The sequence below is a fragment of the Elephas maximus genome, chromosome 3, assembly GCF_024166365.1.
Source record: "Elephas maximus indicus isolate mEleMax1 chromosome 3, mEleMax1 primary haplotype, whole genome shotgun sequence".
Lineage (NCBI taxonomy): Eukaryota > Metazoa > Chordata > Mammalia > Proboscidea > Elephantidae > Elephas > Elephas maximus.
This window is the reverse complement of record NC_064821.1, coordinates 196,559,940-196,632,028: the sequence shown is the minus strand read 5'-3', so window position 1 is coordinate 196,632,028 and position 72,089 is coordinate 196,559,940. Positions and strand designations below refer to the sequence as shown.

Genomic DNA, 72,089 nt, shown 5'->3' with positions numbered 1-72,089 from the left:
GCTAGAAGTGAAAAGAATCTTAGTTTTTATTCAGTTCAATTATCTAAACTTACAAAATATGTATTTGAATGGAATAAATAATTCAAGATTATGGAGACCAGGACTGAAATTTGGTCCACTAATATTTATGGGTGTCCACTATGCTGTGGGCACTGCTCTGTGAACTGATAATAGAGAGGTGAAGGCAAGTCCACTTCTGAAATTTCTGTCATTGCTCAGTGTACTACACCATCTGAATTCCACTACCTTAGCTCTTGGAAGTTTCCACCCACCTTCTCTGAATTTTTCCCATCCTCCATTATAATTACCCTTCCCTGAGACATGTTGTGCTTTCTTCCTACCCTGCCCCCACATTTACCACCCATACCTCCTTTCTGAACTCTGCTGTAGGCAAGTATCAGACACATTAAGTCACCGATTTTCAAAATGAAGTTTATGGATACCCAAGGGTAGTCAAAGCCTTTCCAAGGTACAAAAAAAAAAAAAAGGTACAAATAATTCCAAAGGAATCATTCTCTGATCTTCAACTTCCTTTTGAGCTTTTCTTAAAACTTATCTCCTTGACAAAATACTTCTTTGCCTTTCCATTTCTCTTTTCAAAATCCTTTCTCCCACCTTACAAGGGAAGGCATACTGAATCTTACTGTGTGAACATTCCCTAGAGTCTAAGTTAGTGCCAGTGCCAATGTCAACACTGAGAAAGTGGATGATTCTTCTAACTGGGTCACAAATCCTTTTGCAAGTTAGTGGTTTCCAATCCAGTGTTTTCAACACAACTGAAAAAGGAGCTAATCAGGCTGACAGCCAATAGATCAATAAAAAAATATTTTGATGATAGATCACTATGCAATTTCTGGCACATAACTAATAAAAAGTTTAAGTAATTTAGTGTGATAGCTATAACAAAACACCTTCTATTCCCATGCACCTCTGCCCTTGTGTTTCCCGGAGATTTATACGTGCTAGTTTTTTCTGTGCTTATATCTCCAAATGAAAAGTATAATAGATTGTTGGAGACTTTCTCATTATGGTAATAAGTAATCTTCATGGATACATGCAATAACCGGAGAAAACATACATTGCAGGTGTTTATAAAATGCTTTTCCAATAATTTCTTTTTTTAATTTTATAGAGTCTATTTGGCGTCAGGAACCCCTGGTTGCATAATGGTTAAGTGCTACGGGTGCTAACCAAAAGGTCGGCAGTTCAAGTCCACCAGACGTTTCTTGGTAACTCTATGGAGTTTCTCTGTCCTATAGGAAACCCTAGTGGCATAGTGGTTAGGTGCTACAGCTGCTAACCCAAGGGTTGGCAATTCAAATCTGCCAAGTGCTCCTTAGAAACTCTATGGGGCAGTTCTACTCTGCCCTGTAGGGTCACTATGAGTCAGAATCGACTAGATGGCAACAGGTTTGGAATTTTTCTTTTTTGGTGACATAAAGGGTTTATGTGCCAGCAGCAGCCTCAGTGAGACATGCTCTACCGGACAGAGGGAAACTGGGAGTTGTTCTTGTTGTTGAGAATACACACAGCAAAACATACACCAATTCAAAATTTCTGTATGTACAATTCGGTGACATTGCTTACGTTCTTCTAGTTGTGCAACCATTCTCATTCCAATAAATCTTTTAAATTTTATGGGTAATTTTTTTTTTTTTTTACCGTTTATAGCTTTGATTTTATTTTAAAAACCAGTAAGTGCAATTTGAGCTTTTATGACAATTCTTTTTCCTTTTAAACTTTTTTTTTTTAATTAACTTTTACTAAGCTTCAAGTGAACGTTTACAAATCCAATCAGTCTGTCACATATAAGTTTACATACATCTCACTCCCTACTCCCACTTGCTACCCCTTCTTGAGTCAGCCCTTTCAGTCTCTCCTTTCGTGAGAATTTGGCCGGCTTCCCTCTCTCTCTATCCTCCCATCCCCCCTCCAGACAAGAGTTGCCAACACAATCTCAAGTGTCCACCTGATATAATTAGCTCACTCTTCATCAGCGTCTCTCTCCCACCCACTGACCAGTCCCTTTCATGTCTGATGAGTTGTCTTCAGGGATGGTTCCCGTCCTGTGCCAACAGAAGGTCTGGGGACCATGACCGCCAGGATTCCTCTAGTCTCAGTCAGACCATTAAGTTTGGTCTTTTTATGAGAATTTGGGATCTGTATCCCACTGATCTCCTGCTCCCTCAGTGGTCCTCTGCTGTGCTCCCTGTCAGGGCAGTCATCGATTGTGGCTGGGCACCAACTAGTTCTTCTGGTCTCAGGATGATGTAGGTCTCTGGTTCATGTGGCTCTTTCTGTCTCTTGGGCACTTAGGTGTTGTGTGACCTTGGTGTTCTTCATTTTCCTTTGCTCCAGGTGGGTTGAGACCAATTGCTGCATCTTAGATGGCCGCTTGTTAGCATTTAAGACCCCAGACGCCACATTTCAAAGTGGGATGCAGAATGATTTCATAATAGAATTATTTTGCCAATTGACTTAGAAGTCCCCGCAAACCATGTTCCCCAGACCCCTGCGCTTGCTCCGCTGACCTTTGCAGCATTCATTTTATCCCAGAAACTTCTTTGCTTTTGGTCCAGTCCAATTGAGCTGACCTTCCATGTATTGAGTGTTGTCTTTCCCTTCACCTAAAGCAGATCTTATCTACTGATTATTCAATAAAAAACCCTCTCCCACCCTCTCTCCCTCCCCCCTCGTAACCACAAAAGTATGTGTTCTTCTCAGGTTTACTATTTCTCAAGATCTTATAATAGTGGTCTTATACAATATTTGTCCTTTTGCCTCTGACTCATTTCACTCAGCATAATGCCTTCCAGGTTCCTCCATGTTATGAAATGTTTCACAGATTCGTCACTGTTCTTTATCGATGCGTAGTATTCCACTGTGTGAATATACCACAATTTATTTACCCATTCATCCGTTGATGGACACCTTGGTTGCTTCCAACTTTTTGCTATTGTAAACAGAGCTGCAATAAACATGGGTGTGCATACATCTGTTTGTGTGAAGGCTCTTGTATCTCTACGGTATATTCCGAGGAGTGGGATTTCTGGGTTGTATGGTAGTTCTATTTCTAACTGTTTAAGATAACACCAGATAGATTTCCAAAGTGGTTGTACCATTTTACATTCCCACCAGCAGTGTATAAGAGTTTCAATCTCTCCGCAGCCTCTCCAACATTTATTATTTTGTGTTTTTTGGATTAATGCCAGCCTTGTTGGTGTGAGATGGAATCTCATCGTAGTTTTAATTTGCATTTCTCTAATGGCTAATGATCGAGAGCATTTTCTCATGTATCTGTTGGCTGCCTGAATATCTTCTTTAGTGAAATGTGTGTTCATATCCTTTGCCCACTTTTTGATTGGGTTGTTTGTCTTTTTGTGGATGAGTTTTGACAGAATTATGTAGATTTTAGAGATCAGGCGCTGGTTGGAGATGTCATAGCTGAAAATTCTTTCCCAGTCTGTAGGTGGTCTTTTTACTCTTTTGGTGAAGTCTTTAGATGAGCATAGGTGTTTGATTTTTAGGAGCTCCCAGTTATCTGGTTTTTCTTCATCATTTTTAGTAGTGTTTTGTATTCTGTTTATGCCTTGTATTAGGGCTCCTAGAGTTATCCCTATTTTTTCTTCCATGGTCTTTATCGTTTTAGTCTTTATGTTTAGGTCTTTGATCCACTTGGAGTTAGTTTTTGTGCATGGTGTAAGGTATGGGTCCTGTTTCATTTTTTTGCAAATGGATATCCAGTTATGCCAGCACCATTTGTTAAAAAGGCTATCTTTTCCCCAATTAACTGACTCTGGTCCTTTGTCAAATATCAGCTGCTCATACGTGGATGGATCTATATCTGGGTTCTCAATTCTGTTCCATTGGTCTATATGCCTGTTGTTGTACCAGTACCAGGCTGTTTTGACTACTGTAGCTGTATAATAGGTTCTGAAATCAGGTAGAGTGAGACCTCCCACTTTCTTCTTCTTTTTCAGTAATGCTTTGCTTATCCGAGGCTTCTTTCCCTTCCATATGAAGTTGGTGATTTGTTTCTCCAACACATTAAAAAATGTCATTGGAATTTGGATCGGAAGTGCATTGTATGTATAGATGGCTTTTGGTAGAAAAGACATTTTTGCTATGTTAAGTCTTCCTATCCATGAGCAAGCTATGTTTTTCCACTTAAGTATGTCCTTTTGAATTTCTTGTAGTAGAGCTTTGTAGTTTTCTTTGTATAGGTCTTTTACATCCTTGGTAAGATTTATTCCTAAGTATCTTATCTTCTTGGGGTTACTGTGAATGGTATTGATTTGGTTATTTCCTCTTCGGTGTTCTTTTTGTTGATGTAGAGGAATCCAAGTGATTTTTGTATGTTTATTTTATAACCTGAGACTCTGCCAAACTCTTCTATTAGTTTCAGTAGTTTTCTGGAGGATCCCTTAGGGTTTTCTGTGTATATAATCATGTCATCTGCAAATAGTGATAACTTTACTTCCTCCTTGCCAATCCGGATACCTTTTATTTCTTTGTCTAGCCTAATTGCCCTGGCTAGGACTTCCAGCACGATGTTGAATAAGAGCAGTGATAAAGGGCATCCTTGTCTGGTTCCCGTTCTCAAGGGAAATGCTTTCAGGTTCTCTCCATTTAGAGTGGTATTGGCTGTTGGCTTTGCATAGATGCCCTTTATTATGTTGAGGAATTTTCCTTCAATTCCTATTTTGGTAAGAGTTTTATCATAAATGGGTGTTGGACTTTGTCAAATGCCTTTTCTGCATCAATTGATAAGATCATGTGGTTTTTGTCTTTTGTTTTATTTATGTGATGGATTACATTAATGGTTTTTCTGATATTAAACCAACCTTGCATACCTGGTGTAAATCCCACTTGATCAGGGTGAATTATTTTTTTGATGTGTTGTTGGATTCTATTGGCTAGAATTTTGTTGAGGATTTTTGCATCTATGTGCATGAGGGATATAGGTCTATAATTTTCTTTTTTTGTAATGTCTTTACCTGGTTTTGGTATCAGGGAGATGGTGGCTTCATAGAATGAGTTGGGTAGTATTCCGTCTTTTTCTATGCTTTGAAATACCTTCAGTAGTAGTGGTGTTAAGTCTTCTCTGAAGGTTTGGTAGAACTCTGCAGTGAAGCCGTCTGGGCCAGGACCTTTTTTTGTTGGGAGTTTTTTGATTACCATTTCAATCGCTTTTTCTGTTATGGGTCTATTTAGTTGTTCTACTTCTGAATGTGTTAGTTTAGGTAGGTAGTGTTTTTCCAGGAATTCATCCATTTCTTCTAGGTTTTCAAATTTGTTAGAGTACAATTTTTCATAATAATCTGAAATGATTCTTTTCATTTCATTTGGTTCTTTTGTGATGTGGTCCTTCTCGTTTCTTATTCGGGTTATTTGTTTCCTTTCCTGTATTTCTTTAGTCAGTCTAGCCAATGGTTTATCAATTTTGTTAATTGTTTCAAAGAACCAGCTTTTGGCTTTGTTAATTCTTTCAATTGTTTTTCTGTTCTCTAATTCATTTAGTTCAGCTCTAATTTTTATTATTTGTTTTCTTCTGATGCCTGATGGATTCTTTTGTTGCTCACTTTCTATTTGTTCAAGTTGTAGGGACAGTTCTCTGATTTTGGCTCTTTCTTCTTTTTGTATGTGTGCATTTATCGATATAAATTGGCCTCTGAGCACTGCTTTTGCTGTGTCCCAGAGGTTTTCATAGGAAGTATTTTCATTCTCGTTGCATTCTATGAATTTCCTTATTTCCCTCCTTGATGTCTTCTATAACCCAGTCTTTTTTCAGGAGGGTATTGTTCATTTTCCAAGTATTTGATTTCTTTTCCCTAGTTTTTCTGTTATTGATTTCTAGTTTTATTGCCTTGTGGTCTGAGAAGATGCTTTGTAATATTTCGATGTTTTGGACTCTGCAAAGGTTCGTTTTATGACCTAATATGGGATCTATTCTAGAGAATGTTCCATGTGCGCTAGAAAAAAAAGTATACCTTGCAGCAGTTGGGTGGAGAGTTCTGTATAAGTCAATGAGGTCAAGTTGGTTGATTGTTGTAAGTAGATCTTCCGTGTCTCTATTGAGCTTCTTACTGGATGTCCTGTCCTTCTCCGAAACTGGTGTGTTGAAGTCTCCTACTATAATTGTGGAGGTATCTATCTCAGTTTTCAATTCTGTTAAAATTTGATTTATGTGTCTTCCAGCCCTGTCATTGGGTGCATAAATATTTAATATGGTTCTGTCTTCCTGATCAATTGTCCCTTTTATCATTATATAGTGTCCTTCTTTATCCTTTGTGGTGGATTTTAGTCTAAAGTCTAATTTGTCGGAAATTAATATTGCTACTCTTCTTTTTTGCTTATTGTTTGCTTGATATATTTTTTTCCATCCTTTGAGTTTTAGTTTGTTTGTGTCTCTAAGTCTAAGGTGTGTCTCTTGTAGGCAGCATATAGATGGATCGTGTTTCTTTATCCAGCCTGTGACTCTCTGTCTCTTTATTGGTGCATTTAGTCCATTTACATTCAGCGTAATTATAGATAAATAAGTGTTTAGTGTTGTCATTTTGATGCCTTTTGATGTGTGTTGTTGACAATTTCATTTTTCCACATACTTTTTTGTGCTGAGACGTTTTTCTTAGTAAATTGTGAGATCCTCATTTTCATAGTGCTTGACTTTATGTTAGTTGAGTCGTTACGTTTTTCTTGGCTTTTATCTTGAGTTATAGAGTTGTTATACCTTTTTGTGGTTACCTTATTATTTACCCCTATTTTTCTAAGTAAAAACCTAACTTGTATTGTTCTATATCGCCTTGTATCACTCTCCATATGGCAGTTCAATGCCTCCTGTATTTAGTCCCTCTTTTTGATTATTGTGATCTTTAACCTATTGACTTTCATGATTCCCTGTTATGTGTATTTTTTTTTAATCAATCTTAATTTGTTTGTTTTTGTGATTTCCCTATTTGAGTTGATATCAGGACGTTCTGCTTTGTGTCCTTGTGTTGTGCTGATATCTGATATTATTGGTTTTCTGACCAAACAATATCCTTTAGTATTTCTTGTAGCTTTGGTTTGGTTTTTGCAAATTCTCTAAACTTGTGTTTGTCTGTAAATATCTTAATTTCTCCTTCATATTTCAGAGAGAGTTTTGCTGGATATATGATCCTTGGCTGGCAGTTTTTCTCCTTCAGTGCTCTATATATGTCGTTCCATTCCGTTCTTGCCTGCATAGTTTCCGCTGAGTAGTCTGAACTTATTCTTATTGATTCTCCCTTGAAGGAAACCTTTCTTTTCTCCCTGGCTGCTTTTAAAATTTTCTGTTGATCTTTGGTTTTGGTGAGTTTGATGATAATATGTCTTGGTGTTTTTCTTTTTGGATCAATCTTAAATGGGGTTCGATGAGCATCTTGGATAGATATCCTTTCGTCTTTCACGATGTCAGGGAAGTTTTCTGTCAGGAGTTCTTCAACTCTTTTCTCTGTGTTTTCTGTCCCCCCTCCCTGTTCTGGGACTCCAATCACCCGCAGGTTATCCTTCTTGATAGAGTCCCACATAATTCTTAGGGTTTCTTCATTTTTTTTAATTCTTTTATCTGATTTTTTTTCATCTATGTTGGTGTTGATTCCCTGGTCCTCCAGAAGTCCCAGTCTGCATTCTAATTGCTCGAGTCTGCTCCTCTGACTTCCTGTTGCATTATCTAATTCTGTAATTTTATTGTTAATCTTTTGGATTTCTACATGCTGTCTCTCTATGGATTCTTGCAACTTATTAATTTTTCCACTATGTTCTTGAATAATCTTTTTGAGTTCTTCAACAGTTTTATCAGTGTGTTCCTTGGCTTTTTCTGCAGTTTGCCTTATTTCATTTGTGATGTCTTGAAGCATTCTGTAAATTAGTTTTTTTTTTTTTATAACTTTTATTAAGCTTCAAGTGAACGTTTACAAATCCAATCAGTCTGTCTCATATAAGTTTACATACATCTCACTCCCTATTCCCACTTGCTCTCCCCCTCTTGAGTCAGCCCTTTCAGTCTCTCCTTTCTTGACAATTTTCCCGGCTTCCCTCTCTCTCTATCCTCCCATCCCCCCTCCAGACAAGAGTTGCCAACACAATCTCAAGTGTCCACCTGATATAATTAGCTCACTCTTCATCAGCGTCTCTCTCACACCCGCTGACCAGTCCCTTTCATGTCTGATGAGTTGTCTTCGGGGATGGTTCCCGTCCTGTGCCAACAGAAGGTCTGGGGAGCATGGCCGCCGGGATTCCTCTAGTCTCAGTCAGACCATTAAGTTTGGTCTTTTTATGAGAATTTGGGATCTGTATCCCACTGATCTCCTGCTCCCTCAGTGGTCCTCTGCTGTGCTCCCTGTCAGGGCAGTCATCGATTGTGGCCGGGCACCAACTAGTTCTTCTGGTCTCAGGATGATGTAGGTCTCTGGTTCATGTGGCCCTTTCTGTCTCTTGGGCTCTTAGTTGTCGTGTGGGCTTGGTGTTCTTCATTTTCCTTTGCTCCAGGTGGGTTGAGACCAATTGATGCATCTTAGATGGCCCCTTGTTAGCATTTAAGACCCCAGACGCCACATTTCAAAGTGGGATGCAGAATGATTTCATAATAGAATTATTTTGCCAATTGACTTAGAAGTCCCCGCAAACCATGTTCCCCAGACCCCTGCGCTTGCTCCGCTGACCTTTGCAGCATTCATTTTATCCCGGAAACTTCTTTGCTTTTGGTCCAGTCCAATTGAGCTGACCTTCCACGTATTGAGTGTTGTCTTTCCCTTCACCTAAAGCAGTTCTTATCTACTGATTAATCAATGAAAACCCTCTCCCACCCTCCCTCCCTCCCCCCCTCGTAACCACAAAAGTATGTGTTCTTCTCAGGTTTATGTAAATTAGTTTTTTATATTCTGTATCTTTTTTTTTTTTTAGTTTTTATCTGATAATTCCAGGATTGTATCTTCATTTCGGAAAGATTTTGATTCTTTTGTTTGGGGGGTTGGAGAAGCTGTCATGGTCTGCTTCTTTAAGTGGTTTGCTATGGATTGCTGTCTCCGAGCCATCACTGGGAAACTAGTTTTTCCAGAAAATCCACTGCGTCCACTCCAAATCCCGGTGGGACATTTCCCTGGCTGGGACTCTGCTCTCCCTACTCCAAGACCAGTCACTGCCTCCTGGGGACTTCTCCCACCGGCTGTGTCACCACGCCGCCCGCGTGAACCGGCTGGGCCCCCTCCCGGTGTTAGTTCAGGGGGGTGGCGCAGCTCTGTGTGCTTGTGCCGTACCTGACTGGTACACTGGCTCCAGGCTCTGAAAACAATCGCTGCTTCCCCATATTCGTTCGTTCTCCGTCTCTAAATCTGTGTTTGTTGTTCAGGGTTCGTAGATTGTTATGTATGTGATCGATTCGCTTGTTTTTCTGTGTCTTTGTTGCAAGAGGGATCCAAGGTAGCGTCTGCCTAGTCCGCCATCTTGGCCCCACCTCCCGGTAATTTTTAAAAAATTCATCATGTATTTACATTGCTTTGGTTAAGTGTATACAAATAATAATCATACAGTGATATCTAGAAGAAAATTGTTTTAAAGCATGATAGCCCCCAGTACAGGAAACAAGTACTGAAAGCTGAGAGGCTTACAGTTATAAAATGTATTATAATACCATGAAATAATGTCTAGTGAGAAAAACGATGTAAAATTTCCATCTTTTAAAGATACCTGCACTCTTGTAATTGTTAAGGTGAATACTAATGGGTATCATGGCTCTGATATTTAGATTTCAGTGGATATATAAAGGAGTGATGTAATAGATTCACTTAAAGTGTCAATATTCACAATGCAGTGGAAATTAGATTTTCTGCAACTATTTAATGTCTAATAAAAATAGATGTGAACTTAAAAATATTCTTTCTTAAGTTTTTTGAAGGAAAAAAGTATGAGTACAAGTGCTTTAAGTCACACGGAAGATGCAAATGCTTAATGAGATCTAATGTAGGACCTAATCTCAAGTCAGATTTTTCATTTTATCAGACACCCTCTGGACACATCAGGCAACTGATGGTATGAAAAGGCACAGGAGGATGGTTGGGAAGCAGGTGATTACCTATTCCACCTCTCTGCCTCACCAGTGGTATTAGTTTCCTAGTTTTGCTGTAACAAATTACCACAAATTTGATTGCTTTAAACAACAGAAATTTATTGTAGTTCTTGAGGACAGAAGTCTGAATTCAGTATCGCTGGGCTAAAATCAGGTGACAGCAGGTCCACGCTTCCTCTGGAGGCTCTAGGCAAGAATCTGTTCCTTGCCTTTCCCAAATTCCTTGGCTTGTGGCCTTCCCACTCCAATCTTAAAGGCCAGTAGTGTAGCATCTTCAAATCATTCTCGACTCCATCTTCACAGCTACTTCTCCTCTGTGTGTCTTTGTCTAAACTCCTACTGTTTCCCTCTTCTAAGGATACCTGTGATTGCAGTTAGGGCCCGGTTGGATAACTGAGGATAATCTCCCCATCTCCAGATACTTAACTAAATCATATCTGCAAAGCCTTTATGGTATATAATAAAATTTACAGGTACCATGTTCCATACTTACAGGTATCAGGACATGGATATCTTTTGGGAGACCACTTTTCACCTTACCACACCAGCCTGGGGAATGAGTCAGGCTAAATCTGGCACAAAGAATGTACTCAAAAATGTTGTAAATGAATGAAAGAATGGTTCCACTCTGGGATAGAAGACCTTCTTTATCTCCTGCATACTGAATTGTTTCTCAACTTTTGATTGGACACTTCCCAAACCAACCTCCTTCCTGCCTTGTCACCTGTACCATATCTCAAGCAGCCCGTTTGAGCAAGTGTTCCCTTTTAGTCTAATTTCCCTTGAGAGATATGCCCTCAGGCTTCAATTTGTTGTCACTCATTATTGTATTCATTTATTTAACAAATATCGAACAAAGCTGCTATGGGGTTTATGAGTTTGGAGATGTTCTCAAGGGGAAAGCGAAGAGCATGTCATGAATAAAAAATCAAGAATCAAATACTGAGGCTGGTTCTAAAATCACTCAACAAGCATTTATCAAATACCCATTGTGGTTGAAGTTTTCTAAGTATTGAGTAAAAATTCAAGTCTGAGCACTTTTCCCATAAAATAGGAGATGAGTCAGCAAAGTGACGGAACAAATTAATAATAAATAACTGATACTAAACCATTGAGAATCTTCAGAAGGCTGTGAATTAGTGAGAGATGGTAGGTGTTTAGTCCACCTATCTTTTAACCTCTTATTCTTCCTTTTTTTCAGGCAGTCAAGTGGACAGAGATCATGAGAAATTTGAGTGGAGGCCAGATAGAGGAATTTGTCCTGGTGGGCTTCCCTACCTCCCTGCCCTTCCAGTTGTTCCTCTTTAGCCTGTTTTTTGCAATTTATCTCTTGACGTTGTTTGAGAATGCACTCATCATCACCACAATCTGGCTCACTCCCAGCCTTCACCGCCCCATGTACTTTTTTCTTGGCCATCTCTCATTCCTGGAGTTATGGTACATCAATGTCACTGTTCCCCGACTCCTGGGAGCTTTTCTTACCCAGGACCATAGAGTCTCTTATGTAGGCTGCATGACCCAACTCTACTTCTTTATTGCCTTGGCCTGCACTGAATGTGTCTTGTTGGCAGTCATGGCCTATGACCGCTACCTGGCCATCTGTGAACCCCTCCGTTACCCCAGTCTCATGCCTCCAAGCCTGGCCACTGGCCTTGCTGCTGCTTCTTGGGGTAGTGGTTTCTTCAGCTCCGTGATGAAGCTTCTTTTCATTTCCCGACTCTCCTACTGTGGACCCAACATCATCAATCACTTTTTCTGTGATATTTCCCCACTCCTCAACCTCACCTGCTCTGACAAGGAGCAAGCAGAGATAGTAGACTTCCTCCTGGCCCTAGTGATGATTCTACTCCCTCTATTGGCTGTGGTTTCATCATACGCTACCATCATTGCAGCCATCTTGAGGATTCCTACCACCCAGGGGCGCAAGAAAGCTTTCTCTACCTGTGTCTCTCATCTGACAGTGGTTGTCATCTACTACTCTTCCACTCTTTTCACCTATGCACGGCCCCAGGCCATGTACACCTTCAACCACAACAAGATCATCTCTGTGCTCTATACTATCATCGTACCCTTCCTAAACCCAGCCATCTACTGCCTGAGGAACAAGGAGGTAAAGGATGCCTGCAAGAAGACAGTGCTGGGCAGATACCATTATCCTAGAGATGCCCCAGACTGATGTACTACAGAACCTGGCAGAGAGAGAAGAATGGGGTCTTAATAAAGCCACCTCAAGGAATCATAGAATAGGCTTTAAAGGAACATAAATATCAATCAGTCCAGAGTTTCTCTAAATATTATCTGGGGACCTCCTAACACAAATGAAAGTTTATGAATCATTGGTCTTGTAAAGGGGTTCCCAAACTGTGTTTTGGCTAACTACTTAAGAATCACCTGAAGGATAGAGAGGGTTGTTAAAATTCAGATTCCCAGAGTAAAAAAACTTGGATATTCATGCATAATTTTCAAAGCTTCCCAGGTGCTCCTGTTGTGCAACCACTTGATATTTTCTACTCTAGACCAGCCCATTATTTTATAAATAAGAAAATCTAATTTTCTTCTAGTTAATACGACAAAAGGGTCTTAATGATTAATATGTCAAGACTAAATGATATAGTATTTAGCAGAGCAATTTCAAAGATCCAGATTTTCAAATGCCAATTCCATGAGAAGTTGTGAGAGTACAGATTTTGCCCCCAAGAATGAAAATTTGTGCCCTAATCAACACCTTTTAGTTTCCCAAGCTTCACAGTCACTGCAGTTCAAAGCAGGGAGCTCAGTGCTGCTATTCAGCCATATGTACACCAGTGAATATGACTAAACACCCATGCTTCATCTCCCTTGTTTCACTCAGAGGGATATGGAGCTGACTGATCAAATAGGTATCGATTTAGTAATAGGTAAAATGTGTTAGAAAACTTTTATACAAGTTGCCCTTAGAACCTTTTCCAGTACTATGCTCACCTTCAGTTCCAAATGGTTTATGCATGGGCCATACCTGTTGCTGAATATTTAAAAACTTCCACCTAGGGAAATTACCTTAATAATAGAAAAATACCTTAATAAGAGGAAAGATGTAGGAATCACAGATAGAGTGCCTCAGGTTCAAAGCCTAAACTATAGACATCCTCCCAAGTTCTCTTCAATTTTGGAAACTTGGTTGATTGCTTAGAGAGATTTCTACAGCCTGACTTCAGACTCATTTATCCAAAACCTGTACATTTTGTACATTAGAACCAAATTCTTTTATTTATTTATTTTTTTGTGTGTGTGTGGGGGGGATACATGAAAAAGAAATTTTAAATATGCAATTAAACAAATTTCAATAAACATAGGTTGTCAGTCAATACATGTTTGCCTATTCCAAGCCAGGTTTTGGAAAAGCAAAGATGGCTGTCCATTAATCCAGGAAAACTACATGATCAATAATCATATTAGGTCTTCCAGTATCTAAACCAAAACCAAAACCAAAACCAAACCAAACAGAAACTCTGACCCTTAAGAAAGCACAAATTGCTTTATTTTCATGAAATTTTTAATCTGTGATCATTATATTCTCCTTTCACAGTGTTATGAAAGACATAGAGTTTATGTTTAACTTCAAACCAAGAGACTTCAGTTGGATCCTAGTTTTGCCACTAACAAGTTGTGTGATCACAGGCAAGAAACTTCTCTGTTCTTAGTTTCTCTCTCCTAAAATCTTGTCTCTTTCTCTGTGGATAAATTTGTCCTTGGGTTAATTTTCTAGTCCCGTCCCCTGGAAATCTGATCAATGTTACTCCATAACATTGCTATGGTACAAATGACCCCTGATGAGTAAAAGTCCTCTGGACTGGGAAGATAATGATTATACTAAAAATATCTAGTGGGAAGTCATAGCTTTGAGGCTACTTTTGTACTTAGGCATGTCTTTTGCAGGATACTCTGGAAATTTTGGAGACCCATGAAATTGTTACAAGAGATATTGGCTTTTATGAGGGTGGAGATTCTGTGTCAAGGTGGACTCTGTACTCCTTTGTGTGAATCTCAAGTCCTCATGCCCAAGCTGTGACTTTGAATGCCAAAGACTAGTCCCTCTATTGCTTTCAGGACTCCTTCCACACAAGAGAAATCTCAGATGCATCCCTGCTGGCATGTTGTATTTTCTATCCTTTATTTTTCTAAGTAAAATTCAATGCCAAGTTTGGTTTATGGTAGTCCATGAGTTTGATTGGTGGACCCTAAGAAGACCTTTGGCATATTAGTTTACAGTAAATACTTGACTGAACATTATTACCCTTTTAATATTATTGTTCTGATTATACGCTTCCTAACTAAAGTGTCAGTTCTATTAGACTATTTCAAACTCACTCTTACTAAAACTGAGATTGGAGGATTGGCCAATAGGGGGGCACGAGAGGGTACTCTAAGACATACGTGGAAAGCAAAACTTCAAGCATCCTTTTAACTATGAGAAGAAGGTAATAAATTGACTAAATTTTAGCATTTCCAATTATCTAATTTAAAATTATACCAAGGTGTCATTAAATCAGTAAGGTTTACACTAATCCTATTTTAAATGATCAGAACATACCATGACTGTTTGTTAGAAGATCAAACATAGAATATTGCTCTCCTCTTAGCCATTTTGGCCTGAGTGTTCCTGCCTGACACTTCTCTTCTAGATAATTGCCTACATATTAAAAAGAGGAAGAGTTAGAGAATGCCAACTGGAACAAATGCTGTTAGTTTGGCTTTTGTCATGTCATATTCTTTACCAAGGATGGATGATACCCTTTTCGATTTGTTCTTTCGCTAGCATGAGGGATTCCCACAATGGATTAATTGATGTAGATATCAGGTTTTTGTTTTTTGTTTTTTGCTATTTTTTTCTATATATCCTATTTTTCTCCTCCAGCACAGCTTTTTAAAAATCAAATGTACTTTGCAAATAGTTCTGATTAAAAAAAAAAAAAAATCCAGGGCCACCAAGTTGATTCGGACTCATAGCAATCCTATAGGACAGAATAGATCCACCCTACAGGGTTTTCAAGACTGTAAATCTTTACAGAAACGGACTGCCATGTCTTTCTTCCACAGAGAGGCTGGTGGGTTCAAACCACCAGCCTTTTGGTTATCAGCCAAGCAATTAACCACTGCGCAACCAAAAAAATGTTGGCCAGACAGGCATTTTTTAGTTTTCTGGGTAGTAGTGACCTCATTTTCCTTTGCTACAATATCTTTTTTTTTTTTTTGCTAAAAACATATCCAACCTAGGCAATAAATTTGCAGATCTTTGCCAGATATTTAGTTTTTCAGCTTCTCTTGTAGCTAGAGATGGACACATCTCATTTTTTATACAATAAAACATAAGTGAAATTCTGCTCAGGAGACTTTCTTTTTAAGAGAATGATGTGACTGGTGCTGGCATTGCCCTTTCTGGTTCTTGAATTTGGATACGAAGCCTGAAGCTCCAGCAGCCACCTCTGAGAAAGTCAACCTACTGAGACTAGAGATGCAGAAAGATATGAGAATCCTGAGTCTTTGATAGTATGGTTGAGAAATTGAATCAACACCAGAAACTACCTACATCCATGTTTTTCATTCTGATAAAAATGAACTTCCATTTGTTGAAGGCACTGTTAATTTTCTATTATTCATAGCCTAATATACCTGATGCAATTATATTGGTCTAATTTAATTTAATTCTTTAGAATTTTTCAAATGATTTTTAATTTTTCAAATGAAACATACTTTTCTTAGTTTACAAAGTCCAAAGCCCAGTTGCTGTCAAGTTGATTTTGACTCATGGCAACCCCATGTGTATCAGAGTAGAACTTTGCTCCATAGGGTTTTCAATGGCTGATTTTTTGGAAGTAGATTGCCAGGCCTTTCTTCTGAGGTGCCTCTGGCTGGATATGAACCTCCAAACTTTCTGTTAGCAGCCGAGTGCTGCACCACCCAGAGAAAAATCATAATCCCCCCAAATCTCATGCTTTATCATTCTATCAGGCATGATATTCACTGTCTGTAGCCAGATAAATGCTGGATAGTTCTTCCCAGACACAATGTCTGCAATTCTAGTAGCTACTACCAACTCAGTTTTGTTTTTACTTTATTTTTTTGTTTATTAATTTATTTATTTTAGGTTATGAATGCATACCCCATGCAACTAGCTTTTTACCAGATGGCGATAACAGAGAGGGAGCAAGCAAGTTGCATGCAGTCAACTTAATTAACATTCTTTAAATGAAATTAATCTCCTAAAAAAAAAAAAAGTGCCACTGTTCATCACAATTGACTAAGAAAGCTCTTGTATTAAAAAAGAAGTTGAAAATTATGTGATTTTTATTCACAAGACACTGCATAGAAGATACAAGATATGAGTATTCACTTCACAATTTTTGTAACAATAAATACAAAGCATACGTTTTACAGAAATAATTATAAAATCTAACACCAAGTAAAACATATGAGTTTCTCCAGTAAATGTTCGCTTATTCATTTAAAAAATATTCTATTTCTCCTTACCAAGGCTAAGTAAATGTTTATTCTGAATATTTCTCCAGAGACAGACATTTACAGTATATAACCACTATACTTTTTCTTACTCAACTCACAGATGTAGTCTATCCCTTTTTTTTTCTTCTGTGACAGAAAGCAGTAAAAAGCAAACGTGGAATTCCTTTTTCACTTTAAGCACTCACAGCTTTGACTACATTACTTTGTACCAAGGAACGATTATAAACAGCTCTACAAAGAAAAGACTGTTTTGTTTTTTTCAGTTCTAGGTTCACAATAGTAGCTAAAAAGATAATAACAAAAAAAATTTTCACATATATAAATCTTAGTTGTGTCCATATAATCTCCCCAGAATGTTATGTAACCAATCAGGTGTTTGCCTTATTCCCTGTCTTCTTCTATATATTGAAGTTATGCACTTACTATGCCATAGAAATAAAATGAGATTTAGCTTAATTCTTTCATCCCCACATCCAACAGATATTTCTAAGTGTCTTATATGTGCCAAACACTGCACTAGAAAATAATGAGTTAGAAAGAGTCCCTTCCTTTGAGAACTCTTAGTCCAGTGACTTTTTCAGTGATCTTTTTGAAAGATCTTCAACCACATTTTACAAAGTAATATTTTTTTTTAAAAGAAGTAGGATATAGTGGATTCTCCACCTCAATCCACTTCTAGTTTAAAATGAAGACTGGAAAGGTGAGGTAATCCCTTGATAGAGAGGCCAGTTAACTCATAATCAGAAACAGTTTCATTATTTCATCAAATATTTGGGAAATGTTCAAACTGTCAAAAATTTTTATGTTCAAATACAAACATTATGTTCAAATACAAACATTAGTAATTAAATTTTTTTGCGTACCTTTTAATTGCAAGGCATGATACAAATACTTATAAATAATAGTACACACTCATATAGTGCTTATTATGTGGAAAACACAGTCCGAGGCACTGTACATATACTAACCAAAAGGTGAGAGATTCGAGTCCACCCATAGGCACCTCAGAAAAAGGACTATCAATCTACTTCTGAAAAAGCAGCCACTGAAAACTCTATGGTGCAGAGTTCTACCCTGACACACCTTGGGTTGCCATGCATCCAAGTCAAGTCTAGAGCAACCTTTTTTAAAAAAAAAAAATAAAAAAGAGGAAAAATGTTATACTTGGAGAAGTTTGATTATTTGTTTATATCACAGAGCTCATAAGGAGCAATGAAAACCCATGTTTTTCTTCTACGGAAGCCATGACCTCTTTCAGTTGTATTTCACAGCACTTTCTCATTTTCTGCATCATGTCTTTCTTTTCTACATCAGGAGAATAATACTAATTTAATACTTGAGTGGTATTAAATCTTTGTTTCCTAATGACTAGAGTTTTGATGACAGAAGAGATTCTGGTTCTAGAAGTGTACCAGCAAACATCTAAGGGCTAAGTAAAACTATTACAATAAAACTATTGACCAGAATAATCCCTAGTACTTAAAAGGCACTCAATAAATATTTGCTGAATAAATTAATAGTCAAGATCCTAGGATTGGTGACATAAAATAGCACCAACCCTGAGGAACTACTTGGAAATTAATGGAGTATTTTCCAACTTTCCTTTTGAAATTTTTATTGAATTGGAAAATAATGAGGACTAAAGAGTGGTTACTCCAAAAAATATAACCCAGGTCCCTTGTAATTTGATTATTTTCCTACTCTTCCCTAAGAAAATTATATTATTTTATAATATATATAATATATTAAATATTATAATATAATATTTTATAATTTATTTGGGGAGGTTATCCTTCACCTTTCCCAATTCCTGAAAAGTGCAGATTCCTATACCAGTCAACATCCTTCACAGCATGGTGTCTTAGTTATCTAGTGCTTCCGTAATAGACATACCCCAAGTTGACGGCTTTAACAAAGAAAAATTTATTCTCTCACAGTCTAGTTGGCTAGAAGTCCAAATTCAGGGCATTAGCTTCAGGGGAAGACTTTCTCTCTCTGTCCGCTCTGGAGAAAGATCCTTGTCATCGTTCGTCCCCTGGTCTAGGGGGTTCTCAGCACAGGGACCCCAGATCCAAAGGACATGCTCCACTCCTGGGCTTCTTTCCTGTTGGCATAAGGTCCCTTTCCTCTCTGCTGGATTCTTTCTTTTATATCTCAAAAGCAGTTGACTCAACATACAACCTAGTCCTGTAGATTGAGTCCTGCCTCATTACCATGACTGCCTTTAATCCTGCCTCATTAACATTACAGAGGTAGGATTTACAACACATAGGAAGATCACATCAGATTACAAAATGGTGGACAGCCACACAATACTGGGTATCATGGCCTACGCAAGTTGACACATTTTGAGGAGACACCTTTCAATCCATAACACATGTTATATCAATTGCTAATAGGTCCTGCCCACCCCTCTGCCCTAGTCCTGGGTCTTTGGTTCTGAGGCTAACCATCCCTCGGTGTGTGGGTATTCCAGCCCATGAGGCAGTATACCAAAACAGATAATTATCTAATTTCCACATCAGTATGTTTTCCGTAAATTTTACTACCTTCCGCCTTCTCTGTATATCTTTGTATGCTTCTAAATGTGTTCTACTTATAGATAATATTACTAAATTAACAGGTGCTTACTCTCTTGAAAATATAGTGCCATCTAAGTGCAACCCAAAAGCCAAACCCACTACCATCCAGTAGATTCCAACATGATCATAGCAACCACACAGGGTTCTCAAAGCTGTAAATCTTTATGGAAGGAGACTACCACATCTTTCTCCTGTGCACTGAGCTGCTGGTGATTTCAAACCAGCAACATTTTGTTAGCAGTTGAACGTTTTAAACACTATACTACCAGGGCTCCATTCATCTAAGCACAGTATATAATTTTTAATGTTTACTGAATTACAGGTGTATAAGTAGTAACATTTGTGTATACTCTTGTGCACAATATCTGAATGTGCTTGGAATTTGTGTGTGTATGTGTGTGTTTGCATTGCTCACATACTTGGATCTCCAAATATGGGTGAATAAACACTAGCCTTATTTTCTGAATGACATGAATTATAGCACTGTCTCTCACCAGAGGACCTTATAATTTGTGATACAGTCTCACAGAATGAGAAGAGGTGACATACACAGTTTTCACTCACTGTTTCCTTCCCCAGAGTCTTATGGGGGAGCAGGGACAGTGTGCTTCAAGTCTAAGGTCTCTCTTGTGCCTGCAGACTTCGCTTCCCTTGCCAGTTCTTTCCCTTAGTATCCCCTCAGGATTCCCTTGAGCCCTGGAAAGGCCAAATGCTTTTCTGATGACTATCTCTTGGGAGGTTCCCTGTGAGTCAGAGGGAGTTGGTTGCTGCCCCTCCAGTACTTGGAGGCAGGCAGAAGCACAAATAGCTCAGTTCCGTGGCTTTTTCCAGCTCAGCAGAGAAGCAAATCAAACTTTTCCAGAAACTCTCTGGATTTAATGGCATCGTCCTCCTCCTCCCAGTCTTAAATGATTTCTTCTCTTTCCTCATTGCAAGCTAGCATTACCTGACAAGGGTGGGACAAGAGTCGTCAGTTACATCTGTGAGAAAATGGTGAGTTGAAAAAAGATATTTCCAAAATAGCTTCTAATTATACATTATTTAAATGGAAAAAAGGGACTAATTCAAAATCATTTTTATTTAGATTGCAGAGTTATAGTTTTATTGATTTTTAAAAATAGTTTGTCATCCTTGAACCTGTGATGAGTAAGGGAGCAACAGGGTGTAGATGGAGAGTGGACGTGTACGTATGTAGACTTATTTCAACTCAACAAAGATTTCTTTAACACCATGTGTATACAGCCATGTGAAAAATGTTGCAGATTTAGAGGTGTTATATAATATGAATTCTCATCACACCTTGAGGATTTACTGTAAGCACCCACTCTAGATGCAATTTTAGAATGCCTCTGAAAATAGCTCAGTGCTCTGTTTTCCTCAAGATTCATCAGTTGGATGTGTCAGCCCAACCTTCTGCCTTGCAAAGTGCAGAATCCAGGTCTACTCTGATTCAAGAGATAGAAACAGAGATAGTGGCAAAGAGAATGAGGGAATAATGTATGAGAGGACATAAATATAGATTTTTCTTCCTTGAGGTCTTCAAAGCCAACTCACAGTAGAAGCTGAGTAGAAGCTGTGGAGGGGTTCACTACACAACACCTAGTTATTCTGTCTGTTACAAACTTCCTAACAGCTATGCATAAAGCCCTGCTGCATAGTTGTTCTTAAGAGGTCCTGGAAAAAAAGGAAATTGACTAGCCAGAATTATACCCCTTTAAAACTGACTCTAAGGAGTAAACATGTTTCTCCCTTTTAGAAAGTCCCTTACTGTGGGGACAAAACAAGTACCTATAAATGGAAACCCTGGTGGCGTAGTGATTAAGTGCTTATAATTACTCTTAACCAAGAGGTCGGCAGTTTGAATCTGCCAGGCGCTCCTTGGAAACTCTACGGGGCAGCTCTCCTCTGTGCTATAGGGTCGCTATGAGTTGGAATCAACTCGACGGCAGTGGGTTTGGGTTTTTGGTATACCTATGACTTTCATCTTCTTGTAGGATTTGGTAGAGAAACTAAGTTACACACATATGATTGTTCTGTCACATCTCTCACTACCTGTGTCCTAACTTGGGAACTTCTGGGACCCTCAGTTTGGCTAAACCAGTCTCCACAGAGCTGGCATATTCATGTTTAGAATGCCTCTTTTCCCAAGGCAGTTTTCAAGCACACCAGTTTTCTCCCTTGGCCCTTTTTGTCCACAACAACAGAACAGATCCCTTTTCCACCCCATCATGATCACTGGGCTCATTGCTCATTACCTATGGGGAAGGCCATCCCTGCCCTCTCCAGGAAATCGGAACCACAGCCTCCTGCTCCTCTGTAGTGAAAAGCTCAAGAGGATGAAGGTATTCCTATTCACTGTTTTCAGAATGAAATTAAGCCTTACATACCATGAGCATATTTAATAATGTTTTCACAGCCTTTGGATATTGCTTCCCACTAACACTCACAGTTAAACTGGAATCATCCAAGTAGAATGACCACAAATTTCAGGGGACTCTCAGCCTGATTAGGTAGGGAACAGATAAATGAAATTGGATGATTGAGCCTAAAGAAGAAAGAGGTGAAACAGGTGGGGAGTAGAGTGGGGAGATATAGTAGATATTGAGTGGATCTGACAGCTATTTTCAAACAGTGAAAGGCTATCTTTTGAGAAAGTGATGAGACGTATTCTGTGTAGCTCCGGAAAACAGGACCAGGACTTATGAATGTGGTAGAGTTAGGTTCCACAAAAAAAAAAAAAAAAAAAAATCCTGCAGCTCCCAATCAGAGGATTCAAAAAACTATGGGCTGACTTTGTAGATACTGACTTCTCTGTTTCTGGAGAGGATCAAGTAAAGGTTAGGTGAATACTTGGATCCATGCATTGGAGAATCACAAATTTGGTAGGAAGTTGAACCGTATGACGTATCAGGTTTCTTCCAGCTGTAAGATCTTATATTTCTAGAGCTCAATTTTCCCCCTTTTACTTCTTTGTCAAAGTGTGTGTGTGTGTGTGTGTAATTAATACAACGGATTATTATCAATTATAAAAATGTCTTTTTCAAAAAAAATCACAATGTAAGATATACCCCAACCTTTGTGAACCTGTCCAAATCAAACTAGTATTTATGATTTGTCCTTTTTGAGCTTTCATTAAGTGGGCAGCAGAAGAAATTAAACTGAGTGGTGTGTATAAAATAATCAAGGATTAAAGCTTGCCAGGGACTAAAAGATTTTCATTTATAAATTGCTACTCTGACACTGCTAGATAATATATTTGAGATTCAGGATACTGGAATCTGAAACGTGCTCTTGGCTTTCATTCTGGATCTTTGATTCTTCACCCCCTGAAGTTTTATTCTCAAGAGAGGGTTCTTCAAAAACAGTTTTCAATGGTATGATTTAACGCTCAAAAAAAAAAAAAACTTATTCAAAAGACTTACCCAACTCATAGATTATCCTCTTCCTATTTACGTAGAAAAAGCAGTGAGGAATAAAAAAGAAATGTGGGTAATAATTCTGTATTAATATAGCTGTGTGACCTTGAGCTACATATTTAATATATCTAGATCAAGTTAAAAAAAAAGAATTTTTTTTTTTTTTAGATCAAGTTAGCACCATGATATTTGTCCTAGTGAACTCTTTGACTGTGAGAACTAACGGAAATAATATGCACGTGTGCTTTTAGACATTATAAAGGGATATGCAAACATGAAGTATCATCTTTGTCTACGAAGATGTTGTAAAACATTCAGTACAGCCTCCTCAGGGAGCCACTTGCTGCAGAGCTCCCATTGGAGGGAAGGCTGTTAGCTATCTGAGTCTCTCTCTTCCTCATACACAGTCTGCCAGGTGGGCTATCTAAACAGTCTTGGGAGCTACTAGGAGATGTGACTCAGACAACGTAGCCCAAGAGATTGGAAATTAGACCCCTTACTATGTCTACATTGTATGTGACTTCTGGCAAAGCATTTTACCTCCTTGCACATCAATTTTCCCTTTTATCAAAATTAAACAATCATATTTTACTTACATTTCATAGGAGAGTTTTGAGTATCAACTGTGGTCATAAGGTACTTCCAATTGTTTTCCTTTTTTACTGGACTACTAGAAAGCTCAAAGCTAAGTTTTATACTCAATTGATCACACTGATCAGGCAGATGTCCTTGATATAAATTGTATACTCCTTGTCTCTTTATTTCTTTATACCTTTCTTTTGTGCTAATTTGTCTAGTGGTTCTGCATCTGAACTTGTATATGTCTATTAGAAGTAGACGAAAAATGAGTGAATGTATAGCTCCTGTGAAAATACCCCTCCACTTCATTTACTAAGTCTTAGTCTTAAAATTAAGTGAGGTCTTTTTGTTTTTACCTTCAAATCTGAGATACCTACCCCAAGAATACTAATATCTATTTCCAAGTTACCGAAAATAAGTTACACTATTTCTGAGAGTCAATCTTAGAACCTTGCAGTTAGGCACTGATTCTTCTATGGAGCACTGACAAGGGCTTTAAGATTGGAAGACATTAGGGTATAATGCCATGTCTGTATTTTTACAGAATATAGAAAGGCACCCAGGGTCTGAACCCAACAACACTTCTCATGAGACCAGTCCCTATATCTACGGACCAAGGAAGTAATACTATCCCTCAGTAGCTACAAACATGTTAATTTCCAATCCATTTGAAAGTATGTAGATGGGGATGAGAGGAAACCAAAATGGAGAGAAGGCCTCAATTGTTCCCAAGTAGATTCCAAGTTGGTTTAGACTCCTAGACTAAGAGATTAAAAGAAAGCAAGGTGACAGAAAAGATCAGATGGATTCATAACCTTATCTCCTCTGGATCTGCCATTTTAGATTTGTTTATAAGCTCCATCGTCCCACTGCCTAGAGAAGCCTAGGTTTCAGGAAGCATGGCTGAGCTCTGTGGGGGGTGTGTATAGTGTGTGTGTATATGTGTGTGTTTGAAGGCCTGTATTTCAGTATAAACCAGAATTATTTGCTGTATATAGACAATTGGGTTTTTAGACTATTATAAATTATTTGCCTTTTTGGATTATCTGTGTCTCTGTTTTCCTCTCTAACAGTAGATAATTGAGAGTTGGCTGTTCTGCCTTTCTTTAGGATCCTAAAACTGAGATCTAAGTAGGAAATGAGATGTAGATGTGGTGGCCAGTAATTTTCCAGCTGTTTCATCCTTTGACCATTTCATTAGAAAGATGCGGCCCTCCCCGAACTGTCTCACATGTTTATGCCACAAAGCAAGACTGCTGAGAAATAGAGAGCAAGAGTGACTTTGGCTTCAGAGAACAGCAGAAAAGAGAAATCAAACAGTAGGACACAGAGAAAGGCTTGAAATGGTAGAATGTTTAGTATCCAGAGGCTTTGGAATGATTCTCTGCATAACCTAGAAAATGGCCATTTTGCTGAATTACTGGACAGGAATGCAGAAGGTCACTAATGGCAGAGGGTACCTTGGTTCTGTTTTTCTTTCCATTATTTTCTAACAGATTTTGGGCTCTTCAGCCTAATACTCTTGGGTAGGTCCTATAGTCTTCTCCTACTTTCTCATTAACAAAGTCTATTATTTGCATCATTTAGGTTTTTTTTTTTTTTTTTTTTAAGGGGGGAAGTTGGTAATAAAGGAATTCAGGTAAGGTACAGTGGAAGGATAACAGTAAATATTCAAAGGAACTTGATTGAAATTCTAAAGACAGACATACAATGTGACATAACTATATTATCTACGTTAGAAATAAAGTAACTAAGATTCTGAAAGTTTCTGTTATATAATCACTTAGCTAGAAAAAGGGACAAAGCTGGGATTTGAGTCCACTTTTTTCAAACTCCTAATCAAACACTGTATACAATGGACTGGATCAAAGGAAACATTTCCTTTAAAATTATTTATTCAATTTTATTCTCTGAGAAGCTGGCGGTGAATATTCATATTGATCCTTTTTTATTTACTTATTTTTTTGCTGTTAATCTTGTGTGTTTGCTCAGCTATTACTTTACTCAAGCTTTTCAACATTGTTTAATAGGTAAAAGGAAGGAGGATTCTTTCCATTTTACAAATAAGTGGGGTCATGTAACTTCTTTAGAGCCATACAAATTATAGCTGGGGAATAAGCAGTTAAGTCTCCTATCTCCTTTCCGTATTCGGCAGATGGCAATGTTCTGGTTATAGAAAAACTGTAGTACTGAGGCCATCTTTCTATGTCCAACAGTGATACACTGGGAAAAGCACACAACTTGGAGTCAGGAGATTCCAATTTTACTTCTATATGACCTTGGACAAGTTATCCCTCTTGGCCTAATTTGCAAAAAATAAACTATAAGCTCCCTAAGGTCCATTTTTCTCCAAAGCGTTCTGCTTCTGATCATAATTCAAAAGGAAATAAAGATATAAAGGAAGGACAGCCCCTATTATGATGAGTTTGCTGGTGGTGGGTTCTGTCATTGTCAGTAATTATAAGGCAGTCCTTGGGACCTGGAAGGAACTAATTTTGTTTGTGCCCACAGCCAGTCATGATCACCAAGATTCTGGAGGCAGATAATCATACAGCTACAACACATTTCATTCTTCTGGCATTTCCTTCCAGCTGCTCCTCTTTTCTGTTTTCTTGGCAACATACCTGCTGACAGTGCTCGAGAACTTTCTTATCATACTAGTCATCCACAGTGATGGACAGCTGCACAAGCCCATGTACTTCTTTCTGAGCCACCTTTCTTTCCTGGAGATGTGGTACGTCACAGTCATCATCCCCAAGATGCTGGTAGATTTCCTCAGCTATGACAAGAGCATTTCTTTCAATGGCTGCATGACTCAGCTTTACTTCTTTGTGACCTTTGTCTGTACTGAGTACATCCTCCTTGCTGTCATGGCCTTTGACCGCTATGTGGCCATTTGTAACCCACTACGCTACCGAGTCATCATGACAAATGAGCTTTGTGGTACACTGGCTGGGGGATGTTGGTTCTGTGGACTCATGACTGCCATGATTAAGATGGTTTTCATAACCCGACTGCACTACTGTGGCACACCTCACATCAATCACTACTTTTGTGATATCTCTCCACTCCTCAATGTTTCCTGTGAGGACACTTCACAGGCTGAGTTGGTGGACTTCTTCTTGGCTCTCATGGTCATTGCTGCTCCCCTTTGTGTCGTGGTGTCATCTTATGCCACCATCCTCACCACCATCCTCAGAATTCCTTCTGCTCAGGGCCGCCAAAAGGCATTCTCCACCTGTGCCACTCACCTGACAGTTGTAACACTCTTCTATTCCACTACCCTTTTCACCTACACCCGCCCCAAGCTCATGTATGCCTACAATTCCAACAAAGTAGTATCTGTGCTCTACACTGTCATTGTCCCCCTCCTCAACCCCATCATTTATTGTCTAAGAAACCGTGATGTAAAGGCAGCTCTCAAGAAGACCATACTGCACAAAGGAAGTGGGCCCAAGGAAGATAAGGCTTTGAGTAGTTAACAAACTTACAGTCTCCTTTCAGGCTTGACTTGGGAGGTGATTACTACAGACTTCCTCCTACAGTCCCACCTTTGGTTATCCATCAACCTCCAATACTTTAACACTGCTGTCCTCTGTGTGTGTGTGTGTGTGTGTGTGTGTGTTTGTGAGTGTGCATGTGCATGCACAAGTTTAGAAAATTATATTCCCAAGAATTACCCTCAACTGGGTCAGAAGACAAGTTTTAAACATTTCACAAAAATATTTCAAATTAATAATAAAGGAAACAAGGAAGAAAAAAGAAAGATGCGTACTTTCTTCGTACAACTTACCAAAATAAATTTCAGACAGGAAAAAATAGGTTAATATAAAAAATAAAACAATCTCTCTTCTCACAGGTTATGGAAGTACTTCTTAAGAATTTGTCTTTCCTAGAATATAAAAACTAAGAAAATATTTATCACCTTTATAATAAAATATTTTTATCCCTATATTATAAAAAAAAAAGCCTTTGAAATAAACTTTTAAAAAACTAACTCTAAATGTAAAAATGGGTTAAGAATATATATATAAAAAAAAAATGCCCGAACCCATTGCTGTCAAGTTGATTCCAACTCACAGTGACCCTATAGGACAGAGTAGAACTGCCCCATAGGGTTTACAAGGAACACCTGGTGGACTTGAACTGCCAACTTTTGGTTAGCAGCCAAGCTCTTAAACACTGTACTACCAGGGCTCCAAGACTATAAAGGTAATAAAAAATTATGCATAGCCAATAAACTTCAGTAATATTTAAATTTAATATTATAAAGTTAAAATTCAAACAGCATTGAGATACCCAAATTTTTTGAATTGGTTATTTGTATGAAAGAGATTATCTGTTGTGGGTAAGAGTATAAAGGCATGAAAACACTTATTATACTGCTTGTGCTTATTTAGCTTATTCCAAACATTTTGGAAACAAATTTTAAAATATTCAGTCCCTTTGGCTCTTTACTTTCAAACCTAGGAATTTGTATTAGGGTGCTAATTCATGAAGATGCATGCATGTAAATATTCAATTCAGCATTTTAAATAAAATATTAAAAGCAATGCAAATATCCTAAACTGAGGAATGTTAAAGTAAAATGGGTTCAACTATGAAATAAAATATCATTTTTTAAAAAAGTAGTTTTCAAAGAAAAACTAATGATGTGCAAACTTAGAACCATAAAGAAAAAAAGTAAAACACAAAATTATATGACATAATCTCAATTTTGAAAAGAAAGATTTGCATACAGATTTAAAAAAATAGTTACCAATAGGTCATAGATATGTGTGCGCATGAAAAAAGCCTTAAAGGTTTTAAATGACTCTTTAAAACCATTTTCTCTAAGGTTATGGATTACTAATTTTCTGTATTTTCTAAACATTCTATAATGAAAATCTATAAACTTTTTAATTGCAACCTGTTGCCTTTGGGTTGATTCTGACTCATTGGGACCCTATAGAACAGTATAGAAATGCCCCATAGGGTTTCCTAGGCTGTAGTCTTTACAGGAGCAGATCTCCAGCTCTTTTTTCTGAGGGAGTGGCTGCTGGATTAGAACAGCGACGTTTCGACTATTTGCTTAGCAGCTGAGCCCTTATCCACTGAATCATCAGGGCTGCTTTTATAACTGCTGCCCTACATAAAATATTACCCAGGAGAAGAAAACATTCCCTAGCCTTGCTGTTTTCCTCCAATACACTCATTATTTAAAAAATATTAATGATAAAGACCCCCATGTGTCTGTCAGTTTGTTGTACTGTGGGGGCTTGTGTGTTGCTGTGATGCTGGAAGCTATGCCACCGGTATTCAGATACCAGCAGGGTCACCCATGGAGAACAGGTTTCAGCTGAGCTTCCGGACTAAGACAGGCTAGAAAGAAGGACCCGGCAGTCCACTTCTGAAAAGCATTAGCCAGTGAAAACCTTATGAATAACAGTGGAACATTGTCTGATATAGTGCTGGAAGATGAGCCCCCCAGGTTGGAAGGCATTCAAAATATGACTGAAGAAGACCTGCCTCCTCAAAGTAGAGTTGACCTTAATGACGTGAATGGAATAAAGCTTTCGGGACCTTCATTTGCTGATATGGCATGACTCCAAATGAGAAGAAACAGCTGCAAACATCCATGAATAATTTGAACCTGGAATGTACGAAGTATGCATCTAGGAAAACTGGAAAACAACAAAAATGAAATAGAATGCATAAACTTCGATATCTTAGGCATTGGTGAGCTGAAATGGACTGGTATTGGCCGTTTTGAATCAGACAATCATATAGTCTACTATGCCGGGAATGACAACTCGAAGAGGAATGGTGGTGCATTCATCATCAAAAAGAATGTTTCAAGACCTATTCTGAAGTACAACGCTGTCAGTGATAAGGTAATATCCATACGCCTACAAGGAAGACCAGTTAATACTACTATTATTCAAATTTATGCACCAACCACCATGGCCAAAGACGAAGAAATAGAAGATTTTTATCAGCTGCTGCAGTCTGAAATCGATCGAACATGCAATCAAGATGCATCGATAAATACTGGCGATTGGAATGCAAAAGTTGGAAACAAAGAAGAAGGATCAGTAGTTGGAAAATATGGCCGTGGTAATAGAAACAATGCCGGAGATCGAATGATAGAATTTTTTAAGACCAACAACTTCTTCATTGCAGATACCTTCTTTTACCAACATAAAAGGCGACTATACACATGGACCTCACCAGGTGAAAGATACACAAATCAAATTGACTACATCTGTGGAAAGAGACAATGGAAAAGCTCAATACCATCAGTCAGAACAAGGCCAGGGGCTGATCGTGGAACAGACCATCAATTGCTCATATGCAAGTTCAAGCTGAAACTCAAAAAAATCAGAGCGAGTCCATGAGAGCCAAAATATGACCTTGAATATATCCCACCATCTCAAGAATAGATTTGACGCATTGAACACTAGTGACCGAAGACCAGATAAGTTGTGTGTGGAATGACATCAAGGACATCATCCATGAAGAAAGCAAGAGGTCACTGAAAAAACAAGAAAGACAGAAAAGACCAAGGTGGATGTCAGAGGAGACTCTGAAACTTGCTCTTGAGCGTCGAGCAGCTAAAGCAAAAGGAAGAATTCGTGAAGTAAAAGAACTGAACAGAAGATTTCAAAGGACCTCTTGAGAAGACAAAATAAAGTATTATAATGATATGTGCAAAGAGCTGCAGAAGGAAAACCAAAAGGGAGAACACACTCAGCATTTCTCAAGCTGAAAGAACTGAAGAAAAAATTCAACCTCGAGTTGCAATAGTGAAGGATTCCACGAGGAAAATATTAAACAACGCAGGAACCATCAAAAGAAGATGGAAGGAATACACAGAGTCATTATACCAAAAAGAATTAGTCGATAGTTAACCATTTTAAGAGGTGGCATATGATCAGGAACCGATGGTACTGAAGGAAGAAGTCCAAGCTGCTCTGATGGCACTGGAGAAAAACAAGGCTCCAGGAATTGATGGAATATCAATGAGCTGTTTCAACAAACAGATGCATCACTGGAGGTGTTCATCGTCTATGCCAAGAAATATGGAAGACAGCTTCCTCACCAACTGACTGGAAGAGATCCATATTTATGCCTATTCCCAAGAAAGGTGATCCAACCGATTGTGGAAATTATAGAACAATATCATTAATATCACATGCAAGCAAAATTCTGCTGAAGATCATTCAAAAATGGCCACAGCAGTTTATCGACAGGGAGCTGCCAGAAATTCAGGCTGGTTTCAGAAGAGGATGTGGAACCAGGAATATCACTGCTGATGTCAGATGGATCCTGGCTAAAAGCAGAGAATACCAGAAGGATGTTTACCTGTGTTTTATTGGTTATGCAAAGGCATTTGACTGTGTGGATCCTAACAAACTACGGATAACACTGCGAAGAATGGGAATTCCAGAACACTTAATTGTGCTCATGAGGAACCTTTACATAGATCAAGAGACAGTTGTTAGGACAGAAAAAAGGGATACTGATTGGCTTAAAGTCAGGGAAGGTGCGGGGCAGGGTTGTATTCTTTCATCAAACCTATTTAATCTGTATGCTGAACAAATAATCCGAGAAGCTGGACTATATGAAGAAGAACAGGGTATCAGGATTGGAGGAAGACTCATTAACAACCTGTGTTATGCAGATGACACAACCTTGCTTGCTGAAAGGGAAGAGGACTTGAAGCACTTACTAATGAATATCAAAGACCACAGCCTTCAGTATGGATTACACCTCAACATAAAGAAAACAAAAATCCTCACAACCGGACCAATGAGCAACATCATGATAAACGGAGAAAAGATTGAAGTTGTCAAGGATTTCATTTCCCTTGGATCCACAAGCAACAGCCATGGAAGCAGCAGGCAAGAAATCAAAAGACGCATTGCACTGGGCAAATCTGCTGCAAAGGGCCTCTTCAAATTGTTCAAGAGCAAAGATGTCACCCTGAAGACTAAGGTGCGCCTGATCCAAACCATGGTATTTTCAATCACATCATATGCATGTGAAAGCTGCATGATGAATAAGGAAGACCGAAGAAGAGTTGACGCCTTTGAATTGTGGTGTTGGCAAAGAATATTGAATATACCATGGACTGCCAAAAGAATGAACAAATCTGTCTCGGAAGAAGTGCAGCCAGAATGCTCCATAGAGGCAAAAGTGGCGAGACTGCATCTTACATACTTTGGACATGTTGTCAGGAGGGATCAGTCCCTGGAGGAGGACATCATGCTTGGCAGAGTACAGGGTCAGTGGAAAAGAGGAAGACCCTCAACGAGGTGGGCTGACACAGTGGCTGCAACAATGAGCTCAAGCATAACAACGATTTAGAGGATGGCGCAGGACCGGGCAGTGTTTTGTTCTGTTGTGCATAGGGTCGCTATGAGTCGGAACAGACTCAACAGCACCTAACAACAACAATAACATGGATAAAGGTTCAGTGTATTGTAATCAAGGAGCCCTGGTGGCACAAAAGGTTAACAGCTCTGCTGCTTCTGAAAAGTTTGGTGATTCGAACCCATGCAGTGGCTTCATGGGAGAGACACCTGGCAATCTGCTTACAGCCAATAAAATCCTATGGGACAGTTCTATTCTGTCACATGGAGTAGCTGAGTTAGAATCGACTTCACAGCACGCACCACCGAAAACATATTGTGACACTGATTGTAAGTGCTTCTGTGTTGGTGGTTTTATGGAGCTGAATAAGTATCACAACTCTTTTCTCTGATCAAGTTCTTGCACAAGATGAGAAATAAGAAAAATGAGCTAGCAAGTGGAGGTCAAAATACCATTTTTATTGCTGCTTAAGACTAGGTCACCAGAAGTGTCTTAGCAGTTTGGCAACAACGGGCTTCCTATTACTGAACCTTGAAATTAGATAGACTTCTTCACTCAATCAACTAACATAGCCTGATATTTTTTTAGTATTTCCACTAGTGTTTTGACTCTTGTTGGCTCCCAAAATGGAGAAAAGGAGAATGAGGGGGATGTGTATATACTCTTTTCTCCAGATAAGCTAAGAAGCCAGAAGCATCTAGGAAAAAATCCCTCATCAAGGAAACCAGAGGTGTTCGAAAGAGTTTCCACACACGTTTCACAATAACTTATATATTTGTGTATATATGTATATATATATATATATACATAAAACAAACCAAATACATTGCCATCAAGTCAAATCCACTCATAGTAACCATACAAGACAAAGTAGAAATGCCCCTTAGGGTTTCTAAGACTGTAATCTTTACAGAAGCAAATACAACATCTTTCTCCTGTGGTGCTGCTGATGGGTTTGAACCACCAACCTTTTGTTTAGCAGACAAGCACTTAACCACTGCACCATCAGGACTCTTACATATAATTTTACCAACTATTTTATAAAGTAAGATTTGTTAACATATTCACTTAATACTTGAGAATAACCCCCAGATAGTAATTATTAATAATAAATAAGTCAGCTTTTAAGTGGTAAAACCAGGACTCAAATCAGATGGTCACATGTCTGGCATATCGTTGTGACTGACAGCATTAGTGAACTTGGTATACTGCAAAGCATTCATTAAATAAGCATTTATTGCATATTTCTAGGCATTAAGATCAACAAAAAATACTGTTTGCCAACATCATTCTAAATGGAGAGAGCCTGAAAGCATTTCCCTTGAGAATGGAAACCGGACAAGGATGCCCATTACCACTGCTCTTATTCAACATTGTGCTAGGGGTCCTAGCCAGAGCAATTAGGCTAGACAAAGAAATAAAGGGCATCCGGATTGGCAAGGAGGAAGTAAAATTATCTCTATTTGCAGATACATGATCTTATACACAGAAAACCCTAAGGAATCCTCCAGAAAACTACTGAAACTAATAGAGTTTGGCAGAGTCTCAGGTTATAAGATAAACATACAAAAATCACCTGGATTCCTCTACATCAACAAAAAGAACATCGAAGAGGAAATCACCAAATCAATACCATTCACAGTAGCCCCCAAGAAGATAAAATACTTAGGAATAAATCTTACCAAAGATGTAAAAGACCTATACAAAGAAAACTACAAAGTACTAGTGCAAGAAACTAAAAGGGACCTACATAAGTGGAAAAACATACCTTGCTCCTGGATAGGAAGACTTAACATAGTAAAAATGTCTATTCTACCAAAAGCCATCTATACATACAATGCACTTCCGATCCAAATTCCAATGACATTTTTTAATGTGATGGAGAAACAAATCACCAACTTCATATGGAAGGGAAAGAAGCCCCAGATAAGTAAAGCGTTAGTGAAAAAGAAGAAGAAAGTGGGAAGCCTCACTCTACCTGATTTCAGAACCTATTATACAGCCACAGTAGTCAAAACAGCCTGGTACTGGTACAACAACAGCCACATAGACCAATGGAACAGAATTGAGAACCCAGATATAAATCCATCCACATATGAGCAGCTGATATTTGACAAAGGCTCAGAGTCAGTTAATTGGGGAAAAGATAGTCTTTTTAAGAAATGGTGCTGGCATAACTGGATATCCATTTGCAAACAAATGAAACAGGACCCATACCTCACACCATGCACAAAAACTAACTCCAAATGGATCAAAGACCTAAACACAAAGACTAAAACGATAAAGATCATGGAAGAAAAAATAGGAACAACGTTAGGAGCCCTAATACAAAGCAAAAACAGAATACAAAACATTACCAAAAATGATGAAGAGAAACCAGATAACCGGGAGCTCCTAAAAATCAAACATTTATGCTCATCTAAAGACTTCACCAAAAGAGTAAAAAGACCACCTACAGACTGGGAAAGAATTTGCAGCTATGACATCTCCAACCAGCGCCTGATCTCTAAAATCTATATGATTCTGTTAAAACTCAACCACAAAAAGACAAAGAACCCAATCAAGAAGTGGGAAAAGGATATGAACACACACTTCACTAAAGAAGACATTCAGGCAGGTAACAGATACATGAGAAAATGCTCCTGATCATTAGCCATTAGAGAAATGCAAATTAAAACTACGATGAGGTTCCATCTCACTCCAACAAGGCTGGCATTAATCCAAAAAACACAAACTAATAAATGTTGGAGAGGCTGCAGAGAGATTGGAACTCTTATACACTGCTGGTGGGAATGTAAAATGTTACATTCACTTTGGAAATCTATCTGGCGTTTTCTTAAAAAGTTAGAAATAGAACTACCATATAATCCAGAAATCCCACTCCTCGGAATATACCCTAGAGAAATAAGAGCCTTTACTCAAACAGATATATGCACACCCATGTTTATTGCAGCTCTGTTTACAATAGCAAAAAGCTGGAAGCAACCAAGGTGTCCATCAATGGATGAATGGTTAAATAGATTATGGTACATTCACACAATGGAATACTACGCATCGATAAAGAACAGTGGTGAATCTGTGAAACATTTCATAACATGGAGGAACCTGGAAGGCATTATGCTGAGTGAAATTAGTCAGAGGCAAAAGGACAAATATTGTATGAGACCACTATTATGAGTTCTTGAGAAATAGTATAAACTGAGAAGAACACATTCTTTTGTGGTTACGGGGAGGGGAGGGAGGGAGGGTGGGAGAGGGTTATTTACTGATTAATTAGTAGATAAGAACTACTCTAGGTGAAGGGAAGGACAATACTCAATACAGGGAAGGACAATACTCAATACAGGGAAGGTCAGCTCAACTGGACTGAACCAAAAGCAAAGAAGTTTCCGGGATAAACCGAATGCTTTGAAGGTCAGCAGAGCAAGGGCGGGGGTTTGGGGACTATGGCTTAAGGGGACTCCTAAGTCAATTGGCATAATAAACTCTATTATGAAAACATTCTGCATCCCACTTTGAAAGGTGGCGTCTGGGGTCTTAAATGCTAACAAGCGGCCATCTAAGATGCATCAATTGGTCTCAACCCATCTGGATCAAAGGAGAATGAAGAACACCAAGGTCACACGATAACTACGAGCCCAAGAGACAGAAGGGGCCACATGAACCAGAGACTTACATCATCTTGAGACCAGAAGAACTAGATGGTGCCTGGCCACAACCAATGACTGCCCTGACAGGGAACACAACAGAGAACCCGTGAGGGATCAGGAGAACAGTGGGATGCAGACCCCAAATTCTCATAAAAAGACCAGACTTAATGGTCTGACTGAGACTAGAGGAATCCCGGCAGTCATGGTCCCCAAACCTTCCGTTGGCCCAGGGCAGGAACCATTCCCGAAGACAACTCATCAGACATGGAAGGGACTGGACAATGGGTTGGAGAGAGATGCTGATGAAGAGTGAGCTACTTGTATCAGGTGGACACTTGAGACTGTGTTGGCATCTCCTGTTTGGAGGGGAGATAGGAGGGTAGAGAGGGTTAGAAACTGGCAAAACGGTCATGAAAGGAGAGACTGGAAGGAGGGAGTGGGCTGACTCATTAGGGGGAGAGTAAGTGGGAGTAAGGAGTAAGGTGTATATAAGCTTATATGTGACAGACTGACTTGATTTGTAAACTTTCACTTAAAGCACAATAAAAATTATTTTTAAAAAAATACATGGGAAAGGCAACCATAGACAAAGAGAAAGGGAGCATTATTTACAATGTGTATAAATACAACTATCAGCAGCTTTCTTTTAATAAAAGAAAACCACTGCTGTTACCCTTGGGAGGCATTTGGAGAAGTGAGTAGTACATGCAATATTAGATAGCAAGAAATAGGCCTCTTTTACCTTTGTATCTCAGCAGGTGCTCAGTAAAATAGTTGATGAATGAATAAAGAATTGATAGACTCTTAAGCCAGTTTTATTCACTTATTATACTGATATCAGTCAGTTAATTCCTCTCCTCTCCCCTCCGTTTCCCAATACCTATACTAAGACTTCTTTTTCCTGCTTAAGAAACTTCACAAATCAAGGGCAAGTAGGAATGTCTTTCTCTAGGGTCCATTCTCTGTCTTCTTTTAAGCTACTCCAACTTTCCTTTCAATTTATGTACTGAAGGATATGTGCAGTTTGGTATAAACAGAATGGAAGTGCCTAGGAATTTCTGGAAATCTGTTGATCAGAATGGAAAAAAAAAATGATTACATGAGGAGGGACTCAATGAGCACCAATAAATAAAAATGAGAGAACATGAAACAGAAATGGTAGTTGAGAACTCTGAAAGGTATACTGTTTTTGTTAGAGGAGTAAAGAAAAATAATAGAATAATTGTGGTACAAGTGTACTTGTAAATGCAATAACGGGAAAATGAGGAAGTTTAGGTCTAATACCTTTTATTTTTCTCTTAAGTATTATGCAGTGTCATCAGCTGGCATCGTGTGTGAGATTAGTGAGAGGGCTACAGAAGGTGAAAGTAGTTAATCGTCATTTTAATTAGAAGTAAACATATGTGCAATAGTTTTGCAGAATATAAAATGATTTTCTTCAGAAAATTAAAGCTTTTGATTGTCTATTTGAGATTGATGATTATTAATTTATTGTGATAATCTGCTTTATTGTATGATTTTTTAAGCAACATTTATCTGCTAAAGGGAAAAGATAGATACAGTAATTTTCTGAGTTTCTAAAAGTTGGGCTTTTGCCAAACAACATCTATCTCTCTTTTGTGACATAAATGATCATTTCTCTCTCCATATTTTTTCTTTTCTCCTTATAAAAGTGCAATCACACAATATTTGTCATTATGTAACTCATATTTCACTCAAAATTATGTCCTCCAGATCCATTCATGTTATAATGTGTTTCACGAACTCATCATTGTTCTCTATGGTTGCATAGTATTCCATCCTATGTATGTACCACATTTTGCTTATCCATTCATCTGTGAAGGGCACTTGGACTGTTTTCATTTTTCGAATGCTGCAAGAAACACAGGTGTGCATATATCCACTCCTGTCACTTTTATTAGACCTCCGTGGTGTATATCCACGTGTGGGAGAGCTGGATAATAAGGTAGTTCTATTTCTAGTTTTTTGGGAATGCACCATGCTGGTTTCCATAGCGGTTGTACCATCATAAATTTTGATTTGAAGAGAACAATTGTCTATAGTAAAACTCTCAAGATAGTAATCAGGTTGGAAGGCTTGAGGTTCTGACTGTAGAACCAGGAAAAATAGTTTGAGGGGGACAGGATGAGCAGAAGTGGGAAGGAACTATCTTTAGGAGGCTTTCTGGATCTGGGAATTATTACCATCTGTGCCTTTTCTATACACTTAGTTTTCATTTTAGTGGAATTTTGTTAAAATGAAGAATAAAGAAAGTGTTTACCGATAGAACGTAGAAGGTTAAGCATTAAAAATAGGGGCAAACAGCATAAATGTTATGAGAAAGCATTAGCCACAAAAGTGGCTTTAAAGTGGTATATGGTAGGGTAAATAAGACACTGTTGATGGGAAACCAAGCCATAGTGTCTACCTCTGTGACAAGAGAAGGGACTCTTCAAGCACCTCAACTAACTCTGGTTGGTAAGATCATGTCCCATCTCCCTCAGGGCCCTACTTCTGCCACCCTGCTTACTATAAAGCTACTTAGGCCCTGTTGCAGTACAGGAATTCCTAAGCCATCATGAATTAACCTCTTCTACTTTACACACCAAGCTCATATTCTTTCCAAGAATGTACTTTGTGAAAGGGGTCATCCAACTTTTTAGAACTCACAGATATTGCAGAAGAGCTGTGTTTGATTCCCGTGATGTAATGGAATAGAAGTCAAGTGTATAGGCTTTCAAAATGGAGCTTCAGGAGTTGAGCTGATAAGTGGTTTTATTTTACCAAGTATCTAAGACAATGATAGAAAACACCTGACCATATGACCATCACTATCACATCCAGCCCTAGTCAGACATCAGGCATAAGTAAGTATTCAGATCCATGCAGTCATTAATAACTGTGTTTTCACACAACATAAATACTATTTACCATTCAGGCCTAGGAAAAGAGATAGAATGGAGTACTCAAAGAAATAATCATTATAAATGGGGTATAAAATAACCTCAATATTCTGGCACTATAGGCCTAAGATCAAAGGAAGGGACTTCAGGGAATACATGCAAATTCTAGATTGTTTTAAAGAAGAATAAAGCTAAACTAAGCAAGATAGGCTTCATAAGTATGAAAAATAAAATTGCTGTTGAGTTGGTTCCAACTCATAGTGATACCTTGTGTGTAAAGTTGAATTGCAGTCTATAGGGTTTTCAAGTCTGTGACCTTTCAGAAGCAGATTGACAGACCTTCGTTTTGAAGCTCCTCTGGGTAGGTTCAAATGGCCAACCTTTCAGTTAGTAGACAAGCACTTAACCATTTTTGTCACCCAAGGACTCCATTCATAAGTATATGGTTGAACATAAATAATATAAATTTTTTTAGACTAAAAGACCTAGGTTTCAGAGAAGAGCACACTGATAGGGAAGTAATGAAAACTTAGGCTGCATTAACATAAAATTGACTTCCAGAACAAGGAAAGAGATCATTCCAGCCTCCTCTAGAGTATAGTAACCGTGTCCTGGTGGTTTATTTTAAGAACACAAGTCGGGAACCCCGGTGGTCTAGTGGCTAAGAGCTATAGCTACCAATCATAAAGGTCAGCAGTTTGAATCCACCAGGGGCTCCTTGGAAGCACTATGGGGCAGTTTTACTCTGTCTTATAGGGTTGCTATGAGTCAGAATCGACTCGACAGCAGCAGGTTATTAACAAAATAGAAAATGTCTAGAGAACAATCCAGAGAAAGCTGACTAGGATTTTGAGATGTGTGGGAACTGTGATATATCATGAAGATCAAAGGAGTCATCAGCTAGGTTAAAAGTGTTGTGACAGAAACATACATTATCTGTCTTCAAATATTTGAAAGGCTACTCTGTAGGTATAAGATTACAAGGTATGCATCTCCAGAGATAATAACTACAACCAAGAGAAGGAAAATATACAAAGCTGGAACTTTTTAATGATCAGAGATACTTAACAGTGGTAATACTTCCTATTTAGCAGTTAATCAGAAGCCAGAATGCTTCAAGTTAAACGTGTGCAATGACGAGCAATTGGAAGTGATAGCTTTGGGTTCTATCCAACATGGGTAGCTCCTGATTATATACAGAATGAAAAATTATACGAACTGATTACATTTTCTTCATGATCTTTTTGTGAAGGGTTTTACCATGATTTTCCTAACCCTGGAGAAGTTGTGTGTTGAAACTTCTATACTAAATTACCATTCACGTCATGTTACTTATCGTTCATTGAAGATACTAAAATAATTCTTTAACTCAGTATCCTGAGTTGTTTGTGCAAGTTTGAAATTGTTTGAGGCTCGGGCCTATTTAAGAACCAACCCACTTTTAAAGCTATACCTCACAAAGCCCATCAAAATAATACCATGGAAAAGCTTGTGACACGAAGCCAGTAAAGAATTATCCAAAGGAAAGACAGCAATGTTATTAATATTATAACTTTTGCTATATTCTCTGAAAGGGTGTTTTCATTGATGTGAAATATTCTTATTATAGGACTTTAGGATTACATTTTCCTCGGCCAATTACTTTCTGAATGGCCATCTGGACATCCTTGTTCCTGAGGCTATACACCATGGGGTTTAATAATGGAGTAAATACTGTATAGGTCACTGTTACCAGCCTATCTTTGCTGGATGAGAACTTGGAGGATGGTCTAAGGTAGACAAAGGAAGCACAGCCATAGTGGATAATAACCACAGTGAGATGGGAGGCACAAGTAGAGAAGGCTTTTAGCTTGCCTTCAGCTGATGGGATTTTCAGGATAGTGCAGACAATGAAGCCATAAGAGATGCAAATGAAAGTCATGGGAACCATGAGTGCTAGAACTCCACCAATGAAGATGATCAGTTCGTTGATGTTGCTATCAGTACAGGCAAGTCGGATGACTGGTGAGATGTCACAGAAGTAGTGGTTGACCTTGTTGGGGCCACAGAAAGGGAGTCTAAAGACTAAAAGGGTTCCTACCAATGAGAACAGAAAGCCAATCCCAGCGCAAGAGGCTGCCAGTTGTCCACATATCTGCCAGCTCATAAGAATGGGGTAGCGAAGTGGATGGCAGATGGCAGCATAGTGGTCGTAACCCATCACTCCCAGTAGCATGCAATTAGTGACAGCAAAACCAAGGAAGAAGAACATCTGAGTGGCACAGCTAATAAATGAGATTTTTCTGAGTACAGACAACAGGTTTATGAGCATCTTGGGCAAAACAACAAACGTATAGCATGTCTCAGAGATGGAGAGGATCCCTAGGAAGAAGTACATAGGAATACGGAGGTTGCAATCCAGGTGGATGACAGTGACAATGGTGATGTTCCCACTGAGGATAATCAGGTATAGGCAGAGAAAAACAGCAAAGAGAATGAGTTGGTTTTCTCCAAGGCTGGAGAATCCCAGCAAGAGGAACTCTGTGACAGAGGAGACATTAGCTTGGTTGACCTGATTCCGGGAATTGACCTAAGGAGAAGAATGAAGCAACAGATTATGTTAACCCTGAAAGATGCAAATAGGTGGTCCACTATGATTTGAGGAGCAATAAATAGGAGAATGGAGAAAGACAGTCACTCATAAAAAGCATCTTATTGATTATGTGACTTCATGGAATTATTTCAAAACACTCGGAGAGATGACAACTATTTCCTGTGGTATTTCTACGTCTCTTAAATTTTGAAGTCTAGGTGATCTGTTCATGCTGCCTACTTCAAATAGTAATTAGGGAATGAAAATTAAAACTTCTTTTTTAACAACCCTCATTCCCAGCTCCATAATCCTCTGTCCCAGTTTCTTTACTGGTAGAACAGAGATACTAATAGGACCCCTACCCTAAATTTTTATTAAAATTAAAGAACTTAGCCGACCACATGCACCTTGTAAGCTTTCAGTAAATGTCAGCTTCTGCTACATATCATGTTATTTCATTTTCAAGAAGTGGCTGCTAATTTTTCTTCTTAGGTTTCCTTTAAGCTTATCTCCTTTTAAGGTTTTATTTTGTTGTTGTTGTTGTTTTTTTTTACTTTTAAACCCTATTATTTATTTTCCCATGAACTACTGGACAAACATTGGACCTCAACTCCTATTACTGCACGTTTTTAGTGACAATAATATTATATTGCCTTCATTTCATCCTTTCACTGAATCACAAAACCTACCATTGACTCACTTGATAGAGAGGAGTTGGAAGAGACCTTAGTGCATGTATAGGCAGTTGGTACACTTAAGTAGCTCTAGAAAAACAAAGCTATCACAGTCAGATCAGTCATTGATTCTACAAACTTCTTATTATTCTGCCAAGAAGATGGACCTGATTTAGACTTCCCCTATAATTGTGGTGCTAACCTTCACAAAGGAGGAAATCCAAGCCACCAGCCTTCTCCTCAAAATGAGCTATTACATCTATTCATCACATTTTCCTTGGATTTCAAGCAGAGCCCATTATTGACCATGTCTGACCTCTAGGCATTACAGCTTCTCCAACTTCTGCTGGCCAAATAGCGGACAGATCCCTTTCCCCTTAGTTCAACTTAAATCAAGGGTGAATTCCATAAAGCAATGAAAATCCATCAGAAACAGCCAAATAATTAAAGAATATAAAAATATAGAAATTGATTATGAAATGAAAATTCTTTAGCTAATGTAACTCAATTCAAGAGACCCACTGATTGCTGATCCTACACATTTGAGGTGTAATTCTTTCATCCACTACCATTTCTGAGTGTTTTCCATTGGGTATCCCCACTTTCAAAGGGGAGATTGGAGCAGAAATATCCGTCTAGTTTTTCTATCCAAGTATATCATAGTATAACCAGTAGGTTAATGTTTATAAGTTACTCGAGTAGGCAAGTTATCACTTCTATTCATTTATTCATTCATTAATGTGTTAATTTATTAATATATTAAATTACTAAATACATTTAAAAAATACATTAAATGCATGTTAATTGTCTACCTTGCACAATTTTCTTAGGCTGTATAAGCTTTTTTTTTTTTTTAAGCTAAGTGCCATTCTTAGCAGGAATGATGCTAAAACACATTGCCTTCTTCACAAATTCTTCTCTTCTCTCCCCAAATACATCAATAATAAGGTAGTTTCTCTACAATGATACTGTTTTCTCATTTTAGAGCATCCTCTCTGTGTGCTTTTGTTCACATTCTTCTTTCACCTAGAAAAACTTTATGCGCTTTTCATCCACACTTGATAACCCAAAAAGAAACTGCAACTTCTGGCTACTCTGATCTCCCAAGACAGGAGTGATATAAACATCCCCTTCTCTTAAATTGTTTGGTAACTTTTTGTTGTATACGGGAATGTGTTATGGAGGATAGCCTCCTCTGCTTCTCATATACTAGGATGTAAATGACTTGAGGGTAATTTTGTATGCCTCATAACATCTAACAACAAATTGCTACTTAAAAAGTATTTGCTTAATGAATTGATCATTAAATATTTGATTTTTAAAAAGCACACATGAAAAAGACATTATTTAAGCTCACAGAAAGGATGGTGGAAATTCAAGCCTTGAGAGGAGATATCTAGGAACAGAGGTCCAGCCCAAAGCCCAATAGAGCATACTGCATTGTTATAATCACTTTACCCACATGCCAATCTGTTCGCACAACCAAGAAACTATAGAACGTGGACCAGACCCCAGTTCTCAAGAAAACCCCTTCCCTTGCTTTTTATTGCACTGACTCTTCACAATACTTTATGCATTAATTGGCAGCTAACAAAGTAAAAGCTACCAGGATATCCCCTGAAGAAGGAATGCATTTACCTCCTCACTTCCCATATCTGAGGCTTATGCAGTAGAATAGTTGTCTACAGGATGTTTAGACAGTAGGTTCAATGAAAGTAGAAGGTCTGAAAAGGAAGATAATTCAGTTAGAAACTCACTGTTTTTACTCCTTCACTATTATACTTTTCTAATAAACTTTTTTCACCAGAGAATAGTTTCATTGGCATTCAAAAATTGATGATGAATGAGCTAGATGTTTAAAACTCATTCTTGACAGGGAGTTATGCCTTTCTTTCTCGATTCTTTAGTAAAGACTTCCTAAAAGAAGCATTCTATCAGAGATGGCTGATGGAGAGGGAGTCAATGCCATGGGCTTATGAGAGCATATTTTATGGTATTTCTTTGAACCCCTCCTGGTGCCTATCACAGCTCAGTTGGTAATGTTCTTTTTTCCTACCCCTCAAGCCCTGTACTATTCTTCATTTTTTTAAACCTACCATACATATTTTTACCTTGCTCGTCTTACCATCACTAAGCAACCAGATAGACTAAAAGCTCAGGGGATAATTACAGTATTTCTAAAATTATCACTGGTATCACTTCTCTATCAGTTTCTATCAGACACCAAATCCTATTTTCACTCGAATTTCCCACATAAAATAAACCAACAAGGGCATTTCCTTACATTCCCTAACACGTAGCTATTAGAACTCAGTGAAATCCAGAATCTTCTAATCAAATGAGGCTACAAGTGGCACTATTTTATTCTTTCTACCACTGGCATCTCAATGCCCCAAACTGTGAATCCCTACCTCCTCTGCTGAGAATTCTGAGAAGTATCACCAAAGCATCATTAAAGAAATTTTCTTTTGTCTCATTAGTTGTGGCCCCAACATGCTAGTTGATATTTATACTTTTCAAAACTCCAGGGGCCATTATTGCAACATATTTTTGGTACAGTTCTATCTTTGCCCCAATTAGTGAAAAGAATAAAAAAATACTATGGGTCCCATAGGAAAAAAAGGAACAGGGGAGAAAAACTGGCATTGGCAATCAGATGTCTCTGTCTCTTCCATGTTCCTTGATGGTTCATTAAGGAGCTGAAGGCTGTTGCAAATTAAAGAAGAGGAAGCAAATGTGGAAAACCCATATTATAGGAGGTAATGCAGTCTCCAGGAGACTGAGTCCAGCACAAGTAGGTGGTGCCTGGCTACCACCACCGACTGCTCTGACAGGGATCACAATAGAGGGTCCCTAGCAGAGTTGGAGAAAAATGTAGAACAAAATTCTAACTCATAAAAAAAAAAAAAGACTAGACTTAGCGCTTTGATGGAGACTGGGGAAACCCCAAGAGTATGGACCCTGGACACCCTTTTAACTGAAGTCACTCCTGAGGTTCACCCTTCAGCCAAAGATTAAACAGGGCCACACAACAACCAATAATACACGTACCTCAACCATATATGTGCGATTAAACGGGCATACTGGCCCAGAAGCAAGGATAAGAAGGCAGGAAGAGACAGGAAAGCTGGGTGCATGGAAATGGGGAACCCAAGGTCAAAAAGCAGAGAGTATTGGCATGTCTAGGGGTTGGCAACCAATGTCACAAAACAGCATGTGTAGTAATTGTTTAATGAGAAACTAAATTTGCTTTGTAAACTTTTACCTAAAGCAAAATAAAAAAATATATATAATATGCTGAGTGAAATAAATCAGTCAAAAAAGGATAAATGCTGTATGATCTCACGTATATAAAATAATAGGAATAAACAAATGTATAGAGACCAAAGTTTATTAATGGCTACCAGGGTGGGGGGGGGAAGAGTGGGAGTCATTATTTAGGAAGCAGTGAATTTCTGTTTATTATGATGGGAAATTTGGCAATATTATGGGTGGTGGTTGTACAACATGATTAACGTAATTGGTATCATAAAATTGTACACTTGAAAAATGTTGAACTGGCAAATGTTGTGTCATACATATTTTTGCAATAATAATACTAATAAAAGATCTCCAATCAAGTGTCTGCCTCAGGGTATGGAACAGGATTAAAGCCTGTGGGTAACATCCACAAGAAGTTGTATAGTTCCCCAATCATCCTCATTCTTTCCTGCAATTCTCCGATGGTCTGACTCAAGACAGATGAGGGGGCTGTAAGGATGGAGAAAGATGAATTAAGTGCCTATTCTATATTTATGTGCCACTGTTTCCCACCCTGAATTTAAAGTGAGGTTAAAGTTTAAGTTCTCTATTGCTGGACTCAACCAATACAGTGTATAGACCTTCAAGTTTCCGGGTCTTCCTCCTCGGTGAGATAATAATGGGAAAATCCACTGTCTCTATCCTCCCTCAAGATTTCATGAGGGACTCATTAGAGGATGGCGGAGGAGATTGAAGGCACCTAGCAGCAGGGTCTTCCTCAACTGACTCTACTTGCTGCAGATCCTGCCAGTGGCTCCCAACGGTAAGCAGAGCCCAGAAGTTGCTCTGAGAGCAGTAGAAACTTCCAAGTGAGATGTAATTCCTCACTCAGAGCCTTTTTCTTTTTCAAGTTATATCAGCCATTGTCAGAGGCTACCAGCAGAAACCTGGCAGCAGTTGCTGTAGCTTCCAGCAATTTTCAAATGTTCACAACAGTACATCCTAAGAACAGCCCAGAGCATAAGTTTTCTTGGACATCTGGTCTTCTCAATGTATCTTGCTAAATAAATTATTTCTCCACAGGGTGCAGGCTAACTCCCCAGCCTTTGTGTTACATAACTTTTTCAAGAAAACCTGTTCAAAGACCACTGAAGCTTCAGGACAGGAATAAATCTGCAAAATACAGCAGTTAGTCACATTTCTAGAATTAACTCTTGACACAGTTGTGTGGACTGAGGCAGGACCTCAAACTAGGAACTACCTCATATTTCATTCGCATGTACTTGACAGCCACTTTCAAGGAACTTAAACATAGTCATTTCTTTTTAGTAGAGTCACAGTTCAGGTTGCCAATGAACTTAAAGTGAAGCATACTCTACTCCAGGTATTTGCATATGGTTCCTATATGCCAGCAAGGAAGTGGTCCTGGCTTTCCTTTAATTCCATATTCAGAGAAAGGTATACAAGCTAAAATCAAATTGAGACTCTGTCCGCAGGGAACTTTGTCTTTAAATTCCTTGTATCACTTCCATTGACTCATTCCTAAACTTCGGCTCTAAATATGGCTTTCTTGGTTTTCCAAGGGTAATCAGGCACCATTCCCAATTATGCCCTATGCATAATATGTGAAACAAGGTTTCAGTTGTACTTTCCAGCAATAGGAAATCAATTCTAATTTTTATAGTTACATTCTTCAGGATTCTGTGAGATAGCTCTTAAGACTCTTCATTTTCATTCACTTCCCTCAACCCCAAAGCATGAGGAAGAGAAAAAATATATATATATATACATAGTATTAAAGAAAAATGAAAAAGATACTTGGTGAAGAAAAAGATGGAATATAAGAAAAATGAAGTTAAACATATTTTAAAAACAGGGAACCTCAAAGAAGAAAAAGTAAAACAGAAAAAAAAAAAAAACCTCTGATGCATAGTATTCGAAAACATTCCTGAACCGGAAAAGAAATGTGTGAATTTGACATAATGAAAGCAGTTGTTCCAGGATACTTTTGCTTCCATATTACTAAGTAATATAAAAGCTAGCAACACATATTCCATGTATAAATAATAGAAATAGAAAGATTAAGGAAGAAATCTTTAAAATCATATTATAAAAAAAGATGCAGTGTACTAGTATCTCCTTTGGTTTTCAAGTGAAAGAAACAATATAGTCTAGCACAAGGAAAGAATTCATTTGCTTAAATAACTGAATTTCAAGATAGTTCTTTTCAGATATGGCTTGATTCAGGGACTTAAACTACATCATTATGCTCAGTCTTGACTCAGAGTTTGAGTTTCCCAGGGCTGCCATAAGAAAGTTTCACAAATTGGGTGACTTAGAAAACCAAAACCCATCACAGTCAGGTTGATTCCAACTCATGGCAACCCTATAGGACAAGGTAGAACTGCCCCACAGGGTTTCTACGGTTGTAACCTCTAGGGAATGGTGGTGTAGTGGTTAAGAGCTATACCTGCTAACCAAAAGCTCAGCAGTTTGAATCCACCAGGTGCTACTCAGAAACTCTATGGGGCAGTTCTACTCTGCCCTATAGGGTGGAGATGAGTTGGAATTGACTCCATGGCAATGTTTTTTTCTTTTTTTTAATCTTTACAGAAGCAGATTACCACATCTTTCTCCCACAGAGAGGCTGGTGGATTCCAACCACTGATCTTTCCATTAGCAGCCGAGTGCTTAACCACACCTCCAGGTGATGTATAAGAGCTTAAATTTATTGCCTCAGAGTTATGGAGGCTAGGAATCTGAAATCGTGGTGCCAGTGTGTTGACTCCTTTTGAGGGCTCTAAGGTAGAATTTGTTTCATGCCTCTTCCTAGCTTCTAAGTACAGCCAGTGACCCTTTGTGTTCCATGGCTTGTAGATTACTCCAAATTCACCTCCATCTTCACATGACCATCTTTCCTTTGTGTATCTCTCTGTGTCTCTTCTCCTCCTCTGTAAGGACATGATTCATACTCTATATGGCTTCATGTAAACTGATAAGATCTTCAGAGACCCTATTTTCCAATAAGATCACATTCACAAATACAGGGGTTTAGGGCTTCAATATATCTTTTTGGGGGAACAGAATCCAGTTCATAGCTAAGGTGAAACTCAAAAAAAATCAATTTTCCAACACTATATAGCCTCATTTTATAGTTTACTTTTCCTCCTTAAAGCGTCATAGTAAATGTGCGTAAGTGATTATATTTTTGCTTGTAGATATCTTATTTATTTTCTATCTCCACGGGTGATTTTTTTTTTTTTTTCTGGTACTGACTCGACGGCAGTGGGGTTTTTTAAGTATTTTATCCACATCTCCTAGTATATTGCCTGACCCAGAGTTGCCTTACACTCAATAAGTATTTGTTGAATGAATGAATAAATATTTTTTCTCTTTCATTTGAATCAGCTTCACTCATTGTGCTAGCTTTTTCCTTAAGCAAGTTTTATCCAAAAAAACAGGAAACAAGTAAAAATGAATGCCTCAAACCTCCATTCTTAGTAGTACAATTCAAAAAGGTTGAAAGATTCTCTGTCTTACACACATATACATAAAACTTCATGAAGATTCTGACTGGGTAGACTAGAAGATGGAGCCATGTAAGATTGAGTGCACAGGCGTTTTAGGTGGCATTTTTAGTGGTTAAGTGCTATGGCTGCTAACCAAGGGGGCAGCAGTTCGAATCTACCAGGCGCTCCTTGGAAACTCTATGGGGCAGTTCTACGCTATCCTGTTGGGTCGCTATGAGTCAGAATTGACTTGAGGGCTGTGGGCTGGTTGATTAGGATAGCAAGGAAGGAAGTCCTGGTGGTATAGTTGTTAAGAGCTACAGCTGCTAACCAAAAGGTCCTCAGTTCAAATCTACCAGGTGCTCCTTGGAAACTCTACGGGGCAGTTCTACTCTGTCCTATAGGGTCGCTATGAGTCAGAACTGCCTCTAAGGCAAGAGGTTTGGTTTGGTTTCTAGCAAGGGAACCCTGGTAGTGTAGTAGTTAAGTTGCAGCTGCTAATCCAAAAGCCGACAGTCCAATTCCAGCAGGTGCTAGTAGTTAAGAGTTGCAGCTGCTAACCTAAAGGTTGGCAGTTCAGTTCCACCAGGTACTCCTTGGAAACTGTATGAAGCAGTTCTACTCTGTCCTATAGGGTTGCTACGAGTTGGAATCAACTTAATGACAATGATTTTTTTTTTTTTTAATAGCAAGGGGTGGAGCCCTGGTTGCACAGTGGTTAAGAGCTTGGCTGCTAAACAAAAGTCGCCAGTTGAAATACACCAGCTGCTCCTTGGAAACCCTATGGTCAGTTCTACTCTATCCTACAGAGTTGCTATGAGTTGGAATTGTAACGGGCAATGGGTTTTTTTACAGCAAGATGGTGGGTGAGGGAGGGTTTTTCCCTTGACTGAAATACTTGAAATTGTTCCTGGATCAATTAGATCTTATTGTACTGCAATAAAAGGAAAAATCCAACCTGGAGCAAGTTCAGGAGGAAATACGGTTATATCAGAACACACATTGGAACATCAAATGAAGAGCAAGTTGTGAATCATAAGTTCCTGATATTACCAGAAGTTCAGTGTATGTGTTTTATTTAGAGCACGCTGATAGTAATAATAATAATAATCATACATCATACAAGGACTGCACTTACTGCTAACCTCTCATCAGAAAGTATGGAGACCAGAAAAGAGGAAAACATCACCCTAAAATTTCTGAAAAAAAAATTTTTTTAATTCAGAATTATATCTCCAGTGAAAATATTCTTCAAGACTGAAGGCAAAATAAAGACATTTTCATATAATAGAAAACCATAAAATTGGTCACCAACAGACTTGCACTGCATGAAATACTAAAGGTAGTTTTTCAAGGTATATGCAAATTATGCAGGTAGAAACTTAAACACTCCAGCCGGCAGGGAGGGAATATTTTATTGTTTTTTCATGTCTAGGGCTTTCTGAGTTTTTTAGGACTTTCTGAGTAAAGAAACCTGATACCTCAGAACACACTTGGAACTTAAAAGATGACTAAATAGTGAGAGAAGAAGAAACCTAGAGCCAAGGAACCAGTCATTCACATTCTAAAGGTTTATAAATGACTAGGAAGCAAATGTTTCTCTCCCACTTAGAGGAGGGAATGGTGACAATCCTATATAAGCAATGGTTTCTAATTTCAGGATTTCTCAAAAGGAATACTACAGTACATGCAGTATAGCATCTGGTTCTCATCACATAGCCCCAGGTGAATTGTTTCAAAGGGAGTCAATGTAGTTATTAAGTAATAATAATTTATCCTTGCTCCACAAACCTCATGTTTATCTGCAGGATAATATAAATAAGTATAGATATTAAAGCTTTATCATCAAGAAGGAATCATGAGCACTGAAATGATAAATACTTGATTAAATATAAAAGACTTATTTTTTCTTCTTAATGTCTTTAGAATATATATAAATAAAGCAAAAGTGTACTAATTTTCCCATAGGGGCTTTTAATGTCTACAGATGTAATATACTTCAGCATAAAAGACAAGGTGGGGGTAAATGAACTTATACAGTTGCAAGCTTTCTACTTTTTAAATAAAGTCACGTTACCGCAAATTCCGGATTCGAGCCACCTGCCTCAAGCCAGTAGTGAGACAGGAGGAGGTAAGCAGCCAGCGGGCTTTATTAAACACCATGTTCAAGAGACAGAGGGGGCAAAGTTTCCCCCAGATTCTGTCTGCCCCAAGAGGGCTACAAGAGGGTTTTATAGGGAGAGGGTCAGGGTTTAGAAATTTCCAGGAACGTTGATTCTTCTTTGAGGGGGACATAATGACAAAGTGACTTATTGTTGATGTCTTGCAGGCCTCGTTATGCCATCCTGGATGCGGTCACAAGATGTATTGGGTTTTGCTCAATTATCGCGGGTCCTGATGGTATCACTCATTGTTTTTGTCACCTCGGAGAGAAACATGGTTATTCAACAATGAAAATCTTGATTACCTTGTTTTTCTACAATGGAACAATCATGAGACAGATCCCAGAGCAAATAATCGACGTTTTCAAAGACTAAAGATTTTAATCACAGCTTATACAGCTTTTTTTTTTATATACAGCTAAACTAGAAAACATATTCTGTCTTATTTTAATACTAAAACACTACAGAAAATGTATTTTCTCTACTTCAGTCATACAATGTTAACTCTAAGTAGTCTTTGAAAATTAAGGATATAATTGCTTTTGAGCTTCAAATCTATCCTTCATTGCCCTGATGGTAATACTAGAACTTTTCTTTCTTACCACCTGGCACAATGTTAAACTTTGACAGTAGAGGGTGCTGAAGGGACACCAGAAATAAAAGAGGCTTTTCTTTGCTTGAAGCTGCAGTGTGTGGAGGCTACAGTACATGGGACATCAAGTAGCCCTCCAGCCCAGGCAGTTTCAACAGTACCATCCCAACAGAATTTTCCCAGAAAATTCCATGGTTCAGCACCTTCTCCTGGATGGTTTTGCCCAGTACCCCAGTGGGCGCCTTCTCAACAAGTTCTAAAGCATAGCAGATTTCATAGATGGCTTCCCCCAGGAACCAAGAGGGCAGTATCTAGAGAGATTTATACTGATTTCAAGACTCATTTATAAGACACAATAAACAGGACAGTGTAAAAATAGACAAATAGGTCAATGAAGCAAAATAAAGTGTCTAGAAAGAGATCCGCATGTGTATGGATAGATGATTTTCTATAAGGCTGACAAGACGATTCAATGGAGAAAGTATAATCTTTTCAACAGTGGTAGATTTGGATAGATGGAAAAAAATGATGACTCTCACACTGTGTGCTAAACTCAAAACGTGTCATATACTAGTTGCATGAGCTAATATACTATAAAACTTCTAGAAGAAAACATTGAATAAAATGCTCGTGACCTAGGGTTTTGCAAAAATTTCTTAAATACTATACAAAACTCATGAACTATAAGTCAAAATCAATAAACTGGACATTACCATAATTAAACAAAACTTTTTTTTTCAAAAGGCACTGGTATAAAATTAAAAACAGGTCACAACTTAGTGAAAATATTTGCATAATACATAATGTGATTAAAAAAATACTAATACCTAGGAAATATAAAGAACTCTTTCAAGTTAATAAGAAGATAAATAGTCCAATTCAAAAACTGGAAAGACAGAGATACACCCCAAACAGAATAAGCAAAAGATTTCAAAAGGCACTCAACTAAAAAGGATGTAAAGATCATCAATATACACACAAAAAGATGTTCAGCATGATTTAGTCATCAGTGAAATTCAAATTTTAATCACAGTTGGACGCCATTATGCACTACTTAATATCTGTCCAATAAATATTTGTCCAAGAGAAATGAAAAATATCTCTGTACAAACGTGTACAAAAATGTTCACCCACTCTATTCCTAAGAGCTAAAAACTGGGAAAAACCTAAGTGTTCATCAGCAGGTGACTGGATAAACAAATTGTTGTATATTTATATAATGGAATAAAAAGAATGCACTTCTATCTCACACACAACGTGGATAAATCTCAAAAGCGTGCTGAGTGAAAGAAGCTAGGAAGTAAAAAGTACGTACTATGTGATTGTATTCATATGAATTCAAGCATAGTCAAATATAGTGTTTAATGCCAGAAAGCAGACCGTTGACGGTGAAATGAGGGAACTGATTGGGAAAGGGCATGAGATAATTTTTTTGATGCTGAAAATGGTGTATATATTGATCACAATGGTGGTTAGTTGGGTGTACACATTTGGCAAAACACATCAAACCACACACTTAAAATTGGTGCTTTTAACACATATGTTATACCTCAATAAATTTGATTAAAAGATTGTCATAAAGTAAACATCTGTACTCTCATTATGTTAACACAAATTGCAGATTCCAGCAGTCTGCTGCAAGCCAATACTGAGACAGGAGGAGGTAAACAGCAAGAGGGCTTTATTGAACACCATGTTCAAGAGACAGAGGGGGCAAAGTTTCCCCTAGATTCTGTCTGCCCCAATCGGGCTACAAGAGGGTTTTATAGAGAGGGTCAGGGTTTAGAAATTTCCAGGAATGTTGATTCTTGTTTGAGGGGGACATAATGACGAAGTGACTTCTTGTAGACGTTTTGCAGGCCTCTTTACGCCATCCTGGTTTCGGTCACAAGGTGGGTCCGTGTTTTGCTCAATTATCTCCGGTCCTGATGGTATCGCTCATTGTTTTTGTCACCTCGGAGAGAAACATGGTTTAATCAGCCATAAAAATCCTGATTACCTTGTTTTTCTACAATGGAATTTGTTTTTCTACAATGGAACAATTGTGAGACAGATTCCAGAGCAAATAATCGATGTTTTCAAAGACTAAAGATTTTAATCACAGCTTATACAGCTAAACTAGAAAATATATTCTCTCTTATTTTAATACTAAAACACTACAGAAAATGTATTTTCTCTACTTCAATTAGTGCAAAACTGAGAGATGTACTGAAAGAAAAGAGACAGTAGCAGTTGGGAGTAAACTGAACTCCATGCGGTGGAATCCAGGAATTCAAAATGGCAACTCAGCAGTGATGTTTTATAGGAGAAAACTGGCTATGAAACACATTATTTGATTGGTATTTTCAAACTTAGATCATTGAAAAAACATTATTCGATTGGTAATCACAGGCTTAGGTCATCAAAAGGCATTGCTCGATTGATAGTCAATCATTTTAAGGCAAGGCTTCCTGTGCCCAGTTCTTTAAGGCAATTGGCTTAAAAGGGTATAGTCTCTTAGACTGGTTACAGTGCAGCAGTTACACAGATATGTGACAGGGAGGTGTCGCAGTGTAGTTACGTCATCATTACCGGACATTCTGCTCTTAGAACAATAGGAAAGATGGCTGCCTCTAGGGTGAAAATGGATCCGAAAACAGGGAATTGGACCCAATCCTCAACTTGGCCATTTCGGATCATAACAGGTACCTCAAATTTTTCTTTAATTCCCTTACACAAGATAAAGCATAAACAAATGAAGCAGTGAGCCTCACACGATATAAGTTAATGCTATAAAGTTTTTATAAGCAAATACAAAGGAATATTTCTTCAACCTTGGTTTAGGCAAATGTTTCTTATAGAAGACACAAGAAATATGCTATTGAGAAAATATAAATACAAGTCATAGACTTGTATTTTAACTTGGGGAGAATATTCACATTACATATCTCTTACAAACAACTTTGACCTAGTATATATAAATAACTACTAGAATTAAATAATTAAAAGAAAATCTTATTAAGTTGGGCAGAATACTAAGACAGTTTACCAAAAAGATATATGAATAGTCAACATGTACATGAAAAAATTACTCAGCATAACTAGTTATCAGGATATGCAAAATAAAACTAAATGAGATATTACTACTCCCCCTACTATAATTATTATTATTTAAAAAAAAAAAAAACTGGCAATACAAAAAGTTGGACAGGACATGAAGCAACTGGTGGTGGTATTATGTGGTACCCACTTTGGAAGCAATTTTGGCAGCATCTTATACAGTTAAATAGAAACCTACCCCGAAAACAAACCAAACCAAATCCAATTGTCAACAAGTTGTTTCCGACTCATAGCAACCCTCTAGAACAGAGTAGAACTGCCCCCATGGGGTTTCCGAGGCTGTAAAATCTTTATGCAAGCAGACTGCCACATCTTTCTCCCCTGCAGGAACTGGCCGATTCAAACCACCGATCTCTCAGTTAGCAGCCAAACACTTAACCACTGCACCACCAGGCCTCCTTACATCTACCCTATAATACAGAAATTCTACTCCTAGACATATAGGGTTGCTATGAGTCAGAATCGACTCAACCGCAGCAGGTTTGAAATACCAGAACAGAGCAAATGATATCTATATTGCAATTTGGTTATAGGAGCAAGGATGCACAAATTTTTCTTTTGGACCAGATATATGAGTCAGTTGAGAGAAAAAGCCATTCTGGAATCATTTAAAAAGGGACTTTTCCCAAGAAGTCCTCCAGGGGGGTAGTGATTCAGAAAAGCAGTGAACTTTCAAATTAGGAGACAAATTCACAAGCTGTCAGCTAGAAGTGGCTTCACCCATGTCACAAGAAATGTCATGAAGTTACCACTACAGTAATCTTCCAGAAAGCCATGAAATCGCCTCACATGAGAAAGATTAAGCATGCAACATCTGCTGAGACCTGACAACGCCATTGCCAGAGCATGACAGTGGCAGTCAAATAAGAACTTTAATGTACCTACCTCTCCCTCCCCAATTGTAATCCTTGTTGGGTCAGTCACAGAAGCTAATAGAAAGAGAAGTGTTTGCTTACAGAATTAATATAGAAGATGCCCTTGGCTCCAGTGTAAGCTTCCTGACTTAAAGACCAACAGGGGAAAACAGAAATTTTAACTTTTAATGAAATTTAGACTTTTAATTATTACAGTGCACTGGGTAATTAAGTTTAGGAATCTCCCTGAGATTCCATCTGAGAAGCTGGAGAACATTAGCTTGCAGATTGGATTTAAAGGGGGAATAAGGACAAAATAAATTGTATCTTGTACAGTCCCATTCTTTCAAGAATTAGTTATAGCTGTAACACACATGTGATAAAGAAGGGAACTACCTATGACATCTAAAACATGATATTTTGATGATGCAGTTTTAGAGACCATTTCTTTCACAACACTTTTCTGATAGCAAACTAGGCATCCTTTTGTCTGAGGCTATGTACCAGGGGTTTTGGTAATAGAGTGATAATGGTGTACATCATTGTTACCAGTATGTCCTTGTTGAAGACACAGCTTCTGCAGCTAAAGTGGTTACAGAGCCATAGAGAGGGTGGCTGCACTTCCCTGTCTCCAAACTTTCACTCTTAAGATGTACACTTATTAACCATAGCCCCAGTTTTCATGGGCTGTGATGGTCTACCCATTAATAGTCATAATTCTGAAACAACATATTTGTTTGCTCTAGCATGGGTTGGCCACATAGTCCTAAGTCTAAAAATTGTGGAAGATTTGATCTAGTTGTCTCTAGAAACAAAATTTCCTTACTAAAGAACACTCACATAATCACACTCACCCAGTTGTTTCTTACCTAGATGTTAACAGGTCATAGGCAAAGACAAAACTCCATGTTGCCTCTTAGATGGTCTTGGAAACTTTTTCTGTAAAATGTCAGTGTAAATATTTGGAATTTTGTAAGTCAAGAATTAAATCTGAGGATACTATGTGGTTGTTATTAGTTGCTGTCAAGTTGACTTTGACTCATGCTACCCCTATATATAACAGAACAAAATATTACCCCATCCTGAACCATCCTCATAATCACTTAGACAGTAATATAGCAAGGGGAAAAAAAAAAAAAAAAGCTCCTACCTCACATTACTCTTTTTGCCTGGAGTGGGCTGTCCTGGAAAGTTGTATGCTTTTCACTTAATTGCCAGCTTCTGCAGTTGTCAAGTCGTTTTCAATTCACAGGAACCCAACAGAACGAAACACTGCCTGATCCTGCACCGTCTTCACAATTATTGCTATGTTTGAGCCCATTGTTCCAGCCATCCTGTTGAGGGTCTTTCTCTTTTTCGCTGACCTTCTACTTTACCAAGCATGATGTCCTTCTCCACTTCTGAGACATTATAAAATAAAAAGCAACCACCCAAAAGGAAGGAGACAGGCAATTTGGTCAGACTGGGAGGATGTGAGGTAGTTTTTGGGGTTTTTTTTTTTTTTTAATTGTAGCAAAATGTGTATAATATAAATTTGCCATTTTAACCATTTTAAGTGTACAATTCAGTGGCATTAGTTACATTCACAACGTTGTGCAGACATCACCAGGAAAAGTGGTACTCTCTTCTTAGCAGACATTAGCATGGTACATCATGATCCACTGATTCTCAAACTTGAGGATACATCCTCATCACTTGGAGGGCTTATCGGACACAAGTTACTAAGCCCCACCGCTAGGGATTCTGACTCTGCAGTGGGACTCGAAAATTTGCGTTTCTAACAAATTCCTAGGACACACTGATAATGTTGGTTTGAGTTTTACACTTTGAGAACCATGGCCATAATAAACGTCTATCAAATGATTTTGGTCTTGGATGCTACTCTTGGGAAAATCTCCCATAACTCTGAGGATTTTATGAAGAACTTTGAAAAATGCTGGCTTGTTTGGTGTAGGTCAGTGGTTTTCAAAGACCAGTTCACGTTTTCCATTTTTTTTTAATAATTTTTATTGTGCTTTAAGTGAAAGTTTACAAATCAAGTCAGTCTGTCACATATAAGCTTATATACACCTCATTCCATACTCCCACTTACTCTCCCCCTAATGGGGCAGCCTGCTCCCTCCTTCCAGTCTCTCCTTTCATGACAATTTTGCCAGTTTCTAACCCTCTCTACCCTCCTGTCTCCCTTCCAGACAGGAGATGCCAACACAGTCTCAAGTGTCCACCTGATACAAGTAGCTCACTGTTCGTCAGCATCTCTCTCCAACCCATTGTCCAGTCCCTTCCATGTCTGATGAGTTGTCTTCGGGAATGGTTCCTGTCCTGGGCCAACAGAAGGTTTGGGGACCATGACTGCCAGGATTCCTCTAGTCTCAGTCAGACCATTAAGTCTGGTCTTTTTATGAGAATTTAGGGTCTGCATCCCACTGATCTCCGCTCCTTCAGGGGTTCTCTGTTGTGCTCCCTGTCAGGACAGTCATCACTTCTGGCCGGGAACCATCTAGTTCTTCTGGTCTCAGGATGATGTAAGTCTCTGGTTCATGTGGCCCTTTCTGTCTCTTGGGCTCGTAGTTATCGTGTGACCTTGGTGTTCTTCATTCTCCTTTTATCCAGATGGGTTGAGACCAATTGATGTATCTTAGATGGCCACTTGTTAGCATTTAAGACCCCAAACGCCACATTTCAAAGTGGGATGCAGAATGTTTTCATAATAGAATTATTTTGCCAATTGACTTAGAACTCCCCTTAAGCCATAGTCCCCAAACCCCCGCCCTTGCTCCACTGACCTTTGAAGCATTCAGTTTATCCCGGAAACTTCTTTGCTTTTGGTCCAGTCCAGATGAGCTGACCTTCCGTGTATTGAGTATTGTCCTTCCCTTCACCTAAAGTAGTTCTTATCTACTAACTAATCAGTAAATAACCCTCTCCCACCCTCCCTCCCTCCCCGCCTCGTAACCACAAAAGTATGTGTTCTTCTCAGTTTATACTGCTTTTCAAGATCTTATAATAGTGGTCTTATACAATATTTGTCCTTTTGCATCTGACTAATCTCACTCAGCATAATGCCTTCCAGGTTCCTCCATGTTATGAAATGTTTCACAGATTCGTCACTGTTCTTTATCGATGCGTAGTATTCCATTGTGTGAATATACCACAATTTATTTACCCATTCATCTGTTGATGGACACCTTGGTTGCTTCCAGCTTTTTGCTATTGTAAACAGTGCTGCAATAAACATGGGTGTGCATATATCTCTTCGTGTAAAGGCTCTTATTTCTCTAGGGTATATTCCGAGGAGTGGGATTTCTGGGTTGTATATATATATTTTTTATGGTAGTTCTATTTCTAACTTTTTAAGAAAATGCCAGATAGATTTCCAAAGTGGTTGTACCATTTTACATTCCCACCAGCAGTGTATAAGAGTTCTAATCTCTCTGCAGCCTCTCCAACATTTATTATTTTGTGTTTTTTGGATTAATGCCAGCCTTGTTGGAGTGAGATGGAATCTCATCGTAATTTTAATTTGCATTTCTCTAATGGCTAATGATCAAGAGCATTTTCTCATGTATCTGTTAGCTGCCTGAGTATCTTCTTTAGTGAAGTGTGTGTTCATACCTTTTGCCCACTTTTTTTATTGGGTTGTCTGTCTTTTTGTGGTTGAGTTTTGACAGAATCATATAGATTTTAGAGATCAGGAACTGGTCGGAGATGTTATAGCTGAAAATTTTTTCCCAATCTGTAGGTGGTCTTTTAACTCTTTTGGTGAAGTCTTTAGATGAGCAAAGGTGTTTGACTTTTAGGAGCTCCCAGGTATCTGGTTTCTCTTCGTCATTTTTGGTAATGTTTTGTATTCTGCTTATGCCTTGTATTAGGGCTCCTAACGTTGTCCCTATTTTTTCTTCAATGATCTTTATCATTTTAGTCTTTATGGTTTAGGTCTTTGATCCACTTGGAGTTAGGTTTTGTGCATGGTGTGAGGTATGGGTCCTGTTTCATTTTTTTGCAAATGGATATCCAGTTATGCCAGCACCATTTGTTAAAAAGACTTTCTTTTCCCCAATTAACTGACACTGGGCCTTTGTCAAATATCAGCTGCTCATGTGTGGATGGATTTATATCTAGGTTCTCAATTCTGTTCCATTGGTCTATGTGCCTGTTGTTGTACCAGTACCAGGCTGTTTTGACTACTGTGGCTGTATAATATGTTCTAAAATCAGGTAGAGTGAGGCCTCCCACTCTCCTCTTCTTTTTCAGTAATGCTTTACTTATCCAGGGCTTCTTTCCCTTCCATATGAAGTTGGTGATTTGTTTCTCCACCACATTAAAAAATGTCATTGGAATTTGGATTGGAAGTGCATTGTATGTATAGATGGCTTTTGGTAGAATAGACATTTTTACTATGTTAAGTCTTCCTATCCATGAGCAAGGTATATTTTTCCACTTATGTAGGTCCCTTTTAGTTTCTTGCACTAGTACTTTGTAGTTTTCTTTGTATAGGTCTTCTATACCTTTGGTAAGATTTATTCCTAAGTATTTTGTCTTCTTGAGGGCTACTGCAAATGGTATTGATTTGATGATTTCCTCTTTGATGTTCTTTTTGTTGATGTAGAGGAATCCAAGTGATTTTTGTATGTTTATCTTATAACCTGAGAGTCTGCCAAACTCTTCTATTAGTTTCAGTAGTTTTCCGCAGGATTCCTTAGGGTTTTCTGTGTATAAGATCATGTATCTGCAAATAGAGGTAATTTTACTGCCTCCTGGCCAAGCCAGATGCCCTTTATTTCTTTGTCTAGCCTAATTGCTCTGGCTAGGACCTCTACCACAATGTTGAATAAGAGCAGTGATAAAGGGCATCCTTGTCTGGTTCCCATTCTCAAGGGAAACGCTTTCAGGCTCTCTCTATTTAGAGTGATATTAGCTATTGGCTTTGTATTGATGCCCTTTATCATGCTGAGGAATTTTCCTTCAATTCCTATTTTGCTGTGAGTTTTTATTATAAATGGGTGTTGGACTTTGTCAAGTGCCTTTTCTGCATCAATCGATAAGATCATGTGGTTTTTGTCTTTTGTTTTATTTATATGGTGGATTACAGTAATGGTTTTTCTAATATTAAACCAGCCTTGCATACCTGGTATAAATTCCACTTGGTTGTGGTGGATTATTTTTTTGATATATTGTTGAATTCTATTGGCTAGAATTTTGTTGAGAATTTTTGCACCTATGTTCATGAGGGATATAGGTCTGTAATTTTCTTTTTTTGTGATGTCTTTACCTGGTTTTGGTATCAGGGATATGGTGGCTTCATAGAATGAGTTAGGTAGTATTCCATTATTTTCTATGCTTTGAAATACCTTTGGTAGTAGTGGCGTTAACTCTCCTCTGAAGGTTTGGTAGAACTCTGCAGTAAAGCCGTCCGGGCCAGGGCTTTTTTTGTTGGGAGTTTTTTGATTACTGTTTCAATCTCTTTTTTTGTTATGGGTCTATTTAGTTGTTCTACTTCTGATTGTGTTAGTTTAGGTAGGTAGTGTTTTCCTAGGAATTCATCCATTTCTTCTAGATTTGCAAATTTGTTAGAGTACAATTTTTCATAATAATCTGGTATGATTCTTGTAATTTCAGTCGGGTCTGTTGTAATGTGGCCCATCTCGTTTCTTATTCAGGTTATTTGTTTCCTTTCCTGTATTTCTTTAGTCAGTCTGGCCAAAGGTTTATCAATTTTGTTAATTTTTTCAAAGAATCAGCTTTTGGCTTTGTTAATTCTTTCAATTGTTTTTCTGTTCTCTAATTCTTTTAGTTCAGCTCTAATTTTTATTATTTGTTTTCTTCTGGTGCCTGATGGATTCTTTTGTTGCTCACTTTCTTTTTGTTCAAGTTGTAGGGACAGTTCTCTGATTTTGGCTCTTTCTTCTTTTTGTACGTGTGCATTTATCGATATAAATTGACCTTTGAGCACTGCTTTTGCTGTGTCCCAGAGGTTTTGATAGGAAGTGTTTTCATTCTCGTTGCGTTCTATGAGTTTTTTTTATTAGCCTCGTAATGTCTTCTATAACCCAGTCTTTTTTCAGCAGGCTATTGTTCAGTTTCCAAATATTTGATTTCTTTTCCCTAATTTTTCTGTTATTGATTTCCACTTTTATGGCCTTGTGGTCTGAGAAGATGCTTTGTAATATTTCGATGTTTTGGAGTCTGCAAAGGTTTGTTTTATGACCTAAGGTGTGGCCTATTCTGGAGAATGTTCCATGTGTGCTAGAAAAAAAAAGTATGCTTTGCAGCAGTTGGGTGGAGTGTTCTGCATAAGTCTATGAGGTCAAATTGGTTGATTGTAGCAATTAGGTCTTCCATGTCTCTATTGAGCTTCTTAATGGAAGTCCCATCCTTCTCCGAAAGTGGTGTGTTGAAGTCTCCTACTATAACTGTGGAGGCGTCTATCTCACTTTTCGGTTCTCTTAAAGTTTGTTTTATGTATCTTGCAGCCCTGTCATTGGGTGCATAAATATTTAATATGGTTATATCTTCCTGGTCAATTGTCCCTTTGATCATTATGTAGTGTCCTTCTTTAACTTTTGTGGTGGATTTAACTTTGAAGTCTATTTTGTCAGAAATTAATATTGCTACTCCTGCTCTTTTTTGCTTGTTGTTTGCTTGATATATTTTTTCCATCCTTTGAGTTTTAGTTTGTTTGTGTCTCTAAGTCTAAGGTGTGTCTCTTATAGGCAGCATATAGGCGGATCGTGTTTCTTTATCCAGTCTGAGACTCTCTGTCTCTTTATCGGTGCATTTAGTCCATTTACATTCAGTGTAATTATAGATAAGAATGTGTTCAGTGCCGTCGTTTTGATGCCTTTTTGTGTGTGTTGTTGACAATTTCATTTTTCCACTTACTTTTTTGTGCTGAGATGTTTTTCTTCGTAAATTGTGTCTTACTCATTTTCATAGCAGTTGACTTTATGTTTGCTGAGTCATTATGTTTTTCTTGGTTTTTATTTTGAGTTATGGAGTTGTTATACCTCTTTGTGGTTACCTTAATATGTACCCCTATTTTCTATGTAAAAGCATGACTTGTATTGTCCTATATCGCCTTGTTTCCCTCTCCATATGGCAGTTCTTTGCCACTTGTATTTAGTCCCTCTTTTTGATTATTATGATCTTTTACATATTGACTTCAATGATTCCCTGTTTTGAGCGTTTTTTTCTTTTTAAAATTAATCATAATTTGTTTTTATGATTTCCCTATTTGAGTTGATATCAGGATGTTCTGTTCTGTGACCCTGTGTTGTGCTGGTATCTGATATTATTGGTTTTCTGACCAAACAATATCGTTTAGTATTTCTTGTAGCTTTGGTTTGGTGTTTGCAAATTCTCTAAGCTTGTGTTTATCTGTAAATGTTTTAATTTCGCCTTCATATTTGAGAGAGAGTTTTGCTGGATATATGATCCTTGGCTGGCAGTTTTTCTCCTTCAGTGCTCTATATATGTCATCCCATTGCCTTCTTGTCTGCATGGTTTCTGCTGAGTAGTCTGAACTTATTCTTATTGATTCTCCTTTGTAGGTGACCTTTCTTTTATCCCTGGCTGCTTTTAAAATTTTCTCTTTATCTTTGGTTTTGGCAAGTTTGATGAGACTATGTCTTGTTGATTTTCTTTTTGGATCAATCTTAAATGGGGTTCGATGAGCATCTTGGATAGATATCCTTTCATCTTTCATGATGTCAGGGAAGTTTTCTGCCAACAGATCTTCAACTATTCTCTCTGTATTTTCTGTTATCCCTCCCTGTTCTGGGAGTCCAATCTCACGCAAGTTATTCTTCTTGACAGAATCCCACATGATTCTTAGGGTTTCTTCATTTTTTTAATTCTTATATCTGATTTTTTTTCAGCTATATTGGTGTCAATTCTCTTGTCCTCCAGATCCCCCACCCTGCATTCCAATTGCTCAATTCTGCTCCTCTGACTTTCTACTCAGTTGTTTAATTCTGTAATTTTACTGTTAATCTTTTGGATTTCTGAATGCTGTCTCTCTATGGACTCTTGCAGCTTATTAATTTTTCCACTATGTTCTTGAATAATCTTTTTGAGTTCTTCAACTGCTTTATCAGTGTGTTCCTTGGCTTTTTCTATAGATTGCCTTATGTCATTTCTGAGGTCATTCCTGATGTCTTGAAGCATTCTGTAAATTAGTGTTTTATATTCTGCATCTGGCAATTCCAGGATCATATCTTCATTTGGGAAAGATTTTGATTCTTTAGTTTGGGGAGTTGTAGAAGCAATCATGGTCTGCTTCTTTATGTGGTTTGATATCGACTGCTGTCTCCAAGCCATCTCTAAGATATTGTAGTGATTTATTTTATATTTGCTCACTGAGTCTTGTTTTGTTTTCTTTCAATATACATAGATGGGCTACTAGATTGCACTGTCTTGATTGTTTTAGCCCTTGAATCACTTATATCCTATTACCAGCTGGTTTGGGCTATTACCAGATATATAAGCCTAAGAGTCCGTTCACTATTCTTGAATAGAAACTGATTTTGGGTCATCAAGTGTGTGGTGTAGACTGTCACCTATCCACCTAGAAAAGTAGTGGTGCTAGTTGTGTGCACCAGATTCTAGTAGCAGCAGGGTTTCACATTCCGGGGGTGTAGGGGGTGTAGGATGCTGACAGGCTTCCCCCAAGTGCCAGTGAGGTAGGTGTGTCTCTATTCCTAAAGCACTTTGGTGGGTGGGCTCTGCAGCTGTGCCTTAGGCCCCCAGTGCAAGTACCTCTACAGATTGGTAGGTATCACCCTCCTTAGACCCCTAAGGCAGGAGGCTAGGTGGTCTGGGGGGAGCTTCAGCCCTCAGTTCCCTGTTGTGGGTCAGTGAGGGCTCTGTTGAATACACAGAAATATCAGACCTGGGAAACTTCTCTTTCCAGTAATCCGCTAAAACAACTACAGTCAGATCCCTATCAGAAATGCCTTTGCATTATAATAGCCACCTTGTTCCCTGTAGAGATGAAAGCCCAAGACTGTGGATCACATATGTTTGGCTGGTGCTGGTTCTGTGTTTTTAGTCCAGTTAGGGAAGGATTTTTGGTCCCTGGGTTTTTTGTAGCTGCTTCTCTCAGGCCAGGAGAATGGGTTAGGAAAAGTTCAAAAAAAAAAAAAAAAAAACCACAGTGTACTTCACTCTCTGGCTCAGGAAATTCCAATGTTAATGAAGCCGCCTGGGAAGGGGTGGGGAGGTTTTAGATAAATAGGAGAGAGTAGTACCCCAGAATATAGACAAAGTTACTTATCTTTCTTGGGATGACTGTTTTATCTGAGATTCCCGAGGGGCATATTGACTGTGTGTGCTGGCTGGGTAGAGATTGCCTCCAAGGGTCAGGCCCGTGTCCTGTGCTTGTGCTGTCTCAGAAGCCGTGGTCAGTTCCTCCGCTCCCAGTCCAAAGCTCAGCGCCAAGGTTCCCCAGCTGTGATGCCGCACTCCAGGCTCCAGAACCAGTCGCTGCCTCCTGGTGACTTCTCCTCCTGTCAGCCGCATTGCTGCGCTGCCTGCGTGCACTGGCTGGGCTTCCCCCGAGGGCACTTCTGGGGGCTAGGGCTGCGTCCGGTGTTTGTGCCATCTCAGGATGCCATGCTCAGCTCCCCTGTGCCCAGTCCAAAGCCTGGCGCCAAGGTTTCCTGAATGGGACGCTGGCTCCAGGCTCTGAAAACAGTTGCTGCTTCCCCGTGGTTGTTTGTTCTCAGTCTCTGTCACTCAGGTCAACTCTTTAGATCTGTGTTTAATGGTCAGGGTTTGTAGATTGTCATGTATGTGATTGATTCGCTTGTTTTTCCAAGTCTTTGTTGCAAGATGGATCCAAGGTAGCTTCTACCTAGTCAGCCATCTTGGCCCCGCCTCCTCCATTTTTTTTAATGATTAATTTCTACTACATTTTACTGAAGTATTGGCCTGTGATGAAATGGAAAATTAAACCTGGTCCTTCACTGCAGATGCTTTGCAAAGCATTAAGAGGCTATGTGTTCTTTAGAAGATGTTAAATCATCCCTACCCATCAGTGCATTTGGGATGGCCTAACATAAAGAAATGTCCAGATCTGGAGTTCTTTGCTGTGAGTTGGTTTCCTTTCATTGGCTTACCCGGCCCCTATAAAGGTGTATTTTTTCAGCTTTCTCTCTTTGGCTTAGAACGACTTCAGTAATCCATTTTCATGCTTCTGTAATTGGTTTGATATTTTCCATCTGCTCTTCTCTCTCATTTGCCTTTTTTTAAGAGTGTGTTTATGTTTTTTATTCCCCGCTATCATTTTAGTGAGTTTATAGTTACAACATACATTAAACCCCCCCAAAAAATATATTTAATATATTTTTTAAAAATTAGTTCCAAACAAAATTAATTTACTGATGCTTTTAGAATGTAATGAAAAGGAAATAAGCACAAATGCAGGGAATCATTTTAATGAAACATGATGGATCTATGACAGGTCACATACACATAAAACAAATGATGATATATGTCATGGATTGAATTATGTCCCCCCAAAAATGCATGTATCAACTTGGTTAGGCCATGATTCCCAACTGTGAATGGATAGAGTTATGACAGCAGCAGAGGACCAGCACTGCAGAGAACCTGCAGTGGCAGAGAAGCAGCAGCAACAGAGAACTAGCAGCAGCAGAACCTGTAGACCAGTGGTAGACGGCACTATAGCTGACCCACGGAGTTAGAGAGCTGAGTGCCTGTGTGCAGGAGGCTTCCCGGTGGAGCGGGGTACCTCCAGGCACTTACCAGTGGAGCCACTGAGCTTTGAAACACTTGCCCCAGCAGGGCAGATGTGGGCGTGAGGCCCAAGGAGCTGAGAGGCCAGGAAGCCAGGAAACAGAAACTGAAGAGACAAAGAACACAAAAAGCTGAGCTTGCCTCAGTCTCAAAAGGTATGGCCATGACCTCAGGGGTTTCAAACGGTGGAGCTATGGCCTCTGGTGTTTCTAAGGGTGGAGTTGCCACTCAGATGGAAGAGGAGAATGGTGCACCTAAAGCTGAGGGAGCAGAGTTGCTGTCCCAGTGGGCCTGGAAGGCAGAGCTGAAGCCCAAGGCCAAGGGGCCTCCACTCAGGATCTGGAGACTATGGCCAATACCTAGAGTCTGGAGGGCAGAGTGATTGTGTAAGTTGTCTCAGAGAACAGGGAATTATTTTAAAAGCTTTGAGGGCTAACTTGCTTGTTGCCTGTTTGCCTTCTTTTCCTCCAGTTTCTCCCATTTGTAATGGAAATATCTAGCTTGTGCCTGTTCTGCCATTGTACCTTTGGAAGCAAATAACTTGTATTCTAGATTTCACAGATGAAGAGGAATTTTTAGATTTTGGACTTGGAGTTAAGACTTTTGCTATGATATAATGGGGTGAATATGTTTTGCATGTTGTAGGGATGTGATTTTTTTGGAGGCCAAAGTGTGGAATGCCATGGATTGAATTATGTCCCCAAAAAATGTGTGTATCAACTTAGTTAGGCCATGATTCTCAGTATTGTGTGGTTGTCCTCCCTTGTGTGATTCTAATTGTATGTTGAGAGTATTAGGGTGATCCAAGGTAAAGGGCGTTTCCATAGGGCATGGCCTGCACCACCTTTTCTCTCTCAAGGTAAAAGGAAAGGGAAACAAGCAGAGAGTTGGGGACCTCATACCACCAAGAATGCAGCACTGGGAGTAGAGCGCATCCTTTGGACCTGGGGCCCCTGTGCCTGGGAAGATCCTCAACCACAGGAAGATTGAGGACAAGGACCTTCCTCCAGAGCCAACAGACAGAAAAAAATCTTCCCCTGGAGCTGACACCTTGAATTCGGTCTTTTAGCCTGCTTTACTGTGAGGAAATAAATTTCTCTGTGTTAAAGCCATCCACTTGTGGAATTTCTGTTATAGCAGCACTAGATGACTAAGACAATATTGTATACTAAAATAGTTTTCATAATACAATTAAGATAATATCTATAATATATTAAAATTTTAATCTAAATGAAAGTGCCTCACCATATTAAGTGACCAGACATAATGCAGAAGAAACCACAAAAAAATTCAATACCTTAAAAAAAAAATAATAGAACTTACATGAATCACATTCTCAAACTAACACAAAACAAAGCTAGAAATGCATAATAGAAGTTTTTTTTGTTTTTTTTTTTTTAAGTATCAGCAAGGAAATGTGTATAATAATTACCTTATTCCTTAAAAAAAAAAAAAAAGCTCAATAAATGACTATTGCTTGCCTATTAGGAAAAAATGAGAGCAGAATAATGTAATGGATGTTCTCAAAACTGTACTTATACAGACTTGCAGTGTCTTAAATGCCTTCACTATTTGACTAGTAAGAATAAAAACTTCAAAAACAAATCACTGTAAGATCAAAAAATAGCAGACAAATATAGCAACAAAGGTGGTAGTACTTTAAAAATAGAACATTATTTATAATTGTATACATTTCAATTCAAAAATAAAATTAATAAGAAAGAGTACAATTACATTTTACCATGAAAAAGGAGGTCACATATTAAATATGAGCTTCAGTTTTATGCATTATTATTTTAAAATAACATTGATAAGCTGCAGCATATCTAGAAAACTGCTCCCAAGAATGTGAGGTGTCTAAAATTTAGATCGGGTTGTACAACAATCGTCTTGCACTTTGTGTGGCTTCACATTTTACCCATGTTTTCTTTTATTTTATCCATTTGGTTCAAATTAAAACCCTATGAAATAGGAAAGAAAAATTATGTCACTCTTCTGTATAATCAAATCCTTGTTTCTGTACAAAGAATGTAGCAGTCTCAACATCATGTCCTAGCCAGAGTCTAATCTGAAATCTTCTAGTTACAAATATAGTGACCTTTTTTCCTCCAACAGGTCACACTGTTAGATGTAAGCCACCTTCAGGTTAGGGAACCTCATTTTAGGCTGGGCATAATCCTAAGCAAAGACCATGATCAATGGAGATTGATGGTAAACAAGCCAAAGGACAAAAGATGATGGTTTTTAAAACCCTCTTGAGAACTATACATCTAGAGAAATAGGAGGAGGGTGTGGAGAGTGATGATTCATTACCAGTTACTCTGATTCTTTACAACCACCCAGAGAAGAAAATATTATTATCCCTACTTCACATACAAAAACATTAAGGCCTCACAATGTCAGACATCCAAAACCACACAGTTATACAGTTAAGTAGAACAGACAGTCTTAGGGCTTAAAAAAAAAAGAAGTGTTCCATTTTTGATTGTCACAGACGTGTATGTACACTTTTAAAATATTCTCATTATAAACTCTTAGGAAAAAAAAAAACAGCCTTCCCAATCATTTTCCTAATAGCCATCTGGACATCTTTGTTCCTGAGGCTGTATACCATGGGGTTCAACAGCGGGGTGATAATGGTATAGGTCACTGTCACCAGCCTATCCTTGCCTGATGTATGTTTGGCTGAGGGCCTCAGGTAGACAGAGGAAGCACAGCCATAGTGGACAATAACCACAGTGAGATGGGAGGCACAGGTGGAGAAGGCTTTTCGCTTGCCTTCAGCGGATGGGATCTTCAGGATGGTGCGGACAATGAAGCCATAGGAGATGCAGATGAAGAGCAAGGGCACAAGAAGCACAAGGGCCCCACCAATAAAGATGACCAGTTCATTAACGTGAGCATTGGCACAGGCAAGGCGAATGACAGGGGAAATATCACAAAAGTAGTGGTCAACTTTGTTGGGGCCACAGAAAGGGAGGCTAAACACCACAGTTGTTCCTACCAGAGATGTCAGGAAGCCACAAATAATAGTAATTACTGCCAATTGTCCACATACCCTCCGGCTCATGAGAATGGGGTAGCGCAATGGCTGGCAGATGGCAGCATAGCGATCATAACCCATCACTCCCAGAAGAAGGCAATTGGTGACAGCAAAACCAAGGAAGAAGTACATCTGGGTGGCACAACTCATAAAGGAGAGTGTCCTGAGTACAGAGAGCAAGTTGATGAGCATCTTGGGCAGGATTACAATTGTGTATAAGGTCTCAGAGACAGAAAGGACACACAGAAAGAAGTACATAGGAGTGTGCAGGCTGTGATCTAGGCAGATAACTGAGATAATGGTGATGTTTCCACTCAGAATGATCATATAGAGGGAGAGAAAAACCACAAAGAGGACAAGCTGCAATTCCCCAAGGCTGGAGAAACCCATCAATAGGAACTCGGTGACAAAGGAGGAATTGGCCATGGAGGACTGATCCCATGGAGTAAAGTCAGTATGATCAGGTTCAAAGACCTTTGGACCTGAAGAACCAGGAATAATTACCGCTCTTAAAGTAGGGAGTGCCAGTCTAGTTTGAATTAGAAACAATAACAATGGGAGAGAGAAAAAAAAAAAATATTGTGAATGAACAAGAAATTGTTCTAAATTGATATGCTATTTTTCTACAAATGATTTTAGCAATGAATAAGGCTACGAGTGTTCACATGAAGCATACAGACATTAGCTCACATAAATCCCATGTTTCACGTCCCCTTCTTGAAGATTTATGTAGTCTCTGCTCAATATTTTTAGTTGTGTAATTACTAAAAAAGCTTTTATCTGAATTATGATTTTAAGTGGTTATTCTTTTATCCAAATTACTGATAAAAGATCATACTCTATGAGGAATAATACCGACGCCTGAAGACTCACTCCCATCTTCTAATACATCCTGTATCTGGATCAACATCAGTGTCTCTGTCTTTGGTTCACTTGCCCATAAACAATAGTGTTTCCTTTCATGAGTAAGAACAGAACCCATTTCCATACAGTCATTCCTAACATTTATTTGATTGAGAACTACAGCTACTTCCTTAGTATTAGCCTTATGACCCTTATACAAACTCTTGTAAGATATTAGACCTTGTTTCTCCTTAAAGAAAACATATGGCTGGAATACTTTAGTTTTGTTCCGGCATTCATTGGTTGCCCATTTGAACATATGTCCTATCCATGATATACCTGACTTGGATACTGAACAAACTTTTGTTTCTAAGATCTGTCTCTATATTCCTAAGTAGATACTAGCCTAGACAAAGTTTTTACAAAATTTCTAAATGATACTAGAATCAAGAGATTTAGTTCTAATTTCAAAATATTTTTAAATTGTTTTAGTTATAAACCTTATAAATAAGGAATGCACAGCATGCTGTTTGACTAGAACAAAATCCCCACTAGCACAATACCTGAGACACCATATCTTTACCTTTCCATTTCCTGGTCTCCTGTCTTTGATATCTTCTCCCATACAGGATCCTCCCCAGTGTGAAAAGGCAGCTTAGTATCCAAAAAATGTTGGAGTTCCTGAAAGGAAAGAGAGGCCATGTTACTCAATGGCTACTTCATGGCCCTCATTAGTCACTTGCCTTTTCAAAGTCATCCTTGGAAACCTTGTGGGAACTAAAACTTGAAAATAAAATTACCCATCGAAAACTTCAGCTCCACTCAACCCAGTCTAAGATGCTGCATAAAATATTTGGAAATAAGAAAGTTAAGAGCTTAGATGTGAGGGTATTGCAGATTTACAGAAAAGATTGGGAAAATCAGAAAGAAGAAAAAGAAAACAGAAGAGGTAATTTAATTTTCTGTCTAACAAGTAGCATGGGTGAATTAATTATTCTTTATGCTTCTCTATGACTCTTTAGCACCTGTAGGGTAAAATCAATTCTTAAGATAGAAAATAAGGCACCTGATGCATTGTCTCCACCTGCATCCACAACCTCACCCTCCAACTCTCTTACCATCAAGACATCATCGTACAGAAATACAGTTCTCTATACATGCCTTTGGGTTTCAAAATAAAAGGGAAAGAGAAATTGAGAGCAATCTTAGACTCCAATATCCTTTTACATTCTGTGGCCAACTCGTTCACATTTTTTAAAGTCACAAATTGTTGAACATTCTCTAATCTGCCTAGAGAGAGTTCTTAGTGTTTCTAAATTTCACGTGCTTTAATGAAAATGCTCTACATGTTATAACCAAATTATTTTTCCTGTCCTCCAAATAGATTTGTGAACCTCAAGGTTGAAGACTATACCTTATTCCACTTTTACCTTCAGAACATAACCCAATACTTAAATAAATGAGATACAAGTGCTTAAAGAATAAATAAATGAAATAGTTCATTAATTAATAATGATTCCAATTAGTTCATTCTATAGAAGCCTGGTTCTACTGTTCACCACCATGTGTCTCCTAAGTCAAAACATTTTCTGTGTTTCCATACATTTTATGTATTCTATACAGTTTTGTTTTTCTCGCCTCTAAAATTAATACAATATCCTCCCTGTGAAAAATCAAAACTTACCCTGTGGCCCTCCCTTCTATTTGTCCCTTATATTTTCATCCATTTAGCTGTCCTTTCAGTTTTTTTATTATATTTCCTAGTTTTCACTAAATACTTATTTTGTATTATCTTTCCATCACTAAATCATGGGAAAACCAAAATTTTTTTAAATATAACATACAAATAAAATACTGGACTAGCATAACTTTCCTCAATTAGCAAATCAAAGTCCTCAGGTAATAATGGAATTTTTCCATTTCTTCAGATCAGGGTTCTGGTGCCCAGTGGTATGCAGGTATCCTGACTCTCAAACACTTCTGTGAAGGTGTCCAAGTGAGATCTGCCAAAATTATCTCCCTTGCCATGATCTTCCAGGAATCATCTTCTGTTTTCCAGGAACTCCCTGGACCAGTGTAAGAAAATTCTCCACATTACTCCACAGAACACTATCACCTGTGCATTTTTTCAACGGACAGTTTAGCAGTTGCCTCAAAGAGCATCAACAATGGTCTTTCCTTTTGACATTTGCTGTGGCCTCAATGCCTTGGTTGATAATTGAGATACTCACCTCCATAGGGAGCCAGTTACCACATTGCACCCAACTGTGTCCACTGTTTCCAAAATCAGCAAGTAGAACCATAGTAATACACTATGGAAATAAATTGGTCAAAAAGAAGGCCTTTTCTAATACACCATGGGGATTAGTTGGCTACCTCTTAGATATTCTCTGGGGGCTAATTAGAGAGGTAATGATTTCCCTGGTGCTATTTTGTAGGAATCGACTCAATGGCAATGCATTTAGTTTCTATATGTATAGATATATAGATATACATATTGGCACTGGGTTTTTTTTTTATATATAATATAGATATATATATACATATTGTATATAGTATAGATATAGATATACATATTATATGTAGATATACACATTATATATGTACATATAGATACAGATATATACATATTTTATATACATATATATACTCCAATGAAAAATGCATCCTTTGGGT

General features: G+C 38.4%; 4 protein-coding genes across 4 annotated transcripts; 2 read left to right on the top strand and 2 right to left on the bottom strand.

The window, feature by feature from the left end:
* Positions 1-11,306: 11,306 nt before the first annotated feature.
* LOC126073806 (olfactory receptor 6P1) lies at positions 11,307-12,260 on the top strand. The gene has a single exon (XM_049880901.1). The coding sequence runs from the start codon at positions 11,307-11,309 to the stop codon at positions 12,258-12,260; it is 954 nt and encodes a 317-aa protein (XP_049736858.1).
* A 7,779-nt stretch (positions 12,261-20,039) lies between these two features.
* Positions 20,040-26,641, top strand: LOC126073802 (olfactory receptor 6Y1-like). The gene is given in 3 exon segments (XM_049880897.1): positions 20,040-20,157; positions 25,671-25,743; positions 25,746-26,641. Coding segments are annotated over 3 exon segments (972 nt in total). The 5' UTR covers positions 20,040-20,154.
* Positions 26,642-39,670: 13,029 nt separating this feature from the next.
* Positions 39,671-50,225, bottom strand: LOC126071505 (olfactory receptor 10R2-like). Its single transcript, XM_049875692.1, has 3 exons — positions 50,140-50,225; positions 49,201-49,252; positions 39,671-40,636 (listed from the first exon to the last, which is right to left on the bottom strand). Exons 1-3 carry the CDS (start codon positions 50,223-50,225, stop codon positions 39,671-39,673), a joined length of 1,104 nt encoding a protein of 367 aa, XP_049731649.1.
* Positions 50,226-53,372: 3,147 nt separating this feature from the next.
* On the bottom strand, positions 53,373-68,996 carry LOC126071504 (olfactory receptor 10R2-like). The gene is made up of 2 exons (XM_049875691.1): positions 68,079-68,996; positions 53,373-53,525 (listed from the first exon to the last, which is right to left on the bottom strand). Exons 1-2 carry the CDS (start codon positions 68,994-68,996, stop codon positions 53,373-53,375), a joined length of 1,071 nt encoding a protein of 356 aa, XP_049731648.1.
* Between the last annotated feature and the right edge of the window lie 3,093 nt (positions 68,997-72,089).

Excerpts from the sequence above, each read along its gene's own strand:
- LOC126073806 (XM_049880901.1), top strand. The coding sequence starts at position 11,307 with ATGAGAAATTTGAGTGGAGGCCAGATAGAGGAATTTGTCCTGGTGGGC.
- LOC126071505 (XM_049875692.1), bottom strand. The coding sequence starts at position 50,225 with ATGGTGTTTAATAAAGCCCGCTGGCTGCTTACCTCCTCCTGTCTCACT. Across the intron at positions 49,253-50,139 it reads GCTCGAATCCGGAATTTGCG|GGTGATGTTTTCCTCTTTTC; the intron begins GTAACGTGACTT and ends CAGAAATTTTAG. Across the intron at positions 40,637-49,200 it reads TTTCTGATGAGAGGTTAGCA|GTCAATTCCCGGAATCAGGT; the intron begins GTAAGTGCAGTC and ends TCTTCTCCTTAG.
- LOC126071504 (XM_049875691.1), bottom strand. The coding sequence starts at position 68,996 with ATGGCCAATTCCTCCTTTGTCACCGAGTTCCTATTGATGGGTTTCTCC. Across the intron at positions 53,526-68,078 it reads GGAAAATGATTGGGAAGGCT|GGAATTAAAGAAAAATTTGA; the intron begins GTTTTTTTTTTT and ends ATCTTGTGTAAG.